Source organism: Mobula hypostoma, chromosome 6 (assembly GCF_963921235.1).
Source record: "Mobula hypostoma chromosome 6, sMobHyp1.1, whole genome shotgun sequence".
In the NCBI taxonomy this organism is placed as follows: Eukaryota; Metazoa; Chordata; class Chondrichthyes; order Myliobatiformes; family Myliobatidae; genus Mobula; species Mobula hypostoma.
The window spans coordinates 53,616,104-53,684,855 of record NC_086102.1 but is presented as its reverse complement, the minus strand read 5'-3'; the positions used below and the strand labels follow the sequence as shown (position 1 = coordinate 53,684,855).

Below are 68,752 nucleotides of genomic sequence, written 5' to 3'. Positions count from 1 at the left end.
TGCCCGTTTATTTTTTCTGCCGAAGTGCATAACCATACACTTTCCAACATTGTACTTCATTTGCCACTTCTCTGCCCATTCTTCCAATCTATCCAAGTCTCTCTGCAGACTCTCCGTTTCCTCAGCACTACTGGCCCCTCCACCTATCTTCGTATCGTCAGCAAACTTAGCCACAAAGCCATCTATTCCATAATCCAAATCGTTGATGTACAATGTAAAAAGAAGCGGCCCCAACACTGATCCCTGCGGAACACCGCTGGTAACCGGCAGCCAACCAGAATAGGATCCCTTTATTCCCACTCTCTGTTTCCTGCCAATCAGCCAATGCTCTATCCACGTATGTAACTTTCCTGTAATTCCATGGGCTCTTATCTTGTTAAGTGGCCTCATGTGTGGCACCTTGTCAAAGGCCTTCTGAAAATCCAAATATACAACATCCATTGCATCTCCCTTGTCTAGCCTACTGGTAATTTCCTCAAAAATTTGTAATAGGTTTGTCAGGCAGGATTTTCCTTTAAGGAATCCATGCTGAGTTCTGCCTATCTTGTCATATGCCTCCAGGTACTCTGTAACCTCATCCTTGACAATCGACTCCAACAACTTCCCAACCACCGACGTCAAGCTAACAGGTCTATAATTTCCTTTTTGCTTCCTTGCCCCCTTCTTAAATAGCAGAGTGACATTTGCGATCTTCCAGTCTTCCGGAACCATGCCAGAATCTATCGACTTTTGAAAGATCATCGCTAATGCCTCCGCAATCTCCACAGCTACTTCCTTCAGAACACGAGGGTGCATTCCATCTGGTCCAGGAGATTTATCGACCTTTAGCCTATTCAGCTTCCTGAGTACTTTCTCTGTCGTAATTGTGACTGCGCACACTTCTCTTCCCTGCCACCCTTGAGTGTCCGGTATCCTACTGTCTTCCTCAGTGACGACTGATGCAAAATACTTGTTCAGTTCCTCTGCCATCTCCTCATCTCCCATTACAATTTCTCCAGTATCATCCTGCCTGACAAATCTATTACAAATTTTTGAGGAAATTACCAGTAGGCTAGACAAGGGAGATGCAGTGGATGTTGTATATTTGGATTTTCAGAAGGCCTTTGACAAGGTGCCACACATGAGGCTACTTAACAAGGTAAGAGCCCACGGAATTACGGGAAAGTTACATACGTGGATAGAGCGTTGGCTGAATGGCAGGAAACAGAGAGTGGGAATAAAGGGATCCTATTCTGGTTGGCTGCCGGTTACCAGTGGTGTTCCGCAGGGATCAGTGTTGGGGCCGCTTCTTTTTACATTGTACATCAACAATTTAGATTATGGAATAGATGGCTTTGTGGCTAAGTTTGCTGACGATACGAAGATAGGTGGAGAGGCCGGTAGTGCTGAGGAAACGGAGAGTCTGCAGAGAGACTTGGATAGATTGGAAGAATGGGCAGAGAAGTGGCAAATGAAGTACAATGTTGGAAAGTGTATGGTTAGGCACTTTGGCGAAAAAAATAAACGGGCAGACTATTATTTAAATGGGGAAAGAATTCAAAGTTCTGAGATGCAACGGGACTTGGGAGTCCTCGTACAGGATACCCTTAAAGTTAACCCCCAGGCTGAGTCAGTAGTGAAGAAGGCAAATGCAATATTGGCATTGATTTCTGGAGGAATAGAGTATAGGAGCAGGGATGTGATGTTGAGGCTCTATAAGGCGCTGGTGAGACCTCACTTGGAGTACTGTGGGCAGTTTTGGTCTCCTTATTTAAGAAAGGATGGGCTGACGTTGGAGAGGGTACAGAGAAGATTCACTAGAATGATTCCGGGAATGAGAGGGTTAAAATATGAGGAACGTTTGTCCGCTCTTGGACTGTATTCCTTGGAGTTTAGAAGAATGAGGGGAGACCTCATAGAAACATTTTGAATGTTAAAAGGCATGGACAGAGTGGATGTGGCAAAGTTGTTTCCCATGATGGGGAGGTCTAGTACGAGAGGGCATGACTTAAGGATTGAAGGGCGCCCTTTCAGAACAGAAATGCAAAGAAATTTTTTTAGTCAGAGGGTGGTGAATCTATGGAATTCGTTGCCACGGGCAACAGTGGAGGCCAAGTCATTGGGTGTATTCAAGGCAGAGATTGATAGGTATCTGAGTAGCCAGGGCATCAAAGGTTATGGTGAGAAGGCAGGGGAGTGGGACTAAATAGGAGAAAATGGATCAGCTCATGATAAAATGGCGGAGCAAACTCGGTGGGCCGAATGGCCTACTTCTGCTCCTTTGTCTTATGGTCATATTCAGAAATTTTTAAAATAGAAATGTTATTTCTGTCCTTAGTTATAACCTAAAGTGTGTTTCACATTCAATTCATTTTGAAAGTCACTAATTCAAGAGAACAAACCTCCAAAACGTTACCATTTAAAGCAAATGTTGTAAACAACCAAGGAATCATTCTGCTGAGATTTTTCAGCATTTTCCATATTTATTTCAGATTTTCAGTATTAGGAGTGTACCGTAAACAATTTCTCCTCTGACTAATCACTCACAGAAATGAATTCCAGATCATAACCTTTGGCTGAGTGAAAAAAAAATCCTAATGTCACTTTCAGGCAAATCTTTGTCATAGAATACAAATACAATGATCGTTCACATCATAGGGCTACTTTGACAAAGCAAGTAAGGTGAAGATAGTAAGCAAAGAAAACAAAGTATGACATTAGAGATGAATGATTCTGAAATATATTAACGGAACGCTATTATCCATCAGCAGTGCTAACCCAATAATAACGTGCAATCTATGAATAACTTAGTAAAGTAATTTATTTGAAAGAAATCAAAAACATCACAAAAGTATATAAGATTTGGAGCAAAAATGATTTTGTGAAATAATTTCACTCAGAGAAATAATGTCCAAAGCGACCCCCCCTTCCCCCCACTAAAGATCTTCAGCAGGCGAGATGTCTTCAGGGATTCTCTGAACCTGCCCAAAGTACCGATGAAAGCCTCCGGTGGTTAACCCCAATCTCGGACAAAGAAAAGATGAACTTCACGCCGCCCAACGAAACCACGCAACAAATCTCTGCGACTGCTTTCTGCAGCGGCGCCGGTCTCGTCAATTACCTGCTTTGAAGAGAGTTACGGGAGGCAAACTCGGCTCCAAGCCGCACTGATCTCACCCGAGCTCGGTTCCTGGATGTTCTCCGCTCTAATCTCAAACACGAATGCTGAGTTTTTGCCGCGCTTGCCACCACGTGGTTATTGAGGTTCAGCGTCGTCCCGGCAACATTGTAACGTCACCTGGCAGCTCTGTGACGTCACTACATTTCCAGCCGCTCACTCCCGGCCCTGTATTAGGATTTTAGCGCAGCCGCGCCGAGTGAATCCCTCATTTCACTCTCGTCCGTCTGTAGATCATGGAAGTGATGCGGAAGAACTGGAACTTATTATTTCAGCAGACCAGATTTTAAATCGTGCATCACTGCAGACCCTACATATCAGAAAATATAGGTTTCATGCTTTTCCGTCTATTACAATTTTTTTAACCTTTTCTATTAATCTTAAAGAGATATTTAGACATCTCGGAACCTTCTCATCTAAGTGAACTAAATTCATCAACGGAAAATTCATCCAAAAACGGAAATTTTATTCTGTTTATCACTCCTTATTGCAAGAAGCTTAAAATGATTTACTATTGCTCCCCTGAAAAATGCCACATATCTGTATCAAAGAGAATTATCTAATCTGCCAAATAATGACCATATGCCAAAGATGATAGATCTTAGGTAACTGTCTCAGAAAAGTATTACATTTATTTATTTTTTAGGATTATAACATTGCTGCCAAGGCAGGTTGTACTTGAGGGACCACAAGACCATCAGACGAACACTCATAATGCGCTGCAGGAACTCAGCAGGTCAGTCAGCATCAGTTGAAAAGATTAGTCGACGTTTCGGGCCGACGAAGGGTTTAGGCCCGAAACGTCGACTAATCTTTTCAACTGATGCTGACTGACCCGCTGAGTTCTTCCAGCGCATTGTGAGTGTTCCTTTGACAACAGCATCTGCAGATTATTTTGTGTTTAAAACCATCAGACTATAAGACATAGCAGCAGAATTAGGCCATTCAGCCCATCAAGTCTGCTCTGCCATTCCATCACGGCTGATCCCAGATCCCACCCAACCCCATACACCTGCCTTCTCATCATATCCTTTGATGCCTTGACCGATCAGGAAACGATCAACTTCCACCTTAAATATCTGCACAGACTTGGCCTCCACCAGAGTCTGTGGCGGAACATTCCACAGATTTACGACTCTCTGGCTAAAAGAATTCCTCCTTACCTCTGTTCTAAAAGGTTGCCATTCAATTCAAGCATAAGGAACAGGCGAGACATGGTACAGGCAGAAGTACGGATCCGTGAGGAAGAGAAGCGAATATCAAAGGCAGTAGAACAAGGGTCCCAGGGTGCCTGGACAAAATGGGATCTGCCCAAGTGCAAGATCTCATAGGCAGAGTTAAGAAGTCTGGAGCCCTTCCGTATTTCCTTCCTCTTGTGATCCGTGTATGACACCCTTCCTTCGCCATTACAGCTGTACACATAGGAGATGAGAGAGGACCTGAACTGTAAGCCCTGTGGTCAAAAGGGGACACTGGCTCATATACCGTCAGGGTGTAAAACAGCTCTAACTCAAGGACGGTATACGTGGCGCCATGATAAGGTGCTTCTGGCTCTTGCTGACACACTAGAGTGAGAGAGATGCAAGAAGAGGATGGCTGGCACAGATTTGAGGAAGGCCATCACATTCATCAAAGAGGGAGCCAGGCCTTCTTCTTCTTCTTCTTCTTCTTCTTGTGTTGTTTAATGGCGGTTGGCAAACCAGCTTTAAGGTGCATTACCACCACCTGCTAGACTGGAGTGTGGATTGTTGGATAAGCAGGAGAAGGGAAAAGAATTGCATTCCCCATATTCTATATAACAAACCTGGGTCTTTCAGACACTTCATGATACAGATCTGTATTTCTCTTGAATTCCCACTTTAGATGTCTTCTATACCCAAATCAGTTTTTTTGTTTATCTTAAGCACTCCTATCATCTTCACTCTTTCTTTTTGATACTTCTTACATTTTATCAATACATGTTCAACTGTATCTGGTTGATTACAGTATTCACACAACCCAGCTGGATGTTTCTCTATTTTGTATAATGAGTAATTAAGACTAGTGTGTCCAATTCTCAGACGACTGATGATCACTTTTGTCTTTCTATATCCACTTGACAATCTTTTGTATCTGACTTTCCTCTGTATTTTGTACAGTTGTCTCCGTTACACTTTGACGATAAAAATGACAATAAAGAGGACTGCGAGTCTTTATAATCTAATCTGATCTAATCAAATCTAATCTCATCCCAATCCTTCTGCCATGTCTCCTCAATGCGTGCTTTAATAATGCTCTTGACTTCCGCTTTGCTAAGAGCGATCTGGACCGCTATTATAGATGATTTGAGCGATTGTTCAGCTATACGATCCACCTTTTCATTCCCCTCCACTCCACAATGAGCAGGAGTCCAAAGAAAGCTTACTTCTATCCCGTTTTTGGTCAGTGTATATAACTTGCATAGAATCTCCAAAAAGATATCCTGTCTACTTTCTGATTTTCTTGATTTGATCGAGGTTAATGCAGATAAACTGTCTGAACAGGTTACAGCCTTTTTGATAATATTTTCTTCTGTCCAAGATAATGCACTCAATATTGCCATTAATTCCATTGTATACACTGATAAATGGTTTGATGTTCTTTTTCTGATACTGGTTTTGCACTGAGGAATGTAGATTGCAATACCTGTGTGGCCAGATCTAGGGTCTTTTGATCCATCCGTAAATATTACAAGTTCATTTCTAAAATGCAAGTCTTTATATTCTTGTACTATCTGTTTGATTCTACAGTTAGACTTCTTTTTTTAAAAGTTGTTGCAGGTTTTTATCTACTGTATGCATTGTAAAGAGCCATGGAGGAACATCAGATATTGGAACTGCAGGGCTATATTCCATTTCGTGTGGACAATATTTTTGTGCTGCTGCATCCCCGATCCATCCAAAGCTATTATAATTTGACTTATTATGTTTCAAGCAGTCTTAATATAGCTTTAGCTGGATGTGAGTCGTTATGTCCCATGACATTAACCCAGTAATTTAGCATTAGCTTTATTCTTCTAAGTCTTAATGGCACTTCCCCCATTTCGACTTGAAGAGCTGATATAGGTGATGTTCTGAATGCACCACTACATATCCTGAGGGCCTGAGCTTGCTCATCATCCAGCATTTTTAAATTACTTTCTGCAGCTGACATGTATGCTACGCTTCCTTAATCCAATGTAGCCCTCATTTAAGCTTGATAAATACTTAATAGCGATATCCTGCTTGCACCCCAGTGCTGTCCAGCAAGACCCCTTTCGTAACCAAACAACCAAAGCCCAATCTGCTGCTAACGGCCAGGTCCTGGGAGATGAGGGTCTATCTGGGAAGGAGATTGCAGTTCCCGGATGTGGTGCACACAACCTTATGCCCGGACGTTGTACTGTGGTCAACTGAAGACAGGAAAATAATTCTGGTTGAGCTGACTGTGCTGTGGGGGGAGGGATGGGAAGAGGCCCATGGGAGAAAGGCCTTGAAGTACCAGCCCTTAGTGCAGGAGTGTAGAGACAAGGGACGGCAGGCATGGTTGTTCCCTGTGGAGATCGACTGCAGAGGTTTCCCAGCCAAATCAGCATGGCGGTTGTTGTCAACTCTGGGCCTGGATGAAAGGAGCAAAAAACAAGCAGCTCGTAGGATGGATTGGACTGTTGGATTTGGAGTAGGTGAGAGGAGGGGAGCTGGAAGCCAGGAGCAGATGGGCAGTGATTTGTACACCACTGCTGGCCCACCAACTGGAGTGTGTCATGGTTAAGGGTTGAAACACTCTGTGAAGGTTGGGAACCACGTGATGACATCTGCTCATGGCTGAAGTCTACAGTTACCTTCTAAGGTATCTGGAGAATGTGCCCGAACAGGTGTACGTAACAAGTAACAAGAGGCTCTGCCCTTTAGGTCTGGTTCCCCCCACCATAGGAAACATTCTCTCCACATCCACCCTATCTGGTCCTTTCAACATTCAGTAGGTTTCAATGAGATGCCCCCCACATTCTTCTAAATTCCAGTGAGTACAGGCCCAAAGCTGCCAAACACGTCTCATGTGTTAACCCCTTCATTCCCATAATCACCCTTGTGAACCTCCTCTGGACTCTCTCCAATGACAACACATCCTTTCTGAGATGTGGGGCCCAAAACGGTTGACAATACTCCCAAGTGCGGCCTGACTAGTATAAGAGGGTGTGGTGTTGAGCTGCATTCCTGAACTGCTGAAGATATTTTTGTGATCGTACCCCAAAGAACCCTGTAACATAGGGATTCCAGGTTTGTAGTGAGGAATGAAGAAAGAATGAATATATAGAGTACTTCTAAATCAGGATGCTGTGTGACCTGAGGGGAACATGCACTTAATGCCCTGTTCTTCTTGGGAGTATAGATAAATAAAGGTAATAGATTTGGGAGCAGCTTGGGGAAGCAAATGCATGTTTTTGATAGCACACATTATATTACTGTAAATAGTGATGGGGAGAATACATTATTAAGGTGGTGGATAGGATAATGATTAAGCAAGTGGATTTATCTTAGACGCTGTTGATCTTCCTGAGTCATTGGGGCCTCACTCATCCAGGCAAGCAGAGACTATTCCATCATGTTATTGACCTGTTGCTTTAGATGGTGGAAAGGCCCTAAGGTGTTAGAGGTAAATTGTTCACAACAAAATATCCAGCCTTTGTAGCCACTGTGTTTATGAGGTTGGTCCAGTTGATATTCTGGTCATTGATGACCCCCCAGGGTGTTGATGGTGGTGAACTGAACAGTGATAATGCTATTAAATGTCGTGTAGCTGAGTTTTCTTGATGGAAGTAACATTTCCCTGGCACATTATGGTGCAAATGTTATCTGCCACTTATGATGGCTCAGGTCATTGTGGATTTAGGTGTGGACCACTTCATTTTTAAAGTAACTTATCATCAAAAATCATCAGAAAATATCCTTACTTCTGACCTTAATGTGGAAGGTAGGTCACTGATAAAACAGCTGACGATGTTTGACCCTGAGGAAATCCTATCATGATGTCATTGGGCTGGGTCGATTGACTTCCAAAACCATGATGATCTTCCTTTGTGCAATGTACAACTCTGTCCATTGGAGTGCTTTCCTGTCTCTGCCCCTTTGTCAAAGGTTGCCATGATGTCAAGGTCAGGCATGCTCACCTTCTGTTTGCAACTCAGCTCCTTGATCACACTTGGCTGTGGTGTGCTCTGAAGCCCAGTGGCCCGTTGGGTACCCAACCTTCGCACTGATGCTCAATTATCACTTTAGAATTCTGTTTCTGACACCATCCATTACTTTGTTGATGTTTGAGTGTAAACTAATTGGGTGGATTGAGTGTGTCCTATGTTTTGTGAACATATCCGGATCATTTTCACATTGCTCAGTAAATCCTGTACTGTATCTATACTGGAAGATCCTGATTTCAGCCATTATTGTATTCAAATTCAGGCCATCTTCTTTTGCTAGCAGTTTACATGCTCACAAAAGTCATGACCAGATGCTGCAGAATTACACAGCTTTGATATTGTTGCTTAGCTATGTTTCATTGCTCTGTTAATCCATTCAGTCTCTGCCCAGATGTCATATTAGCACTGACATAAAAATTGAATTCAAGATGCCTGCCTGATACAAGCATCTCCCTGTCTGTTTAAACTAGATTCACAGGCTTAAGTGATCAAATGAATCACTAAGATGGAAATTCACAATTGATCACTGTAGCAATGCAGTGAGAGACAATATCTATCCAAAAGGTTAGTGGTTTATTTGCTAGGCAGATATTTAGATTAAGACACTAATTGGGCAGAAGGTGACAATGTTGTTACTGCAAAACAGACACACAGCATGACTCAACTGTCCATTCAGCACCATATTATAATCACACAAGCAGGTAGGGAACAATTAGTATGTTCTTCTCCAAAACAATAACAGTGCCATCAAATTATGTTTAAAAACATGTTTATTAATGCATTTGAATGGAGGACTCCTAATGCTTCTACATATTCTGGTTTACATGTAACTTTAGTCACAACAATTATGTGGTTAAACTTAATCGCCTTATTAAGTATGCTCAAACATTGTTCTGTCGAGCACACAGTTGTATGATGTTACCTTTTGGTTATAACGTTCCTCATGGGAAGTTTTGATGAAGTTAGTTACATCAATTTTCCAACGTACAAAATTGAACAGTCAGCTGGGAATAAAACGATGTGCTTTATGTTAAATGTTCAAAGCTAAGTAATAATTTTTTTCATTTCTTCATATTATACCTACTAACAGTAAAACATACACAGAAAAAATCTGAATGTTACATGCAGATGACTGACAACTCAAAAAGACAATTACAACTTCCTAAATAAAACTGATAAGAAAGTCACTTACAGAATGCAACATTTGATATTTTAGTAATAAGATATAGTTACTAGAAATTAAACCAGCAAGATATTTGTGAAAATAAACAAATATAGCTTCTGAATAAAGAAATGATCCTGACAGTATATTAATACATCAAATTCACATTTCAGATGTAAACAAACAAAAAATCCTTTTTCCCCAAGTCTTGTTAAGACAGATCTTAGTTATTTAAAAACAATTGGTCACAATACTGAGCTTATTTTAAAAGAAATTACATTTGAATGATGTACAGTAAATGTTTAATTGCAATTACCCACTGTGCAATATTTTATTCAAACTCTCTGGCAATCTTATAAGGGAATAACAAATATACAGAGAAGCAGCATATTTTAATATTTATCTTTGTTCGTGTAAACTTTCTTTTGGTGTCAAATTGCTTGTAATCAGATGACTGATTTTTCCTGCTCTGTCATTTGAGCTGCCATTGTTAAACAAGATGTTTTAATCTTGAAATAAGATGTAACTCTAAAAAAATCCACATTGTAAATGAATAAAATTAAGACACCAAAATGCAATAAAATGATACTATAATTTTACTAAGTACCATAGCATTTGGAAGGGCATGTCTATGTTTGTGTGAGAATTAGCCATCACTTATGACATGTAAGGTATTGAAAACATTGTTTATTGATTTCACTAGCGCTTTTAGGAGTGGGCCTTTGAGACCACAAGAACAGCAATGGAAGTGCACTTTTTGATCTACCCTGCTCTGCCCTTTAATACGATCATGGCTGATTTGACATTCTGCAAGTCCATCTTCCCACACTATACCCAGATTCCTTGATTCATTTACTGAGCTAACTCGGTTTTGAATACATTCCAGGATTCAACCACCGCTGTTTTCTGGAGTAAAGAATTTCAAAGACTCACAACACTTTGAGGGCAGAAGTTCTTGGTCTTAAATGAGACGACATTCTCTGTCCTAGACTCTCTTACAAAGGAAAACCTTTTTATAACTTTTTATCCTGTCCAGCCCTCTAAGGACCTGAGGTGATTCAGTTAGATCGTCCATCATTATTTTAAATTCCATTGAGTATAGTCCCAGCCTGTTCAACCTTTCCTCAAAGGATTATTACCCCCATACACATAGAATCATCCCAGTCACTGTTCCCTCTAAGCTGCAGGGGTGCACGGCCATGCAGCAACTGAAATGCTCCCGCACACATAGTTCTTCCACACTGCATCCAATTTCTCATCCAGGCAGTGTACGATGTGCTTCCAGGCCCATCAAACCTGCACACCTGGGGCAAGGCAGAGTCATCTGCGTGCCCACCATGCTCCAAGCGAGGAACCCTGGAGCACAACTTCAGCGGCTGTGCAAGGGCACTTGATGAGGGACGATACAGGTGGAGGCATGATCAGGTCCTGAAGACCATCGCTGAAGCCGTCAGCGCAGGAGTTGAGTGGGCGAAGCGGTCCCAACCCTCCAAGCAGACCATTGCCTTTGTCAGAGCTGGGGAGCAGCCAATACCTGCCAAAAGAACATCAGCAGACATTCTGACCTCTGCAAGGGACTGGCAGCTGTTGGTGGACCTCGAAGGGCAGCTGAAGTTCCCCAACCATATTGCAGCTACCACCCTGCGACCAGACATTGTCCTAGTGTCTGAGTCTACTAAGCAAGTGGTGCTGCTAGAGCTGACAGTCCCATGGGAAGATAGCTTGGAGGAGGCCTTTGAAAGGAAGTTCTCCAAGTACGCAGGACTGGTCAGCAACTGTCAGCAGGCTGGATGGAGAGCGAGGTGTCTCCCAGTGGAGGTTGGTCGTAGGGGATTCGTAGCCTGTTCCTTAGTTATAGCCTTCAGCATTTTGGGCATCGAGGGAGAGAGGAAGAGGAGAGCCATCCGCAGTACCACCGATGCAGCAGAGAGGGCCTCAAGATGGCTGTGGCTCAAAAGAGGGGAGCCATGGAGTCATAAGTAGCTTGCCATCTGGACACAAGCTGGGGTCTGATCAGCCCCGGCTGGGTCACCTGGATACGCGAGCCAGGGCAGTACAATATGGAGAGCAAGCTGTTGCTCCTGTAGCAAGCTCCCCATCTCCCCACACCCCCCACCATGCAGCTGATGCATCCAAAGGGACAGCAGAGACCAATATAGTCCAGAGTCGCAGGAGTTAACACTTAACAGTTAGTGTTGAACTCAACGTAGGGCTGCCTCAGGGATTGCAGCTCTGAATTCTTCTACAGGGTTTACTTCCAAAGCCTTCTCCATCAGTAGGTATATCTGCAAGGCAATGGAAGTAGAGAACTGATACAGTCAGAGAAACCTACTGTTGCAATGAAGCCCAACACCAAGCTTGAGAGATATCTTCTCATCTTCCACCTAGATATACTGCAGCCTTCTGGACTCAATATTAATTCTACAGCTTCAGGTAACTTGATATTTATATCCATGTCACTCATCCATCTGTGATAGTGGCTCAATCTGGTTATTTTAATCTGCTTATTTTAATTTCAATCTTTTATTTATTTTTTATCTTCTATTTGTGGAGGACATGCCCAGCCTGATCTGCTCTGCATTTTGAAACTTTCACAATCATTCATCTCTGTTCTCACTTTCAACTGCTTATATTTACTCATTTTCTAGATCACCTAACTTTATAGTTTATCGCCATGGACACTATGGTTTTATTCCTTATCAACTCTTTCCCTCTTTCTCCCTGCTGCTTAATAAGTTTATTTTAACTTTTCCTCAGCTCTGATGAAGGTTCCTAACCTGAAACTCTTAGATCAGGCGTGACCTGTTCTCCTGAGTACTTCCAGCATTTGCTGTTTTATTTTATATTTCCAAAATTTACAGTTTTTCAAATTTTCATCCAAATCGCATTACAGTCTAATAACAGCAGATGCAATTCAGAAGAGAATGTGGCTCCAGAAACAAACAAAAATAAAAATCTGGTGCTGAAAAATACTTAAAACTGTCTCCATAGAATCAATAGGACCACAACATATGTAGTGTCTCTCTGGGTTAGATAATAATCCGCTTTTCGATTCTTCCTATTGAAGTGCATGATCTCATGTTAAACTCCAAATAACTTTAACAATCAAAATAGGCTCCAGCCCCTAGTTATTTCCCTTTCAGTTTCTCGAGTAATTTTACAGAATTCCCATCAATATATCTATCAACCCAAACTAGCTTCAGACAGGCAGGCAATTGTGCATTCAATTTGTTGGGACTTCTGTTCTGGGGCTTTTTAAAGAGGTGTGCACCCACTTTTCTCAAACTGTATACCAGTTAGGTTTTCTCTCTAGATGTTCCCTTCTGTTGTTTGTGTGAGTTTTAGACCAGTTAACAAAAAAAAAATCGGTATCTGCTGAATAGAGTATTCATTTCCAACTATCCATATATATGACCTGACTTGGTCCATCCAAGCAGAGTTCACTGCCAAGAAGGCCCACCAGTGCCTTTACTTCCTGAGAAAACTAAAGGAATTTGGCCTGTCCCTTATTACCCCTCACTAATTTTTATAGATGCACCGTAGAATGCATTCTTCTAGGGTGCATCACAACCTGGTATGGAAGTTGTCCTGCCCAAGACTGAAAGAAGCTACAGAAGATCGTGAACACAGCCCAGCACATCACACAAACCAACCTTCCGTCTGTGGACTCAATTTACACTGCACGCTGTCGGAGCAGCACTGCCAGGATAATCAAGGACACCACCCACCCAGCCAACACACTTCTCGTCCCTGTTCCCTCCGGGATAAGGCTCAGGAGCTCGAAGACTCGTACGTCCAGATTTGGGAAGAGCTTCTTTCCAACTGTGAAAAGACTGCTGAACGGATCCTGACCCGGATCTGGGCCATACCCTCCAAATATCCGGACCTGCCTCTCGTTTTTTTTTGCACTGCCTTACTTCCAATTTTTCTATTTTCTATTTATGATTTATAACTTAAATTTTTAATATTTACTAATTTTAACTATTTTTAACATTCTTAATATTTAATATTTGTAATCAAGGGAGTGGGAAGCGCAGAATCAAATATCGCTGTGATGTTTGTACATTCTAGTACCAATTGTTTGGCAACAATAAAGTATAAAGTATTTCTTTTTTCATTTCATGGCTCTAATATAATATAACATGCTTAGCCACCAGGATTGTCTTTTTAAGTTAGGATACCTAATAGAAGTTAAACAGAATTCTACAAGGAATGCAATTGCAGTTAATTTGTTAGATCCAAATTTATTTCTGCTCCTTCTGCAATTTTTCACAGCACCAAAAAACCTGCTTTTTCAATGATTTCCAAGCATGTTTATTCACAAATCTGTTGGTTTTGCATGTTAGGTTATCATTATTAATTCCTTTGGAATATGCAAATTAATTCAAAGTAATTTAATTTTCACTTGTACTCACTTCCCCTAATCAAAGTTGTTAAAGCATCAAGAAAACCACCCAGAAGAAAAGAATGTATTGGTTAAAAATTATGAAAACTTTGGGTGAGTTCTGAAACATTTTCCCCAATTATGGCAGTCTCTACGAAAAGTGACAGAAAAAGACCATAACAATAGTCAAAGTTGGAAGAGTCAGATTTCCATGTGAAGAACAAGCTGTTGTTCATGCAGCAGGCCCCCTCTCTCCATGCAGCTGATGAACTTACAGGAATGGCAGAGACTAATACGGCTTGATAACAGGAACAGCATTGCAGGAGTTGCCAGTCGACATTGAATGCAGCACAGGGTTGCATTAGAGATTCCAGCTCCAGAATTTTTCTTGGAGCTTATTCCCAAAGGCTTCCCCAACAGTGGTTATAGCTGGAAGGCAGCAGAGGTTTGAGATCAGAGTTTCCCTTCTCCCAGATAAGCTGTCATGCACAGCTGAAAAGTCCCATCGGCCCTGGTACTGATGAAAGTGATACAAAGTGTTGCCTTTATTGGATACAGCTTCCAAAGCCTCAGGCAGCAACAGTGACATTTTGATAGTTAAGGAAGCTTCTTGGAGACAAAACATAGTAACGACCATGTAGTTAGTTGAGATTAATTTTTGTGTCTACTGTTAAATAACAAAATGACACTTCCACCTAGAACTTCTAAGAAGATTGCTGCTTGACACATCTGCTCTTCATGGAATACTTTTAAAACCAATAATTCAGTCGAAGAACATGCCATACTTTTCAGATTGCTCAGGGAAACAAGCTCTATGATTGCCATATGATTTTGGGGTTCCAAGCAGCAGAAACAAGATACTGCAGATACTCTAAACCTAAAATGAGGTTAAATGTTGATGCAGATCCTCAGCAGGTCAGGTAGCAAAGACAAAATCAGAGTTTCAGTTTTAGTCTAAGGAGCTTACACTAGAATAAGACAAAAAATGACTCTTCCATTTCTTCAGTTGATTCTGTCTTTCATCCCTTCTTCAGATCTTCAGCTTCTCCTTTGAGACCTTGAATAGTCCATCCTCAACAAAGGTCTCAGCTTCAACCACACATTTCTATATTGCAATCATTTCAAGCTCAAAATGATACCAAGAACTTCTTCCACTGCCTACACTTCCAGGTGAAGGTCCCTTTATTCAGGAGACTTCAACCAGAGCATCGAACTATGGGAACATGGGAAGATCAGTAGCCTCCCAAGCTTTTCTGGCATTTAAAGGGATGGCCATGCTTATCCATTGACCGATAACTTCAGATAAACTTGGTTACCAAAAATCTACCAAACTCAGGTTTAAAAATAACAAAATACCAAAGAACACGCAATTTTTATAAAATGATATCGCAAGCTTCTTCAACTCTGCCTATGTACGCATTTCCTAACTTCACTTCTGACAGGACCCCTAATTGTTTAGACCATGCCACATGTCCAAGACTTCCCATTTAGTCAAAAAGCTGCACTCCATTTTCCCCATTATTAACTTGGATTGATCAAATCATAGCTTAACTTTCTAAGTTTCACAAACGATAGATACAACATAATTGTGTAATTTCTGGTGAATTTCTTGTTCATGTATGATTTTGGTAAAGTTATAGTGCATTCTACCAAAGGTCAATACCTTTCAATATTTTCAAGGTGTGGCACCCAGAATTGCTCACACTACCTCTGTACTAATCCAATTAGGGATTTCCATAGCTTAGTCATAGAGTCACAGAGCACTAAAGCATAGAAACAGACCATTTGGCCCATCAACCCTGTGCCAAACTGTCATTCTGCCTAGTTCCAATGACCTGCACCTGGACCATAGACCTCCATACCCCTCCCATTCATATGCTTATCCAAACTATTTTTAAATGTTGAAATCCACTACTTCAGCTGGAAGCTTCACTCACACACACACTCTCTCTTTCTCTCTCTCTACACCCTCTGAGTGAAGAACTTTTCCCTCATGGCTACTTAAATATTTCACCTTTCACCCTTAACATTTAACCTACTTCCAGGCTTGTTTATCTTCAGTGGAAAAAAGCCTGCTTGCAGTTACCATATCTATAAATCTCATAATTTTGTATATTCTTTCAAATCTTCCTTCATTCTCCTACAGTCCCGGGAATAAAGTATGGTACTAAGCTATTCAACCTCTACAGGCAACTCAGATCATTAAGTCGCAGTAGCATCCTCATAATATTTTTTTTGTACTCTTTCAATCTTATTGATATCTTTCCTGTAGGTAGGTGACCTAAACTTCACACAGTACTCCAAATTTGGCCTCACCAACATCTCATGCAACTTCAACATAACATACCAACTCCTGTATTCAGTACTTTCATTTATTAAAGCCAACATGCCAGAAGCTCTCTTCATGACCCTATTTACATGTGACACTACTTAATGCATTAATTTCATCTGCCATTTTTAGCCCATTTTTTTTACAGCTTTTATACATCTCACTGTAGGCTTTGATAACCTTCTTTGCTGTCCACTATGCTCACATTCTTAATGTTATCCACAAATTTGCTGATCCAGTTTGCCACTTTATCATCCAGATCATTTAGCAAAGAACAACAGATCCAGCATTAATCTCTGGCACACGACCAGTAACAGAAAGGCTACCATCTACCCTGGCGTCTTCTGCAAAGTCAATCTTGAATCCAATTTACTACTTCATCCTGAAAGGAGGGATTTTTTCAGCCAGAGTGGTGAGTCTGTAGAATGCTCTGCCACAGACTGCAGTTGAGGCCAACTCATGGGTATATTTAAAGCAGAAGTTAATAGATTCCTGACTGGTCAGGGCATCAAGGGATATGGTGAGAGGGCAGGTGTATGGGATTGAATTGGATCTGGGATCAGCCGTGTTGAAATGCCGGTGTAGACTCGATAGGCTGAATGGCCTAATTCTACTCTCATGTCTAATGGTCTTATGGTCTAATGCCAAGCAACTGATACTTCTGGACCAGCCTTCTGTGCCAGACTTTGTCAAAGGCCCTGGCTATCCAAATACTTACACATATATCCATTCCCTTACAATACCTTCCTATAATTCACCCACTATTCAGGTCAGGCTCATTAGCCTATAATTTCCAGGCTTATTCCAAGAGCCTTTCTTGAACAATGAAACAACATTAGCTATCCTCCAGCCCTCCAGACCTCCAGCCCCTCACCTGCGGCTAAGGATGCTTTAACTATCTCTGGCTGGGCCTCTGCAATTTCTGCACTGGCCTCCCATATAGACCAAGAGGACACCTTATCAGGCCCTGGGAATTACCTACCATAATTTTCCCTCAAGACAGCAAGCACGTCCTTCTCTGTAATTTGGATACAGTCTATGAATTCAGTAATGTTTTGCTTCAGTTCTACAGTCTCTGCGTCCATCTCCCAAGAGAATAAATAATCAAAAACTCTATTGAAAATCTATTACACCCTCCATCTCTTTTGTATAAATTACCACACTGATCTCATGTGGACTAATTTGGTCCATTGCTATCCTTTTGATCTTAATATATCTGTAGAAGTCCTTGGGATTCTCCTTCACATTGTCTGCCAGAGCAAGCTAATGCCTTCTTTTAGCCCTCCTGATTTTCCTTTTAAGTGTTCTCTTGCATTCATTATACTCTTCAAGCATCTCATTTGTTTCTTGCTGCCTATACTTGCTGTGCAAAAACTTCTTCTTCTTCTTAACCAGGGCCTCAATATCCTTTGAAACCAAGGTTCCCTAAACCCATTAGACTTGCCTTTCATTCTTACAAGGAACATACAAACTCTGCACTCTCAGTATTTCACTTTTGAAGGTCCCCCATTTACTGAAGATCCCTTTGCCAGAAAACAACCTGACCCAATCCACACTTGCCAGGTCCTTTCTGATGGCATCAAAATTGGCTTTTCTCCATTTAAAATCTCAAACCAAGGGCTAGTCCTATCCTTCTATGTGATTATCTTCAAACTAATGTAATTATGATCACCAGATCCAAAGTGTTCGCCTATACATATTTCAGTCACCTGCCCTGACTCATTCTCTAATAAGAGATCCAGTACCACACTCTCTCCAATTGGAATCTCTATAGATTGATTAAGACCATAAGGCCATGAAAGATAGGAACAGAATTAGGCTACTCGGTCCATTGAGTCTGCTCCACCATTCCATCATTGCTGATTTATTATCCTTCCCAATCCTGTTCTCCTGCCTTCTACCTGTAACCTTTGACGACCTTACTACTCAAGAACCTATCAATCTCCACTTTAAATATATCAAACGACTTGGCCTCCACAGCCGTCTGTAGCAATGAATTCCACAGATTCACCACCTTCTGGCAAAAGCATTTCCTCCTCACAGTTGTTGTAAAGGGACATCCCTCTATTTTGAGGCTGTGCCCTCTGGGCCTAGACTCCCGCACAAGGGAACATCCACTCGTTCAAAGACTTAAAATATTCAGTAGGTTTCAATGAGGGAGCCCCTCATTCTTCTAAACTCCAGTGAATACTGGCCTAGAGTCATCAAACTCTGCTCATATATTAATTCTTTCATTCCTGGGATCATTTTTGTGAATATTTTCTGGACCCTCTCCAATGCCAGCACATCTTTTCTTAGATAAGGGGCCCAAAACTGCACACAATGCTCCAAGTGCAGTCTGACCAATGCCTTATAAAGCCTTAGCATTACATCCTTGCGTTTATATTGCAGTCCTCCCGAAATGAATGCTAACAATGCATTTGCCTTCCTCACCACCGACTCAGCTTGCAAGTTAATCTTTAGGGAACACTGCATGAGTTCTCCCAAGTCCCTTTGAACCTCTGAATTCTGAACTTGCTCCCCATTTGGAAAATAGTCCACACTTTTATTCCTTCTACCAAAGTACATGACTATATTCTTTCCTACACTGTATCAATCCTCCACTTCCTTGCCAATTCTCCTAATCCGTCCAAGTCCTTCTGCTGACTCCCTGCTTCCTCAGCAGTACTGCCACCTATCTTTGTATTGTCCGCAAACTTAGCTAGCAAAACATCAATTTCAATCTCCAAATCATTGACATATAAAGTGAAAAGCTATCCCAACACAGACTCCTGTGGAACACTGCTGGTCCTAGGCAGTCAACACATATAGGCACCCTTTATTCTGACTCTGCCTTCAATCAGTCTTCTACCTTTCCTATAATGCCATGGACTCCTATCTTGTTTAGCAGCCTTGTCAAAAGCCTTCTGAAAATCCAAGTAAACAACATCCACTGACTCTCCTTCGCCTATCCTGGCTGTTATTTCCTCAAAGAATCCCAGCAGGTTTGTCAGGCAAGATTTCCCCTTATGCTTATTTTACCATATTCCTCCAAGTACTCCAGGTAACTCCTTAATAATGGATTCCAACATATTTACAACCACTAATGTAGGGCGAACTGGTCTATAATTTCCTTTTTTATGCCTTCCTCCCTTCTTAAAGAGTAGAGAGACACTTGTGAAAATAAATGATGTTGAAAGTTTAAGCAAATCCGCTGATAGAAAGGTTGTGAGTGGTGGTAAAAATCTTCTGAGGTGTATATATTTCAATGCTAGGAGTATTGCGGGGAAGGCGGATGAGTTGAGGGCGTGGATTGACACGTGGAATTATGATGTTGTAGCAATTAGTGAAACTTGGCTACAGGAGGGGCAGGACTGGCAGCTTAATATTCCAGGGTTCCGATGTTTCAGATGTGATCGAGGCAGAGAAATGAAAGGTGGGGGAGTAGCATTGCTTGTTAGGGAAAATATTACAGCAGTGCCCAGGCAGGACAGATTAGAGGGCTTGTCTACTGAGTCCTTATGGGTGGAGCTGAGAAATAGGAAAGGTATGGCCACATTAGTGGGATTGTATTACAGACCACCCAATAGTCAACGAGACTTGGAAGAGCAAATCTGCAGAGAGATAGCAGGCAACTGCAGGAAACATAAAGTTGTGGTGGTAGGGGATTTTAATTTTCCATATATTGATTGGGACTCCCATACTGTTAGGGGTCTAGATGGTTTAGAGTTTGTAAAACATGTTCAGGAAAGTTTTCTAAATCAATATATAGAGGGACCAACTAGAGGGGATGCAATATTGGATCTCCTGTTAGGAAACGAATTAGGGCAAGTGACAGAAGTCTGTGTAGGGGAGCACTTTGGTTCCAGTGATCATAACACCATTAGTTTCAATTTGATCATGGACAAGGATAGATCTGGTCCTGGGGTTGAGGTTCTGAACTGGAAGAAGGCCAAATTTGAAGAAATGAGAAAGGATCTAAAAAGCGTGGATTGGGACAGGTTGTTCTCTGGCAAAGATGTCATTGGTAGGTGGGAAGCCTTCAAAGGGGAAATTTTGAGAGTGCAGAGTTTGTATGTTCCTGTCAGGATTAAAGGCAAATTGAATAGGAATAAGGAACCTTGGTTCTCAAGGGATATTGCAACTCTGATAAAGAAGAAGAGGGAGTTGTATGAAATGTATAGGAAACAGGGGGTAAATCAGGTGCTTGAGGAGTATAAGAAGTGCAAGAAAATACTTAATAAAGAAATCAGGAGGGCTAAAAGAAGACATGAGGTTGCCTTGGCAGTCAAAGTGAAGGATAATCCAAAGAGCTTTTACAAGTATATTAAGAGCAAAAGGATTGTAAGGGATAAAATTGGTCCTCTTGAAGATCAGAGTGGTCGGCTTTGTGCGGAACCAAAGGAAATGGGGGAGATCTTAAATAGGTTTTTTGCGTCTGTATTTACTAAGGAAGCTGGCATGAAATCTATGGAATTGAGGGAATCAAGTAGTGAGACCATGGAAACTGTACAGATTGAAAAGGAGGAGGTGCTTGCTGTCTTGAGGAAAATTAAAGTGGATAAATCCCCGGGACCTGACAGAGTGTTCCCTCGGACCTTGAAGGAGACTAGTGTTGAAATTACGGGGGCCCTGGCAGAAATATTTAAAATGTTGCTGTCTACGGGTGAAGTGCCGGAGGATTGGAGAGTGGCTCATGTTGTTCCATTGTTTAAAAAAGGATCGAAAAGTAATCCGGGAAATTATAGGTCGGTGAGTTTAACGTCAGTAGTAGGTAAGTTATTGGAGGGAGTACTAAGAGACAGAATCTACAAGCATTTGGATAGACAGGGGCTTATTAGGGAGAGTCAACATGGCTTTGTGCGTGGTAGGTCATGTTTGACCAATCTGTTGGAGTTTTTCGAGGAGGTTACCAGGAAAGTGGATGAAGGGAAGGCAGTGGATATTGTCTACATGGACTTCAGTAAGGCCTTTGACAAGGTCCCGCATGGGAGGTTAGTTAGGAAAATTCAGTCGCTAGGTATACATGGAGAGGTGGTAAATTGGATTAGACATTGGCTCGATGGAAGAAGCCAAAGAGTGGTGGTAGAGAATTGCTTCTCTGAGTGGAGGCCTGTGACTAGTGGTGTGCCACAGGGATCAGTGCTGGGTCCATTGTTATTTGTCATCTATATCAATGATCTGGATGATAATGTGGTAAATTGGAACAGCAAGTTTGCTGATGATACAAAGATTGGAGGTGTAGTAGACAGTTAGGAAGGTTTTCAGAGCCTGCAGAGGGACTTGGACCAGCTGGAAAAATGGGCTGAAAAATGGCAGATGGAGTTTAATACTGACAAGTGTGAGGTATTGCACGTTGGAAAGACAAACCAAGGTAGAACATACAGGGTTAATGGTAAGGCACGGAACAGAGGGATCTGGGAATACAGATACAAAATTCCCTACAAGTGTCGTCACAGGTAGATAGGGTCGTAAAGAGAGCTTTTGGTACATTGGCCTTTATTAATCGAAGTATTGAGTATAAGAGCTGGAATGTTATGTTGAGGTTGAGCATTGGTGAGGCCGAATCTGGAGTATTGTGTTCAGTTTTGGTCACCAAATTACAGGAAGGATATAAATAAGGTTGAAAGAGTGCAGAGAAGGTTTACAAGGATGTTGCTGGGACTTCAGAAACTCAGTTACAGAGAAAGATTAAATAGGTTAGGACTTTATTCCCTGGAGCGTAGAAGAATGAGGGGAGATTTGATAGAGGTATATAAAATTATGATGGGTATAGATGGAGTGAATGCAAGCAGGCTTTTTCCACTGAGGCAAGGGGAGAAAAAAACCAGAGAACATGGGTTAAGGGTGAGGGGAGAAAAGTTTAAAGGGAACATTGGGGGGGCTTCTTCACACAGAGAGTGGTGGGAGTATGGAATGAGCTGCCAGACGAGGTGGTAAATGCGGGTTCTTTTTTAACATTTAAGAATAAATTGGACAGATACATGGATGGGAGGTGTATGGAGGGATACGGTCCTTGTGCAGGTCAGTGGGACTAGGCAGAAAATGGTTCGGCACAGCCAAGAAGTGCCAAGGGGCCTGTTTCTGTGCTGTAGTTTCTATGGTTTGTGATTTTCTAGTCCTCCGGAAACATTCTAGAATCTAACCATTCTTGAAAGGTCATTAAAAATGCCACCACAATCTCTTCAGGTACCATTTTCAGAACCCTGGGGTGTAGTCCATCTGGTCAAGCTGTCTTATCTACTTTCAAACGTTTCAGCTTCTCAGTAAGAGCAACTTGCTTCTCCTTGGTAAGAGCAACCATACTGACATCTGCCCTCTGATGCTCTCAAATTGTTGGCGTACTGCTGGAGTTTTCCACGGTGAACAAAATACTTTTTAAGTTCATCTGCAATTTTTTCTCTTCCATGACTACATCTCAGGAATCTTTTTCCAGCAGTCTGATATTCATTCTTGCCTCTCTTTTACTCTTTACATATGTGAAAAAAAATCTTTTGGTATCCTTTTTTATATTTTTGGCCGGCTTACCTTAATATATTAACTTTTCTCTCCTTATAGTTGCCTTCAGTTGGTGTTTAAAACCTTCCCAATTCTCTAACTTCCCACTAAGCTTTGCTGTATTATACACCCTCTCTTTTGCTCTTATGCTGTCATCCACTTCCCTTGACAGCCACAGTTGCCTCATCCTCCCTTTAGAATACTTCTTCTTCTTTGAGATGTATTGATTCTGTGACTTCTGAATTGCTTCCAGAAACTCCACCCATTGCTGTTCTGCTGTCATCTCTGCTAGTGGCACTTTCCAATCTGCTTTGGCAAGCTCCTCTCTCATGCCTCTGTAATCCTCTTTACTCCACTGTAATACTGATACATCTGATTTTAACTTCTCACTCTCAAACTGGTAGTACAGGATTTTTATCTGAGATATGGAGGATTCAAATGTGAGATCTATTTGCTGCAGTTTTGGTAAATTTTCAAATTGTAAATACCATTTTTGTAATTTTATGGTTCCATATACACATATCTGCATTTTTAAATTGTATATGTGGCTTTTTAATCCCATAATCTTCATTATTAATAAACCACAGTGAATACTTTATGGGTCATTATTAACCATCATCTGCCTTTAGACAACCTGTCTACCAGAGTCATTGTCAGAGTTGTACAGAATAGAAACAGGCCCTTCAGTCTACCACATGTATTCTCACCATCATGTCTATTTATAGTCATTCCATTTGCCTGCATGAATTCCATATCTCTCTCTCCCTGGCTCATTTAAGTACCTGTCAAGATGCCTCATATATATATATTTCATCACCTCCTCTGACAGCTTATTCCATTTACCAACTATTCTGGGTGTGAAAAATGTGCTCCTCAGATCCCTTTTAAACCTTCTCTTGGTCACCTTAAATCTACGCTTCTGATTTTAGTCATTTCCACCACAGGAAACAGACATTGCTATCTATGCTATTTATGCCTCTCATAATTCTACATACCTCTAATCATGTCTCCTCCCAGCTTGCTACAGTCTAGGGGAAACAGACCCAGTGTATCCAATTCCTTCTGCTAACTCAAGTTCTCCACTCCAGGCAACATAATTGTGAATCTTTTCTGCAGCCTCTGTTTTAATCGTATCTTTCCTGTAGCACGCTGACCAGAACCGCACATAATATTCCAAGTGCAGACTAAGCAAACTTTTGTACAACTGACACCTGAAGTGCCAACATCCCTACTCAGTGCCTCAGCCAATGAATCTAAGCATGCCATATGCCTTCTTCACTACCCTGTCTACTTGTATTCCCATTTTCAGGGAACTATTTCCACCATCTGCACAATCTCTGTGTCCAAGTTAAATTCCATCTGCCATTCCCTTTCTCAGTTGATCTCTATCCTGTTGTAGTTTCACCTTCTTCAGTATCAATGACTCCACCATTTTTTTTCGCCATCTACAAACTTACTCAATCACGCTACCTACATTCGCATCCAAATCATTATGTTACAAACAACAGAGGATCCAGCAATGATCCCTGCAGCACACTACAGATCACAGGCCTCCCATCTGGAAAAGCAACCCTACACTATCACTCTCTGCTTCCTCATCTATTGAACCTTCTCACTCTGAATCCATGTGTTCTAACCTGCTGTCACAGTCTACCATGTGGAAGACTTTGCTATAATGTCCATGCAGAAAACATCTACTGCTGTGCTCACGTGTCTCTTGGTTACATCTTCAATAAAAAACTATTTAATTTGTGAGATGTGATTCTGCTAATCAGTCCTCATCCTTCCAAATGCTAATAAACTCTTCCTCTGAAAATCCCTTCCAATAACTTTCCCACCACTTATGCAAGACTCACTTGCCTGCAGTTTGCTGAAGTGTCCCTGCTGCTCTTCTTAAATAAAGGCACAATATTAACTATCCTCCCGTGCCACACCTATGGCTGACAAAGATACCAAGGTCAGGGTCCTGGTGAGTGGGAAGGAAGTGGGAAACTCAAAGTCTTTGCAGGAGGGGTTGGAAGGCGGACTTGTAGGGAGCTTGGCAAGTATTAGCTGATGAGCTGGAGACTAAACCTGTGTGATTTCAGAATTGTCAAATTGTTGACTTTTGGAGCACTTCTCTAGGCACGTAATTCTCCCTTGGGTAAAATTTACTTCCATTAACTTCAGTGAAATGAATTTTAGAAACTTTAAAGTATTTTAGAAGTTTTAAAGTATAACTCCAATAATCCTCAGTTTTGTTTGTTTAAATGATACAGACTGGGATGAATTACTACCTCTGACCTTTTTGCAAATTTACTATAGGTAATTAATTTGCCCAGGTCTTTGACTGAAATGAAGACTCATTTTCTCCCTCCATAGTTATTACCCCATCTGCTAAGTGTTTTCAGTATTGTTCAAAAATCTAATAACTCATTGACAGAAATGTTGTCCACATCTTTGTTTCATCTTTCTGCTCATTAATGTATTATACTTACCAGTTACAGTGAGGCAGGTCTTGCCAGAGCTTGAATCAATTTCAGATGTATTAAAGAGACATTGATAACATCCTTCATCTTCAAGCTTTATTCCAGATAGTTCTATTGTGTACACTGACTCATTTGTTGATATAAAAGAAGCTCTTTTAACATGTTTCTCAAATGCATTGAGTTTTACATTAAATTTGATATTTTCCTCAGATTGACCTCTTAGCTTTTTCCAGATAACCTGTTGAATATTTTCTAATTGTGTTGTACAGCTGAAGTTAACGTTTGCACTTATAACTGCTGTCTTATTCTCTTGAGTCTCTTCATGTGGACTTTTTGCTGTGAAATGGAAACAGAATACAGTTAAAATTTCCCGTCAAGACCTTGAAGTTTTCAAATTGGTATGAATGATTTTACCACAGTTTGGTAAAATGATTCTCATCAGCTTTGTTCCACTCCAAAGCCCAAAGCACAAACCCTGGACTTGTACTTCCGTGCTGATTTGAAGGAGCAGCACTGTATTGGAAGTGTACTTTTCAACTGAATTGGTAAATTGAGACCCTGACTGCTCCTCTGATACAAAGCTCTTTACAATGGACAGGGCAAGTTTTCTCCTGACCCTGGCCAATAGTGATTGCAAATCATTTATTATTAATAACATTATTAAACATCAATCCTTAAATAGTTGACAACTCCATCTGTAATAAGTTTTCATAGGCAACAACACTTGAACTGGAAAACTAGAAGAATCTGTTGCAGGACAGCACCAAAAATACTTTTTTATTTACCTGAATATCATGTCAGAAGATGCAAGACAGCTGATCTTTATCTCAGTTATCATATTGGTTTCTATAGCACTGCAAATACCACACCCATTATTTCCTGATTACATGCAAGGGTCAAACATGTACAGTAAAGTCCTTTTGGTACTGCACTTTACTTTTCCTGCAGGGCTCACACCTGACATTTCTTCTGGATGAAAAAGCACATAACTATGTATTTGGTTCCCAGTCACTGCCCCATTATCTATCTCTGGTGCTTTTAATAGCAATGCCTTATTTCTGGAGCATCATGAATACAACCTTTTCATGTTTCATAACAAAAGTGCCAGAAATTACTCATCTGAACTCTTGAACTCCCATTGTTACTCATTATTTTAAGTCTAAAAGATAAAGAGCAAAATCTGTGATATTCTTTGTGGGGATAAAACAGCTACAGTTTGGGAAGACATTGTTAGTGAGCTACCAGGAAACTACATGCATAAAAGTTTATCCCCAGTTGCTACAGGTCATTCATGTTTTTATAGATGTCCGTAAGTTGATTTTGTCCATGATGGAAAATAAACAACAAAATAAAACTCACTTGGTATCATAACCAATGGTAACCATACCTCCACAGTACTACAAGGAGTGGCATCAAAAGCACACACGACTGATAAAGAAAGAACAATTTTAGAAAGTGAAGTGAGAAGAAACTAATTCTGCTGTTTGTAAGTACGTACATTGAATTTTGTGAGCATGCCTGTATGTAGGGGTGTTCATAAGTTGAAAGTTCTTAACCCAGGAATATCCTACACTACTAAATACATTATTACATTAACTATGTGATAGTCTGCCTTGAAATCCATTCCAATGATATCAATGGATTACAGCACAGAAACAAGCTTTCCACCCCACCAAGTTTCACTAAGCAGCAAGCATCCATTCACAGTAGTCCCATTTTGTTCTCCCCTCAACATTCCTGTCATTCATGCAATTTACTGCGGCCAATCTATCAATCTGCACATCTTTGATGTGTGAGTGGAAACCACTGCAGCCAAAGGAAATCCGTGTGGTCATGGAGAGAATGTCCAAATAACTGAGGTCAAGATTGAAGCCGGGCACTGGAGCTCGTGGGCAACAGCTTTATTAGCGCATATTGTGGACAGCAGTATTCTGAATCTAGATTATTTAACCCACTGTTTACCTCAGGTCCTCAAATGAAATTTGAATTACTAGTCCTCCAATTTAACAACTGACCACATGATTTCCTTGGCAATACACAAAGTACTCTCATAACTACTGATCCAGGCAGAATACCTGTCAGTGCAACAAGGAAAGTACAATGGTTTAAGAACATACGATGCTAAGCACATAACTGAGCAATGTCCCATCCATGATCCAGTTAAACCCGTGGACTGTAGACTGCTAAATTGCCTGATTGCTTCTCAGCTGCAAGGTCAGCCTCATGGGAAATAAAACATCTTAATTAATCAACACACCATGAGATATGTGTTTCAAAATGATCCAAATTGAATTTTCAGTCGTAATAGACAATACCTATTATCGACTAGACATAACTTATTGCTTATTCTTACTAATTAACATCAACTTCAGGTAAGTAAATATCAGTTGTATTTTTAAGTAAAAAGTAAATATTTTAGTCACTTTTACATGAGATAATGAAATTACAGAACAGACTATCATAGATGATTTTAATTCAATCAATTCTATTTCAAGATAACAATTAACAAAAAAAGATTGAGAGTTTTGTTTGAATAGGTTAGTTTGAATGACGCTAGAATTAAAAAAATTCTGGAATCTTGCACGAGTTTGCATTCATGATTAAATAGTCACATAGGGAATGTGGAAGGAGATAATTTAATGAGCGAAGTGGACTTCGGTGGTTGAAGACATACTTTATTTTTATTTGTACAAGTCTTACCAAGTACATTCAGGCAGGTCTTCCCAATATTTGATCCATCTGGGAATACTGATAACATCCTTTATCTTCATGTCTCACTCCAGAAAGTACAAGGGTGGATTCTTGCTGCTTTGATGTCAAAATAGACACCCTATCCATAAATGGTCCAAATACTTTGGGTCCAATTTTTTCATTATAGATGGCGATGTTTTCCTCTGTTTGACCATTTAACTTTTGTCAGGTCACCTGTAGAATATCATTTAAATTTGTTGTACAAGTGAAGGAAAAACTTTCTCCTAAAACTGCTGTTATTTTTTCCTTTGTCTTCACAATTGGACTTTGAGCTGTGAAACAGAAATAAAATAGAATATTGTAAAGAAAACTAATCAACCATTTCACAAATATTTATTCCCAAAACACTCAAAGGTATGCTAATTATACTGGATATACATATGTCTTGGATGAGAATGCATGTGTCTGATAACATATATACAGAAGAGGTAAAAATTTGTGCCTGCTGAAGGGTCTCGGCCCGAAATGTAAACTGCACTTTTTTCTATTGATGCTGCCTGACCTGTTGAGCTCCTCCAGCATTTTGTGTGTGTTGCAAAAAATTGTGGAGATTGTAGAAAGCAAAGAAGGTAGCCTATGTGTACAGCGGGACACAGATCAGTCAGAAAGTTAAGCAGAAAAATGGTAAATGGAATGAGCTAATGCACCTTGGAAAGCAAATCCTTGCAGGATATGTACAGTAAATGGTAAGAACTTTAGGAGTATTGATGCATAGAGGGACCTTTGGGTGCAAGTCTATAGCTCACTGAAAATGGTAATCTAGCTGCATAGGAAAACAAGGAAGACATTTTGTCTGCTTGGTTTCATAGGCTGAGATATTGAGTATAAGAGTTATGGTGTCATGTTATAGCTGTATGAAACATTGGTTAGACCACACTGGAGTGTTGGGTACAGCTCCATTTGCCACACTGGAGGGAGGGTGCTGTAACAATAGAAAGAGTGCAGAAGAGATTCACCAGATAGTTGCCTGGAATGGTGGGCTACACAGAAATTGAATAGCTGGGTTTATTCTTATTGGAACATACAGTGTGCTAGAAAGTTCGTGAGCCCTGTAGAATTTTCTCTATTTTGGCATAAATATAACCTAAAATGTGATCAGATCTTCACATTAAGTCCTAAAATGAGATAAAGAGAACCCAATTAAATAAATGACACAAAATATTATACTTGTTCATTTACTTATTGAGAAAAATTATCTCTACAATTCTTCTTCTAAGGTCCTCTGAAAGTTGTTTTGATCACGGCATGGGGCACATAAACAGATCTTTCTTGAGAAGAGCAGACTTTGTCAGTAACCCGACTTGGTGAACCATTTTTATAGGGCAGGGCACGTCCACAACCCAAACCTCCAATCTCACCACATTGATTGGAACACCTGACTCCAAATAGCTTTTGTAGAAGGCATTACCCCAGAGGTTCACATACTTTCACCAACAGATATATGTAATACTGTAATTTTGTAATAATGTAATATATGCAAATTTGCCTCCAACTTCCACCCTGCTCTCAAATTTACCCGGTCCATTTCTGACACCTCCCTCCCCTTCTCAATCTCTCTGTCTCTATCTCTGGAGACAGCTTATCTACCGATGTCCACTATAAACCCATGGACTCTCACAGCTACCTGGACAATACCTCTTCCCACTATGGTACGTGCAAAAACGCAATCCCCTTCTCATAATGCCTCTTCCCCTCTCTTTTACCTTGCCCCTGTACGTTTTGAAACATCTAAATCTTCGAACAGCCAACAGCCATTCTGTTAGCCAAGTCTCTATAATATCACAACATTGTAGTTCCATGTGCTGATCTATATTATAGGTGCATCACCCATGTTTCTGATATTCTTTGCATTAAAATAGACTCACTTCAACACATCCTACTGACTGCAATTATACCCCATCCAGTACCTATTCTTCCTCACAGTCTGTCCGCATGCTGAATCTACCATTACACCTGCTGCCTATTTTCTGACCTTCCCACCCCCTGCCAAACTAGTTGAAATCCTTCCCAATAGCTCAAGCAAATCTGCCCACAAGGATATTGGTCTCCCTTGAATTAAGGTATAACCTGTCCCTTTTGTACAGGATATACCTTCTCTGGAAGAGTTTTCAATGATTCACAAATCTGAAACCATCTCTTCAGCCACACGTACACTTGCTAAATTATCCTATTATTATCCACACCAGTGCATGGCACAGGCTGCAATCCAGAGATTATTGCCCATGAGGTGCTGCTTTAGGATTCCTACCTAACTCCTTCTATTTGCTCTTCAGGACTTCACGTCCCTTTTCCTACCTAAGTCAATTGTATCAATATATATGACTTGCGGTTGTCCACCCTCTCCCTTAAGAATGCTATGGACGCGATCTGAGATGTCTTTGATCCTGGAACCTTGGAGGTAACAAAACATCTGGGAGTCTCTTTCATATCCAGGAAATCTCCTCTCTGTTGCCTTAAGTACCGAATCCTCTATCATCACCCCTCTTTCCTTCTTCCTCTTCCCTTCTGACCCCGAGATCCCTCTGCTCCTCCACACTACCAAGTATCCTGCCATTTACTTTGTACTCTGCCTTGGAGTTTGTCCTTCCAAAGTGTACCACCTCACACTTCTCCGGGTTGAACTCCATCTGCCACTTCTCAGCCCATTTCTGCATCCTATCAATGTCTCTCTGCAATCGTTGACAATCCTCTACACTACCTACAACACCACCAACCTTTGTGTCGTCTGCAAACTTGCCAACCCACCCTTCTACCCCAACATCCAGGTCGTTAATAAAAATCACGAGAAGTAGAGGTCCACGAACAGATCGTTGTGGGACACCACTAGTCACAATCCTCCAATCTGAATGTACTCCCTCCACCACCACCCTCTGCCTTCTGCAGGCAAGCCAATTCTGAATCCACCTGGCCAAACTTCCCAGGATCCCATGCCTTCTGACTTTCTGAATAAGCCTACCGTGTGGAACCTTGTCAAATGCCTTACTAAAATCCATACAGATCACATCCACTGCATCTATATGCCTCCTCACCTCCTCAAAGAACTCTATCAGGCTTGTTAGACACGATCTTCCCTTCACAAAGCCATGCTGACTGTCCCTGATCAGACCATGATTCTCTAAATGCCTATAGATCCTATCTCTAAGAATCTTTTCCAACAGCTTTCCCACCACAGACAGAAACGCAAACACGAGGAATTCTGCAGATGCTGGAAATTCAAGCAACACACATCAAAGCAGCAGGCCAGGCAGCATCTCTAGGAAGAGGTACAGTGGATGTTTCGGGCCGAGACCCTTAGTCAGGACTAACTGAAAGAAGAGCTAGTAAGAGATTTGAAAGTGGGAGGGGGAGGGGGAGATCCAAAATGATAGGAGAAGACAGGAGGGGGAGGGATGGAGCCAAGAGCTGGACAGTTGATTGGCAAAAGGGATATGAGAGGATCATGGGACAGGAGGCCCAGGGAGAAAGAAAAGGGGGAGGGAGAGAAAACCCAGAGGATGGGCAAGGAGTATAGTGAGAGGGACAGAGGGAGAAAAAGGAGTGAGAGAAAAAGAATGTGTGTATATAAATAAATAACAGATGGGGTACAAGGGGGAGGTGGGGCATTAGCGGAAGTTAGAGAAGTCAATGTTCATGCCGTGAGGTTGGAGGCTACCCAGACAGAATATAAGGCATTGTTCCTTCATCCTGAGTGTGGCTTCATCTTTACAGTAGAGGAGGCCGTGGATAGACATATCAGAATGGGAATGGGACGTGGAATTAAAATGTGTGGCCACTGGGAGATCCTGCTTTCTCTGGCGGACAGAGCGTAGGTGTTCAGCGAAACAATCTCCCAGTCTGCGTCGGGTCTCGCTAATACATAGAAGGCCACATCGGGAGCACGAGACGCAGTATGTCACCCCAGCCAACTCACAGGTGAAGTGTCGCCTCACCTGGAAGGACTGTCTGGGGCCCTGAATGGTGGTAAGGGATGAAGTGTAAGGGTATGTGTAGCACTTGTTCCGCCTACAAGGATAAGTGCCAAGTGGGAGATCGGTGGGGAGGGATGGGGGGGGAACGAATGGACAAGGGAGTCATGTAGGGAGCGATCCCTGCGGAAAGAAGAGAGAGTGGGGGAGGGAAAGATTTGCTTAGTGGTGGGATCGGGTTGGAGGTGGCGGAAGTTACGGAGAACAGTATCTTGGACCCGGAGGCTGGTGGGGTGGTAGGCGAGGACAAGGGGAAACCTATTCCTAGTGAGGTAGCGGGAGGATGGAGTGAGAGCAAATGTGCGTGAATTGGGGGAGAGGCGTTTGAGAGCAGAGTTGATGGTGGAGGAAGGGAAGCCCTTTTCTTTAAAAAGGACTGGGAGATCTTCCAGTTACACAGACCGCTCTTAAAGCAAAACATCCCTTCCAGCTTTGATTTCCTCACTTCTCCTGATAGCATCAGATCATTGCTAACATAAAGTTCCAAAAATGCTGGAGTACTTTACGCCCACAATTCATGTGTGTGTCTTAACAATGGATATCAAATGTTGGATCAAACCTGATACCAAAAAGAAAATCTGCTTCTGACCAAACTGCGCATTCATGTCATTGCTTACACATTTTTGGAGATTATAATAACTGGACAAATGACGGTAACCCTGATTGACATCCTTCCCCACACACCCATTTTCAGTTTGAGCCCCCTGACACAGGTTTGCTGCATCCTAATAGCAGCTTCTCTATCAGCTCCCCAAGGGATAAACTAATGGATCAAAAAGCAAGGTTCCAGTCTGTCTGTCTGAAAGCTACACTGAATGAAAGACTCCACTTACATACTACTTCCTCACAACTCGCTAAGACTTTAAAGAGTTTAATATAAGAAGTGCTACCGCAAGGTTTATAAATTATTATATCAGATTTGTAGCACGAGGAATAATTGAGTTCTAGGAGTGATAGTCCTGACAAGTTAATTTTGTAACATGACACTTTCAAAATACATGAAAAATGTGAGTAATAATAATGCCTTGTTTAAATTTACTAATTAGCATACAATGTATTTAGATCTTACAAAATGTATACATTGGAGTCTTTATCCCAGCTACATGAGTTGACACCTACAAAAATGACACAAACCAGGAAAAGAATATGACTCAAATGATTAATCTGCTGATGTTACAAACATAGCTATACCCTCACCAGATTTGATTTCAACTATTTCACCGAAAGAATAGCTTTTGCAAAAATCCGATCATTTAAATATAAAGCTTAATATTTTTAAAATGCAACTCAAATAGCTGAATAGATTTTATGCCCTAAAAGAGATTTGATCCTATTCCTAATAATGAGGCCTTAGTGCCATTTTATGAGACATACTTTGTGCTTGTGTGATCAAGATAAATGGAATAGTGGGTGGAAATTATCAAACATCCGCAGTCTATCACATAAAGGTCAGATGCAAAATAAGATGCCAATAAATGTTGCTTAATATCTGTGCAAGAGAAAATAATTAATAGCATGGTGCAAAATGCCACCAAATGTTTACAAAATAGCAGAGAGAAGTTACACAGCAAGAAGTGAGAAGTCAGCTCATGAATCAATGGGGAATCTTTGAACAGATGATTATCTGAAGGAATTGGGCCTACCCTGCTGTTAAAAGTTGCTTTAAAAACATTTCAGATGATGATTGATCATTTTCTCTCATTAAGACTTTTAAAAAAGATCAGGAGTGCAATTACAAAGTAGTTTCAACTTTGCACAATGCAAAATTATCCACTACAAAAACAGAAATTGCTGGAAATACTGAGCAGGCCAGGCAGCATTTATGGAAAGAAAAATAGAGTTAACATTTTGAGTACAAAGTCCATCATCAGAACTCGGAAGAGAAATTTTTACAGTTCTGATGAAAAATTAACTCTTTCTATTGATGTTGCCTGGCTTGCTGCGTACTTCCAGAATCTTCTGCTATTGTTTCATATTTCCAGAATCTGCAGTTAATTTTTAATTTTTACAGAACTTATACTGACTCCAAACAAACATGCACTGCACTTCCCTCCATGACAGGAATCAATAGTAACTCAGACAAACAAAATAAAAACGGAACATTCATTAGAAAATCTTACTTATTTTAATCCCCATCTTTGTTCCTAAATTATTCAGATGGAGCACGTTACTTTGTCTAATCTGCAAGAATAGATCATTAGCCTAAGTCCAATAAACCTAAGAGTAACCAATGTGAAGATCTTTACTTCTAGAAAGTGATGGGAAGGTGTCATAGTCGAAATGGTATTGGAGCCATTTGGAAACTCTCTAAAAGTAGCAGTCACAAAGCCTCCCCTTAAATACATACGACTGCCCTGGACCAAAAAGGCCATGAAACACATTTCAAAGCCCATCTCCAATTTGACTCTAGCAGAGGACAAAGTGTCAGGAGAAAAATACGTTGTTCATTCAGTCTTATTACCATCCTTGCTTTTTCCTTGTAGGTTCTGCACGCATGAACATTATGGCACCTTGCCCTGAGCTGACAGCATGGAGCTGGGTGATGTAAAGGATGTGTTGACAATAACATTGCTATTAGCTGATTGTCTAATGTAATTCTTTATCTCACACTAATCAAATTTATATGGAATTTACAGTGTGGGAACAAGCTAATTGGCCAAACTAATCCATGCTAGTTTTTAAGTTCACTTGAGCCTGTCCTCATTTTAATTTTCAAACCACTCTATTTCCATTAAGGAATCTTTGTTTCTTTTGCTTGTATATTTATTGAACCACCAGGCCCACAACATCACCACCCACCTCAAAATGCCTCTGTTGTTTGCCTCAGCAGTGCCTGCTGTTAGTTGCTTCCATTTTTTCAGCACAGCATGTAAAATTCTCTCCATCAACTTTAACAGCCACCTTAAACCCATACCTCCCTGACTGTGCACCAAATTCCTCAGAAAGAAAGAGCACATTGCATGCACAGTGGTTCAGCCAATAGAATTGAGTTCACAGTGCCAGAAAGCAGTGTTCAATCCTGACTTTGGATGTTACATGTGTGGAGTTTGCATGTTCTCCTTGTGACTGCATGGGTTTCCTTCAGGGGCTCTGGTTTCTTCCTACATCCCAAAGAAAGTTGGCCACCATAAATTGCCCCTACACTGTCGGTAATTGTCAGAACCTGGTAGAGTGGCCTCAATTTGCTTCTATATTTATGGTCTTACGGTCTAATTGACAAAGAGAAATGCACTGGCTCACCATCTGAGAGACAGTGACCAGGAATTTCCTGGAAACATAGAGCCCACATTACACTTCACTACATCCTAGTTCTACCCTTCCCCAGCCTGAGTTCTTCCAGCAACAAATTTCAACCACAGCCAGCTCTTGGTCAGCAAAGATCATGAGGAGCAAGTCGTACCAGGCATAAATGACACTGAAGAAGCTCCATCCACTGTTCTGTTTGGGGGGGGGGGGTGTTAATCACGATCGGAATATCGGTAATAAGTGGCTAATACACTCAATTTCTTTTCTAAAAGGGTTTATCTAACGAATTTAATATTAAACACACAGCACATATTTTCCTCGCATGAATATAGCAATAAGTCAATTATCAGGGGAGGACAGGAGAGCTTGAAGTAAGTGTTGAACGAACTTCCAGTTGAAGTGGTAGAGGCAGGTTCGATATTATAATTTAAAGTTAAGTTGGATAGGTGTATGGACAGGAAAGGAATGGAGGGTTATGGGCTGAGTGCAGGTCGGTGGGGCGAGGTGAGAGTAGCGTTCGGCACGGACTAGAAAGGCAGAGATGGCCTGTTTCCATGCTTTAATTGTTATATGGTTATATGTCATTTATAAGTCAATAGCATTATAATATTTTAAGTAACATTTGGATATTAAACACACAGCACATATTTTCCCTGTATGAACATATAAAATCATTGCAACACACCAATATCGCTGAACCAGTGGGAGCCCTGGGCTTGTTTCGCTGCAACAAGACGGTGCCATCGAGGGGTGATGGGAGACAGTGATACTGGAAGGGGGGGGTTCCTTACGTCCAGTCTATTCTGCAATTTAGTTTTCGTTGCATTCACTGCAGAGATACGTTGGAAATGGAAGCAACGTTTTCAGTGCTTTCGTGGCTATCTCCGGATATTTAGCCATGACTTTGATCCAGAATGCCGGCAGAGATGTTATGTCAAACGTACCTTTCAGCCCACCATCATTTGCAAGCTCGAGGAGTTGATCTCCTTCCCGCGCTGACATGGATGACGTGCAGGTAATGGCCTCACGTGCGTTCGATTTCAACAGTGGGCGTGACAGAGAATGAGGAATGGTGCAGCTCACTCATATCGCCAAATCATATCGTTTCCTCGCGGCCCGGTACACATGCTTTGCGGCCCGGTGGTTGGGAACTGCTGAATAAAGGAATGCGTAACAGTTTATTCATACTAAAGCAATCCACCACAGAATTTAGACACATTCATGAGGCACAAGCAATGTAAGAACTATGTGTGTCAATTATTCTCTTTTTATAGACGTTCTCTGATATCTTCAACAAATCTGGTAGTGCAGAGAACCATTAGTCACATGACACAAGCCTTACTAAGGGACAGCAGCCCTAAATCCACAGTCGTTTTTTTTCATTGTTATATATACCACAACTGGCATGATTCTTTTTGTAATTGATTTACTAAAGCTCTGCAGTATGGGGAATTTTTCTCCATCTCACCGCAGACTTCCGAATCATCACTTCTCCCATTTTCACTCCGTGAGCAGTCTGTGTTCGATCTCATCACTCAACCTGTCATTTCTGTTCAGAAGCACGGTGCAGGGATTCTCGCTGTTTTGGTGCTGCACCCTCTCCTCCTTTGTTCTCAGATGCTCACACTCTTCCAGTGAAGCAAATCGCAAGCCTGAAGAGCACTACATTTCTCTAGGGGGTAAGTTAAAACCTTCCAGGCCTTATACTGCCTTCAGCTGCTGCGGATCTTCGCTGATATTCCTAATCTATGTTTCAGAACAAAACAGTTATCTCTTCTACACATTTTTATGTGTCTTCTATTCTGTGAGCAGGTCCTTTATCCTAAAGCCTGTGGAACTGAGGATGACCAGGTCTTGTATCACTCAGGATAAAGGAAGGAAACATTTCTGTTCTGATGAAAGGCCATTGAGCTAAAATGTTAACTCTTTCCCCTCTCCACCAATGCTGCTAAACCACCGGATTTTTAGAAACTTTCTTCCTTTTAACACGCGTTGCAGTCAGCTGATTGACTAAGTAGCTGATCCTCACCACAGCATTTTCCTCCCTTCCTTCCTCTACATTCATGGACCATGGGAGTGATATCCTCAACACATTTGCCAAGCCTCTGACCCTTCTCCTGTACCTGTTCATTCATTCCTCCTCCAGAACTATATTTTGTTTCTTTATAACTTCCATTTTCTCCTTTTTTTGCCCTTGCACCATTATTCTGTTGCTTTCCCCCATATCTACTTCCCTTCACCTTATTTTTAATGCTTTTAAACCATCTGCTCATCCATTCCATGACACGCTCAGTGCTATCATTTCCTTGGCTTGGTATTTGCTGAAATTCTGTCAATTTCTGAAACATTTTCAAAATTTATTTGTTTAGAAGTACAGCATGATAATAGGCCCTTCCAGCCAATGAGCCCAATTACACCCATATGACCAATTACACCACGAATCCATATGTGGGAGAAAACCGGAACAGTCGTGGAAATCCACACAGTCACAGGAGGAACACACAAAATCCTACCGACAGTGGTGGGAATTGAACCCAGTGTTCCACTGATTCCTATGCTACCGTGACCTAAACTATTAACTCTCCACCATTGCTGCTAAACCACCCGATTTTTAATAACATTTTTCCTTTCAACATTATGTATGATTATGGTGCTGTCAGGTTTTGTTCCTGCTTCATAAGTAATTGTTTCAGTTCTTGCACGTGCAGGATTTCAAAAGCACAAGGCTACTCCAGGTTTAAGTCCTTAATGCGGCAGATGTGAGGGCAGTGCTGAAAGAATGCTGCACAGTCTAAGGGCCTGCATTTCTGATCAGACACTAAACTAAATGCCTGCTCTAACAAAGGTCTGAAAATAATGCCATGACATTAGTTCAAAGAAAAGCTGCCTCACCTCTGAAATGGCAGAGCTGAAAATCTGATCACGTGGCCATTTAGCTCAATATGGATCTCCCAGTGGCCATACATTTTAATTCCACATCCCATTCCCATTCTGACATGTCTATCCACTGCCTCCTCTACTGTAAAGATGAAGCCACACTCAGTTTGGACGAACAACACCTTATATTCCGTCTGGGTAGACTCCAACCTGATGGCATGAATATTGACTTCTCTAACTTCCGCTAATGCCCCACCTCCCCCTCGTACCCCATCCGTTATTTATTTTTATACACACATTCTTTCTCTCACTCTCCTTTTTCTCCCTCTGTCCCTCTGACTATACCCCTTGCCCATCCTCTGGGTTCCCCCCGCCCTTGCCTTTCTCCCCGGGCCTCCTGTCCCATGATCCTCTTATATCCCTTTTGCCAATCACCTGTCCAGCTTTTGGCTCCATCCCTCCCCCTCCTGCCTTCTAACTATCATTTTGGATCTCCCCCTTCCCCTCCCACTTTCAAATCTCTCACTAACTCTTCCTTCAGTTAGTCCTGACGAAGGGTCTCGGCCTGAAACGTCGACTGTACCTCTTCCTAGAGATGCTGCCTGGCCTGCTGCGTTCACCAGCAACTTTGATGTGTGTTGCTTGAATTTCCAGCATCTGCAGAATTCCTCATGTTTGTGTTTCTGTCTCTGGTTTGATATGGTATACTTGCCTAATGGACCATTAATTTTACCTTAATGGTAGCAGACAGGAAAAACAGAGAGGAGTCATACAATTTGTAGAACTGTTCATCATTGACAGGAAAGACAGGAGTGTTGCAATTTGTAGAACTGCTCCTCATAGCTTCAGTGACCCACATTCAATCATAACTTCTGGTCGTCATATGTTTGTTTGTATGTTTTCCCTGTGAACTTGTGGGTTTCCTCTGGGTGCTGAGGTTTTCCCACATATCCCATAGATGTATAGATTGGAAAATTAATTGGCTACTATAAATTGCCCCTAGTGTACAGATTAACCATTAACCCAATTATTGTGTTAATGGGTTAATCTACACTGGGGAGAATCAGGGGAAGCTATTGGGAAACAAGAAGAATAAAATTGGAACGAGTGTAATTGGGTTAATGGTTGGTATAGACTCAGTACGCCTCCTTCTGTATTGTATTGCTCCTTGATCGTGACTGTACTCATATGTACTATTGCAGAGTATTTTATTTAAGCACTACATATGTACATCTAAAGATTGGCACATATTACAACATAGTGGGCATGATTACTGCTCATTGCATTTAATCATGGTGTTTCCCTACATAGCAGGAGTAGAAGAGCTTATTTTTGTCAGCAGGAGTTTCCACCTATACACCTTGGCTTCCACTTTTAGAACCTGGTTAGCAGGCTCTTATTCTTGTGTTTGAAGAAATTTCCATTTACAAATTGTATAATTCTAAAATAGAGACTCAACCAATGGCAATTGAAAGCTGGCTTGAATGGGAATTTTGGTCAGCTGGAACAGTTGGGCTAAAGGCCCTGTTTCTGTGCTATGTGATTCTATGCCTCTATGACCAGAACCAAGTCAATAAAGGCAAGAAGTCATTTAAAGCAAGTTTTGTGCTTTATTGGTTTGGATAAATATTGCAAGTGAACGAGATCCATTGTGTCCATGGGAAATTATCCAAAAAAGTCCTTTCAAACGAGTGACAATAGACACGACTTTAAGTGAAACAGTGCCCATTGGACTCTAAATATAATGGACATCACCCAAAATTATTCATTGATCAGAATCACATCATCTCCCCAAAATTAGTCTAAAGATGCATGAGTTTTCCAAGTGTTGGATCTCCATTCAGCATTGGCTTTCAGTAAAGCATTTTTTAAAATTAAAAGACAGCTTGATTAAGCTTGGACTTTTGGATCTGTGATAACTTGCAGCTGAAACCACTTGTACATACCTGAGTTAATTTGCAGATTTACTTCACTGCAGAGTACAGCTTGGACACAGATGTCCATGATGAGAGATTACAAGCATGAATGAATGCACTCAGCAGTCTCAATTAATGGTAATTAAACTATTCTCAAATGCTCTTTGTACAGCTACTTCATTAGGAACAGATGTAGATCTGGAGATGCCACGCAAGCCAAAAACCACAATCATATGTAATAGGAAATGATTTGACAGCTTCCACTGATACATCTGGATCCATCATAGTGCAATAGAAAACTACTTCATTACTTCTGATTAAGACAAATGAGTGAGTTTGGAAAAATCTGCATTGATTATCTCCAGTTAATGAGTATTTGTCTTCAAGACTTTTAGCTTTAGGGAACCTTATAAAAAGTTGTTTATTTGGATTCAACATTTTATTTAGAATGAACAGTTATGATAAAATTGGATTCAAGATTATTTATTCTGTTTTCATGTATTCCATTAGTTGCACTTGAATGAGTCGACAATATATATTGGATTATGTATCATTATAACAAGAGTCTTCACATCCTGAAAACTGGAACAATAAACAAGATACTGGAAAAACTGAGAGGGTCAGGCAGCATATGTGGTGGAAACAGAATGCATTTACCTCAGCAGATACTGTCGGGTCTGTTGAGTTCCACTAGTATCAAGATATTTGCACTGGAAAGAAATATTCCAAGCTACATAACTACAAGTCAACGCTGAACTTCTCTCCTCAGGCCACTTATGGCAATTATTGTCCTTGAATCCATGTCAAATGGAAACCAACCCAAAGTAAATAGATTTTATCTCACCTGTGGGCATTGAGTCGTTACCTCACAAAGAACTAAGCCTTCTGGGTGCATCTGAACTTTAGCGTCCAGGGATGATGGGGTAGAACTCAAAGAGATATTGTCTATCTTCAATCATAAAACTAATCCTGTGTTGGTGGCTCGGTAGCAGAACAGTTAGCATAATGCTTTACAGTGCCAGCAATCCGGAGTTGGGGTTCAATTCCCACCACTGTCTATAAGGAGTTTGTGTGTTCTCCCCATAACTCCATGGGGTTCCTCCATGTGCTCTGGTTTCCTCCCACAATCCAACACACAAGGTTTACGGTCATTAAGCTGTGGGCATGCTATGTTGGCGCAAGAAGAAAGGCAATACTTACAAGCTGCCCCCCACACATATTCGGATTGTGTTAGCCATTGATTCGTTTCACTGTTTGTTTCAATGTACCTGTGACAAATAAAGCTAATCTTCAGTCTTTAATCATGCTTGTTTGTTAAGTGGTCTTCTGCAAACAAGGCTTGGGAATTATTCCCCAGTGTTAATTGAAATACTGTACAAACAATTAAAAACAATTTAACCCATTTAATTGTTTTTAAATTAGAAATCTAGAACTTGGGCATTGCATGATTCAACAATTGCAATGGCATAGGTAGAATAGATACTATTTCAGAATGAGTGTAAATTTTGTCTAATGGGATTGATTATTCTGCTGAAACACTTGTGGCTCTTATTATATTGTTCTGTGCATGGATTTTTCATCTGATCCATTTGTACTTCTTAATACTGTCCAATGCTGGGATTACTAGGCATGATTGGCTATCTAAAATCTTGTATTTTGCATGTCCATAGAAGGGCTTTGTATTGATTAGACCCTAATGTATTTACACCAAAGCCTTTAACCAAAGTTTTTTGGTACACGTGCACTAAACAATGTGAAAATTTATGAGGATTTTACAAAAACAACCTCAGCAACATTTTTTTAGTACTGGGGTAAGGAACAAATATTAAAGAAAAAACAAAATAAAGTGTTGAAAATATAGAATAGGTATACCTGTATTTGAAAGCTGAGCAAATGAGTTAAAAAGTTTGGAACTTAGTTTTGATATAATACAAAACACTCCCAACACAAAACACTATTTAAGCTTTCCTTTCCCTTTCAAACACATGGACACGTTGTCTTTCCAATATTGTCCATTTTAATTTCTGATGTTTTTGTCTTAACATTAAAAGTAAGATTGTTTCAGATTCCATTTATTATAATATTAAACAATATAACATTTTATATTTAAGAATGTTATTGCTCAATAATAAGTTCAGTATATATTAAAATGTATCATTTTGATATGCACGCAATGTCAGTGATTTAATGGAATACTTTTCTACTTCAAATTTTCCTCCCCATATCTCTAATTCTCATAATATCTTCACCTCCAACAATGCTAATATAAGTCACCTGTGGCACTGTTTATTTTGAACCCATGTCCAGTGGGAAAAGGGGCTTAGATGAATAAAGCTCAACTCACATTAAATCATTGCTAGTCATCAGTGAGAGGAGACTCACCTCACCTCTTGTTGATTTTAAACCCTACCCCTCAAGGATAAAAGGAAGAGAACAAACAGGTGCGTTTGAGTTCACACCAGTTAAAATAAAATCCTCTGCAATATTCATTATTAATAAAAATGCTTCTGTCTATTATAACTTTCAAGATTAATTCTGTTGTCTCCACAGGCAGTTACTCAGTTACTTTTTTTCCTTTGAAGAGGTTTAAATGTCTATACTTCTTTGTGCAATTGTCTCCTAATTTTTATACTTAGCAATTATGTGGATTTGATCTTAATCTTTATTATGCCCAGGCACAATATTAAAAAGTACAATCATCGAGATGCAGTAGCAATTGAAATTTTAACTTACAGCATAATGAACCCCTACAAAATTAAACTCAACATAGAGTTAATAATGAAAATGTTACAATGAAAATTTGAGAAGTGCATCAATGAATACTGCCTATCCGCTCTATCATTTTAGCTCTTCACAAGTCACTCTCAGGATATCAATTTTCAGGATATTGCAAAGATGTTGCCTAGATTAGAGGGTGTACCTTAGGAGAATAGGTTGAGTGTACTTGGCCTTTTCTCCTTGGAGAGATGGAGGATGAGAGGTGACCTGATAGAGGTGTATAAGATGATGAGGGGCATTGTTTGTGTGGATAACTAGAGGCTTTTTCCCAGGGCTGAAATGGTTAACACGAGGGGGCATAGTTTTAAGGTGCTTGGAAATAGATACCCAGGGGATGTAGGGGTAAGAGAGTGGTGGGTGCGTGGAATGCATTGCTGGCGGCAGTGGAGGAAGCAGATACAACAGGGTCCTTTAAGAGCCTCTTAGATAGGTACATGCAGCTTAGAGAAATAGAGGGCTATGCGGTAGAGAAATTCTAGGCACAACATTGTGGGCCGAAGCGCCTGTAACGTGCTGTAAATTTCTATGTTCTATGATATGATATCCTGCGGACTATTCCAAGATCCAAGATTGTTTAATGTCATTTCCAGAACGCAAGTGTAAAGGTGAACAAAATAATTGTTACTCTGCACAAACAAAACATAATAAAGAGTGCAAAAAATAACAATAAAAAAACCATAATAATAATAAATATAAATGCGTAAGACCTAGGTGTTTTCTTTCATTGCGAAGCATTCCAAACTTTGCTGTGCAGGCATCCATGCCAAACTATCCTCATCAAACTCAAGGATTTCTTTACCTATTTGCTTTCCAACCTGTTTTCAGAAATACAAATGAAAATGCAGCTGATGCAGAGGAATCCAGTGATATGTGTCTGATGGCTGAATAGATTGCTTTCAACATTGGAAGCTTTTGTTTTTCCCTCTACCTTTAACTCTCTTCTGTGTTACCAACATTTACACTAATGTCCATTCATCCATTAAGCTTGCTCACCAACAAAGTCCCATGCGTCAGTGTTAAAGTCTTTGCCTTTGTTTCCGCGCTCCTGCATAGCCTTGGTCTATTTATTTATAGCATCCTCTAGCTCCAAACATTCTTTTATCTCTCTAGTCCCTGATTCCACAATTGGTGGCTCTGTTTTCAACTAAATTTTTTTCTGTCCAAGTTTCTCCATCTTATTCGTTTGTGCTTTGAGACACTTCTTAAAATCTTTCTCAATCAAACTGTCTTAATTGGTTATAATGTCTTGTAGGAATCCATTTAACAGCATCTGCAGGTATTTAAATGTGCTCTTGTGCAGTCAGGTTCTAGCACTTTTTTATACAACAGGCTGTTGAAGGTTTAAGATGGTAATGCCACAGCAAGGAAAATTGGTTCTCTTCAACCTGGGTGAACTGGCAAACATGTGTGCATCTTTTATTTTCAGAGAGAATTATAACATTAATGCCTCTAAGACTGAGGAGAAAGTGTAAATTAGAATGAGTGAATGCATATCATTCAGGGTCAGAGAATGAAATTAAAAAGAGAAAGAAGACATAAATAAAATAACATTTCCAAACATTACAGCTTGAAGATTGTGACTCCCTGTGTGAAACAATTAATGAGTGATAAGAATTGAAGAAAAAAATAAAGTTGTTAAAAATAAATACAACTTGTGATTTTATTCCTGTCTTATAGGCATCCGTTAGTCCCATGAGACCATGGATTTGCGCCTTGGAAGGTTTCCACGGCGCAGGCCTGGGCAAGGTTGTATGGAAGACCAGCAGTTTCCCATGCTGCAAGTCTCCCCTCTCCATGCCACCGATGTTGTCCAAGAGAAGGGCATTAGGACCCACACAGCTTGGCACCGGTGTCGTCGCAGAGCAATGTGTTGTTAAGTGCCTTGCTCAAGGACACACATGCTGCCTCAGCCAAGGCTCGAACTTGCGACCTTCAGATCTCTAGACCGACACCTTAACCACTTGGCCACGTGCCAACACACGTGGCACTGTCGACTTATTCTACACATATTCCTGTCTACTATTCAAATAAAACAGCTTCATGACATCCTGTGTATTTCCATGGTAAACCAGATAGTTCAATGCCAATTTTGTGAAGCTCATTGCACAGAAATGCATGTCATACAGCTGTGATTAATACAATATTTTCATTGCCTGAAGTTAGAATACCACTGACCCATAAACAAATACAGCCCTGCAATTATTTGACAGTGACTTATGAGCCATAACCTCAGTCTATGATATTTATTGATAATTTTCCTCCAGATAAATTTGTTCTTTTTCTCATTATTTATACTGCTATGTCTTCCATTTCAATCATAAACTGTAATTCATAGAGGGACAAGTGCATTTGGTCACCAGGACTGTATGGATCCCACCTTTGATACTTGTGCCTTTAGGCATCATTAACTTAATGTACTGAGTTGCATTCAGTAGTAAGTGATCGCTTCTATACCCATTTATTACCATTTGTCCAAGATGCATTTCCCTAGCAAAAGTGTCAATATCCATGACATGCACCATAATAAAAATTGAAAATGACACACGTAAAACAACTACGGAAGGAACAGACAGAGGGAAGATAATTCTGAGCAGATTAGAATGAAACTATGGAAGACAAATGGGGAAAATGAATGTTGACAAATAGATGGAAATGTAAAAAAAAGAAATAATTGCAACAGGACTATTAAAAATAAGAAGCATGAATGTGCCATCTGACCCTGCTGCATCATTTCATGCTGATCTTTTAGCTCAGTATGTATTACCTCCATATCTCTCATTCCCTCAGTTTGCAGAAACCTATCAACCTCTGTTCTGAATTCACACTCATTCGAGGTGGAGAAATCTCCAGTCTCTGCATGAAAAAATCTTTTCCTCAGTTCAGTCCTATCCGGCATCTCACTAACTCTGAGATTGTGGTAGCTGCCAAAAGAGATAAACATCTTGATAAACCTGGCAACTTGTCTCCTCTTGCTAAAGCAGAAGTAGCTAGTTTCAGTGTTATCTTTGACTTAGATTTGAATTTTAAATCCCACATAAAGAAAGTGACCAGAGCAGCATTTCAACACAAGAAAGGGAGGGTCCATAATGATGCTCAAAAACCAACACACGGCTTTATAATGAATAGACTAGATTATTGCAGTGCACTTTTTAATGGCCTTCCAAACCAATCTCGCAGCAATGTTCTACACTAAAAGTTCAGAATGCTACTGCTAGACTATTAATGAATACCAGAACGAGGGAGCATATCACCCCTGTCCCATCTACTCTACATTGGTATCCTGTATCTTTCAGAATTGATCTTAGATAGAACATAGAATAGTACAGCACAGGCCCTTCGGCCCACAATGTTGTGCCGACCCTCAAACTCTGCCTCCCATATAAGCCCCCACCTTAGATTCCTCCATATACCTGTCTAGTAGTCTCTTAAACTTCACTAGTGTATCTGCCTCCACCACTGACTCAGGCAGTGCATTCCACGCACCAACCACTCTCTGAGTAAAAAACCCTCCTCTAATATCCCCCTTGAACTTCCCACCCCTTACCTTAAAGCCATGTCCTCTTGTATTGAGCAGTGGTGCCCTGGGGAAGATGTAATGGCTATCCACTCTATCTATTCCTCTTAATATCTTATACACCTCTATCATGTCTCCTCTCATCCTCCTTCTCTCCAAAGAGTAAAGCCCTAGCTCCCTTAATCTCTGATCATAATGCATACTTTCTAAACCAGGCAGCATCCTGGTAAATCTCCTCTGTACCCTTTCCAATGCTTCCACATCCTTCCTATAGTGAGGTGACCAGAACTGGACACAATACTCCAAGTGTGGCCTAACCAGGGTTTTATAGACCTGCATCATTACATCGCGACTCTTAAACTCTATCCCTCGACTTATGAAAACTAACACCCCATAAGCTTTCTTAACTACCCTATCCACCTGTGAGGCAACTTTCAGGGATCTGTGGACATGTACCCTGAGATCCCTCTGCTCCTCCACACTATCAAGTATCCTGCCATTTACTTTGTACTCTGACTTGGAGTTTGTCCTTCCAAAGTGTACCACCTCACACTTCTCCGGGTTGAACTCCATCTGCCACTTCTCAGCCCACTTCCGCAACCTATCAGTGTCTCTCTGCAATCTTTGACATTCCTCTACACTATCTACAACACCACCAACCTTTGTGTCATCTGCAAACTTGCCAACCTACCCTTCTACCCCCTCATCCAGGTCGTTAATAAAAATCACGAAAAGTAGAGATCCCAGAACAGATCCTTGTGGGACACAATCCTCCAATCTGAATGTACTCCCTCCACCACCACCCTCTGCCTGCTGCAGGCAAGCCAATTCTGAATCCACCTGGCCAAACTTCCCTGGATCCCATGTCTTCTAACTTTCTGAATAAGCCTACCGTGTGGAACCTTGTCAAATGCCTTACTAAAATCCATACAGATCACATCCACTGCACTACCCTCATCTATATGCCTGGTCACCTCCTCAAAGAACTCTAACAGGCTTGTTAGACACGATCTGCCCTTCACAAAGCCATGCTGACTGTCCCTGATCAGACCATGATTCTCTAAATGCCTATAGATCCTATCTCTAAGAATATTTTCCAACGGCTTTCCCACCACAGATGTAAGGCTCACTGGTCTATAATTACCCAGACTATCCCTACTACCCTTTTTGAACAAGGGAACAACATTCGCCTCCCTCCAATCCTCCGGTACCATTCCCGTGGACAACGAGGACATAAAGATCCTAGCCAGAGGCTCAGCAATCTCTTCTCTCGCCTCGTGGAGCAGCCTGGGGAATATTCCGTCAGGCCCCGGGGACTTATCTGTCCTAATGTATTTTAACAACTCCAACACCTCCTCTCCCTTAACATCAACGTGCTCCAGAACATCAACCTCACTCATATTGTCCTCACCATCATCAAGTTCCCTCTCATTGGTGAATACCATAGAGAAGAATTCATTGAGGACCTCGCTCACTTCCACAGCCTCCAGGCACATCTTCCCACCTTTATCTCTAATCTTTATCTTAAAGTCCTCTTATTTGTTTTTAAAGCTCTAAATGGTCTGGAATCAGAGTACATCACAGAACAGAATCGTTTTCATTTTACAATCCTGTTTGAGCTCCCAGGTCTTCTTCTGCTAGTCTCTTAGATTTAAACAATCGCCCTCAAAAGTAAATTGGTAGGTCATCTTTTTTGAACTGCACTCCCAAACTATGGAGCTCAATACCTGAAACTATAAAGGATGCATATTCAGTTAAAACTTATAAATGCCAGCTCAAAACCTATTTATTTATCCTTGCTTTTAACTAACATATTTTCATGTTTGCATTTTAGCCCATTGTACAGCACTTTGAACTGTGTTGTTTGTGTGAAAAATGCTCTGTTGATAAGTTATTATAATCGGTTCTGGCTCCACAGCCAAGAGAAACATTCTCCTTACATTCGGAAACCTTCCATTCTTGGAACCAGTCTAATAGAGATTTGCTACAGATACTTTTTTATGTAAGCAAACCAAGACTGTACACAGTACTCCAGATGCTGTCTCACCAAGGCCCAATATAATAAACCCAATGGTTCCTTACCACAATATCCATATTCCTCTTGAAATAAAGACCAACATAGCTTTTGCTTTCCAAATTGCTTTATGATCTCTATATATTTCAGTGACTTTTATACATCCATGCTCCTTTGAGTACCAATGTTATCCATTTGCTCACCATTAAAAATACTCTACTCTTATTTTTACACCAAAGTAACATAACTTCACGTTTTCCACATTATCTGCCATGTTCTTACCCATTCACTTGCTTGTTCATATGACTCTTTACATCCACCTCCCTGCTCATATTCCCACTGCCTTCTGTCATTAACAAATTCAGAAGTATAATATTTAGTTTCCTCTATCAAATCACTGATATATTACATGAATAGCTGGACTGCAAGTACCAATATTTGGAGTATCCCACCAGTCACAGTCCATTTATTCCCATTCTTTGCCTTCTGTCCATATGTTATTCCCCATCTGTATTGTTCTGGTGCTCTGACTTTGCTTACTACCCTTCTGGAGAGCTCTTACTGAAAACATTTCAAAAATCGAAATAATCAGAATCACTGGTTCTCCCTATCCATTCTTCTATTCAGAGCCTCAAAAAAACTCCAGTAGATTAGTCAAAATATTATTGTTCCTATCATAAATTCATGTTGATTCTACTCATTTCTATTCTGTTATTACATTCTTAAAACTTTCCTTCCACTGACATTAGGCCAACAGGTCAGCAGCTCACAGTTTTTCCTATTTTTACTTTTCTCAATATTTGCTGGCCTCTCATCGACAGGAACAATTCCAAGATATATAGAAGTTTGGAAGAAAATAATAACTTCTAGTTTCATCACCTTGTGTTGTACTTATTTCTTTTAATCTCTCATTCTCACTAGAACTTTGGCTCTCTGACAGGTTGTTCATGTCGTCTTCTGTGAGAGAGATATAAAGTATTTGTTTAATTCCTATAAATATTTGCATCTCTTTCTATTGTCACGTACCCGGTGACGGGGGTTAAGAACCAGCAGAGATGGAAAACACTTTGGAGTCTCATATTGCTATAAACTAATAATATTTATTAGTAACTATGCAATACAGTAATATAACTGTAAATAAATCAAACAGGTTAACAATGATTATATATAAAAGTAAGTGTGGAATATATATGTATGAAAAAACCAAGCTTCTTTAAGTGTAGGGGTAAAAAGATACAGTCTTACAATGTTGAGTAAAGTTCAGTTCAGTTCAGTTTGTGGTATTTAGTTGAGTAGTGATGGATGGAGAGAGAGAGAGAGAGAGAGAGAGTGAGTTGAGTGTTCAGGTGAGCTGATACTGTCGATCTTCTCGTCGTCCTCTGAAATCCTTTACGAGTCACCGACTGTGACTTTAACCAGGGGGACCGGTCTTCTGTGGTGGAGCTATCACCCAGGCGAGGGTGGACACATAGACAACTCCCCACCAGTCAACCCCTTCTCCTTCAAACTGGAATAGCAATTTGGATCAATCTGCCTGATTGATCCTCCAAAACTCACTTTTTCTGTGGGCACAACAATGCTCATTCAGTGTCCAGATCATGTGTCCTGAGGTCTGTATCATCTGACCTCCTATTTATTTCTCTGTGCTGAGCATCACCTGTCATTCAAAGAGTCCCTCCCTCCTTTGTCTGTAAAGGAGTACAAGCAGGCAACAAGTCCTTGGAAGTAACATCAACAACCTGCTGAAAATCATAACATCGAATGTCCACCGCCTTCGGTCACCATAGCAACCTTCGAGCTGCTCGGTGCTGTCTCCAACTCCCAACTCAGTAAAAATCTAAAGTTACTTCCAATGCCTTAAAGTGACAGTCCAACTGTTAATCTTCATCTCTCTCTCTCTTCAAAAGCAACATATCGGTGGTAACTAACTCTGTGTCTCTCTCTCCTTTCCAAACAAACCATCAATGATAAATGTCTCTCTCCAAACAGTTAATAGGGGTACTCCAGGATCCCCTCACACTATGATATTTGCCCTTACTAGTCTTTCCTTGTTATTTGATGAAGCTTTTGAGGTTTTTACCTTTTGCACCAATCTACTCATATAATCATCCTTACCATTCTTTATTGATATTTTTGGTCTACTTTTTCTGAGAAAAGTCCTACCTTGATTTCTTTATCAACCTTGCCGGATACTCCAATCAGGCTAGTTTGAAGAAATCACTGCCCAACTACCATCAGCTGCAGCACCAGACAGTCAATATATTTGACCACTGCTATACTATCATCAAGCAAGCCTACCATTCCATCCTTCAAGATTCAAGATTGTTTATTGTCATTCTTCTGTAAATGACTGTAAAGGAGAACAAAATGATTGATACTCCAGATCCAATGTAGCGGAAAAAAAACACATTAGGCATAAAGAACCAGATAAATACTAAAGAAACCTTCATGAAATATAAATATAAAAGAAATCCAATAAAACACAATGTACAAGTAACTGTTCTACACAGAGACTGATTGTATGTACATAAAGAGACGCTAAGTGATGTGAACATAGTGGTGGTGGGGTGGGTTTATGTGTGGAGGCGTTGATCAGTGTGATGGCTCGGGGGAAGGAACTGTTTCTGAGCCTGGTGGTCCTGATATGAATGCAGTCGCGCCTCTTCCCTGATGGGAGTGGTTCAAACAGTCCATGTGCAGGGTGGGTGGGATCCTTCATTATATTGCTGGCCTTTTTCCAGCACCTTTCTGTATATCTGTTCTTAATGACAGTTAAGCTAGTGCTGGTGATGCATTGAACAGTTTTAACTACCTGTTGTCGAGGTTTCTTGTCCACCACAGTGCAGTTTCCATAGCACACAGTGATGCAGCAGGTTAGGGTGCTCTCCACCGTGCATCTATAGAAGGTTGTAAGTATTGGTGTGTGTAGACCAACTCTCTTCAACCTCTTCAGAAAGTAGAGGCATTGGTAAGCTTTCTTGAATGTGTGAGATGTGTTCTGGGACATGAGAGGTTGTGTGAGATGTTCTTTCGCAGGTGTTCCCACTGTTATGCCGCTGATATGAAGATGGATATCAGTAGTGCAGGTTTTCCTGACATTGATAACCATCTCCTTTGTATTGTTGCCATTGAGGAAGATATTATTTGCCTGGCGCCAGGCCTCAGACTCTTCCACCGCCTCTTTGTAGGCCATCTCATCATTGTTGGAGTTAAGCCCTACCACTGTCGTGTCATCAGCGGACTTGACAAATGTGATTACTGGGCTGTTTGACTGTGCAGTCATGCATAAGTAGTGTGTATAGCACACAGCCCTGGAGGGCACCTGTGTTGAGAATGATAGGAGCTGTTGTGAATACAGTCTGGGGTCTGTTGCTCCAAAACCCAGTTGCACAGTGGTGTATTTAGACTGAGGAGTAGGAGTTTCTTCACCAAGGTTTGTGGGACAATAGTATTGAGTCCCGACCTGAAATCCAGGAACAGCATTTTGACATTTTAGGAAATCTGACCATCTGGCTATCCCCCCCCTCCAACTTCCATATTGGCAGCAACTTAACAGCGAGGCACCAGAGGTATTGACAACAAATCAACGATCACAGAAGGCAGAGGAGCAGCTAAAGGACTGCTTCAAGTTACCAGCCATGTTCAAAGACTCATTAGTGGGCCTGAGTAAATATGGCAAAGTTGATATGGACATTATAAAGACACACATGGATGATTGTGTCCTCAAAAAATCATTCAGAATTTTTCCCAACCAGATGAACCAAGGTATTCACAATCTGTTTAGGTCTCAACCAAGGCCAGTTAGAACTAGTGATACAGGAAAGTAAAAGAGATACATGTACGACCTTCAGAACATCATCTCACATGCAAATGGCAATTCCAATTCAGTGTCCAGATCACAGTTGTAGGGCTTGAATGCCATCACCTTCTACAGAGCAAAACCAAGTGACATAAATGGCAAAAATATTTCACTCCCAGATGAGCTCAATGCCTTTTACACTCACTTCGACTGACAGAACAGGGAGGGACCTGCACAAACCCCCACAGCTCCCAACAACCCTGAGATTTCAGTCTCTGAGGCCAGTGTGGAGGATCCTTCAGGATGGTGAATCCATGGAAAGTGCCTGGCCAGGTACTGAAGACCTGTGCTAATCAACTGGCAAGGATGTTTATGGACATCCTCATCCTCTCACTGTAGCAGTCTGAGGTACCCACCTGCTTTAGTAGCCAGAGCTAATAAGAACTCTAATCCACTAGCATTTACATCTACAATGATGAAGTGGTTTTGAAAGGTTGGTCATGAAGCATATTAATTCCAGCCTGAGGAGTGACTTGGATCCACTCCAATTTCCTAAGTCACACTGGTCAACGACAAATGTAATTTCATTGGCTCTTCACCTAGCTCTGGAATACTTGGACAACAAAGATGGATATGTCAGGATGCTCTTCATTGACTACAGGTCAGCATGCATTATTATCATCCCCTCGAAACTCATCAGTAAGCTCCCAGACCTAGGCCTCAGTACCTCCCTGTGCAATTGGATCCTCGATTTCCTCACTGGCAGATCCAGTTAATATAGATTGGCAACAACATCTCTTTTTCTACTCACCATCAGCGCAGGTGCACAACAAGGCTGCTTGCTTAGTCCCCTGCTCTACTCAATTTATACCTATGACTGTGCGGCTAAGTTATTGGCGAATCAAAGATGGCGACAAATTATAAGAGAGAGATTGAAAATCTGGTAGAGTGGTGCCATAACAACAACCTCAGTCAATATCAGCAAAACCAAACGGTTGGTTATCAACTGCAAGAGGAGGAGACCAGAGGTCCATGAGCCAATCCTCATCAGCAGAGCGGAGGTGGAGAAAGCCTATAGCTTTAAATTCTTTGGCATTACCAAATCTGAGAATCTGTCCTGGGACCAGCATGCAAGTATCGTCAACAAGGCAGCACCTCTACTTCCTTAGAAGTTTGTGTAGATTCAGCATGACACCAAAAACTTTGAAAAACATCTATGGATGCACCGTGGAGAATATCTTGGCTGGATGCATTATACCATAGACAATAAAGGAGAAACCAGAATTAGGTTTATTATCACCGACATATGTCATGAAATTTGCTGTTTTGTGTCAACTGGGCATTGCAAGATATAAAAATTACTATAAGTTACAATAAATAAATAAATAGTACAAAAGGTAGAGTTCATAGAATCATAGACCATTCAGAAACTCATTGGCAAGTGGGACAAAGCTGTTCCTAAAACATTGAGTGTGTGTCTTCAGGCTCCTGTACTTCTTCCCCGAAGATAGTATTGAGAGGAGGGCATGTCGGGTGGTGAGGGGACCTAATGATGGAGTTTGCCTTCTTGAGGCATTACCATTTGAAGACATCCTTGATGATAAAGACGTCTGCGATGGAGATGGCTGAGACTACAACCTTCTGCAGTCTCTTTCAATCCTGCATATTGGAGCCTTTATATTAGATGGTGATTCAACCAGTCATAATGCTCTCCATTGTACTACTGTAGAAGTTGGTATGAGCCATTGGTAACATATCAAACTTTCTCAACTCCTAATGAAATATAGCCATGCCTTGGGAATTGGGAAATGGAAAAAGTTGAGTTTTATGGAGAAAACACAAAACAAAGTAGAACTGGAAAACTATGTTTTCTAAGAGCTCTAGAGAAAGACAGTCAATCAAATTAGTTTTTTTAAGAAGTAAACAAAGCAAAAGAATTAATTTCTATAATACAACAAAGTTTTACCAAGATCCAATGGATTGAATTGAATTGAATTTGGTTAAGCCATATTTTATTATGTATGATTTTGTTCTTCATGTTCAATAAAAACCAGAATGTGCAAAAAAAAACTTATCAGAACTGATCAGGAAAGAGATCATATTTGTGGAAAAGAGGCTGTTGGATGAGAAGATAGATTAGTTTAGCATGACAGCTTTAGTAGATGATATGTTTCTAATTGTGGGATAGACATGTAAATCACTAAGGTAAGTATGTCAAGAATATAAAACTGTTATGGATAAATCCAATGATGAATTGAGAAGAAACCCATATGCCCATCAAGTTGTGAGAGCATCATTAGCATCAATACAAGAAATAATGCAGGCAAATATCTCTGAAGCATTTAGCCAAACCTGGAAAAGACTATAAAAGGGAATTCTGATGATGTTAGATGAAGAACTTACATAGATAAAGCTTTACCTTGTATTACAAACATGTAAGAAGCAGAAATAGACCATGCAGTCTCTCAAACCTGTTCTGCTGTTCAATCAGGTGATGGCAAGTCTGACCATAAACTCAGCTCCTCATTTCTACCTATCTTCAGTGACCTTTCTTATCAAGAATCTATCTACCTCTGCCTTAAAAACATAGACAGTTGGAAAGAATGGTATGACTGTGAAAGAAATATAAATCAAAAGTGTTTATGATTTTTCCAGCTGACACTTCATGCAGGTCAGATTTTTCTGTGGTAAGAAGTCAAAATCACATTCAGCTGAGTATTAAAACCTGGCTGTCTTCATTTATTGAAGGTCACAGAATTTGGGCACTCAATACATAGAGAAATCCACAAGCTACTGGCAGTTTCAAAATTTATAGACCACCTTCGATATAAGTCGTCTACTATTCCTCCTGCAATTGTGTGTTTTGTGGAGAATAAATTTACCTGGGGCAAGTTCACAAGCTTTTAAGAACTTGGTATTGTTTTGTTCATATGAGGGGGCCTAATAATAAGCATGGAAAACACATAACAGAGAGAATGAATAACTTTAAAACTTCTCATTAATTTTATAAGGAGGAAATGTCACAGTTTCTGACTGGCACAGAAACAGTGAAATGAGTGGTCTCTTTCTGTGCTGTTACTACTTTCATAATGAGAGCAATCAATTTACAACTCTGCTGAGTTATACTAAACCGTACCAAAATATCTTACTGACAGTAAATGCAGACATACTTCTCTAGTTAAGTGATTTAAAGTTAGTTGGTTCAGATAGTTTAGAATTCACACAGCCTTACTGTTGCCTAGTGTATCAAAGCCCACTTAAGCACGACAGAGGAAGCAAGTTTCCCATCACCAATGAGGAGTTTGGGAACAAAATTGAAAGTTACAGTTACAAACAAAGGCCAATTCTTATCCAATGAGATTCAAGCAAAATGTATTCAATGATCAGCCTTAGACAGGTCCCCAGCTGTGTGAATGGAATAGAATGATGTTCAGCACCATCAAGTGCATAAAGAATGGTTTCATTAGCAACTGTATGAAATGCTTGAGATTGTACATAATGATCCTGACCTTCCTTATCTAATTGATACTCCAAATCATTGTGTTCCAAGCTGCTTGCTTACTGTTTAGGGGGGAAAATGCGTGAAAATACAATTCCACCAACATATGCAAAATCCAATTAGTTACAAATCTATTTCAGTATTAAAGCTAAGCCCTCGTGCTAGGTTAGCTTAAGTGTCTCACTGGAAGATTGATTATATATTGCACGCATCAGGCATGCTTTAATATAAAGAGGTGTCCTGCCTGACTTTGTGGTCATTTAATGAACACTCTGTTCTTAAAACACCATGCTCACCAATTAATATTATTTTCTAGGTCCAAAATAAGGAAATATAATCATTTGCACAAAATCAGATGCTGTCACTGTGAAGTGCAATTAAACATGAGAGCTTGTTAAAAATATTCTTAGTACAAATAATTAAATCATTTTCTGATACCTCATTTATTTCAAGCTTCACAATGATAATGTGAAGAGTGGTTATAAGTCAACACATCCTTCCAGCAGGTCTCGCTGATATTGTTGTTATCGACAACACCTGCATTTGCCTATTTCAATCACAGCAACAAAATAGAAACTGCTCTCAGATTTGCCATTCCTATAATCCATATTTCTTGGCTTGAATGAGAGTCAGAAGAGAGTTTTCTGTCAATCACAGCAATGTCCTCCAGCCATATCAAATTTGACTGAGTACTGTTTCATGGAGGAATATTGCAGCTTGCTCTCACACAGGACAGGTATCAATATCTGTTGTCTAAATGTACCTGCTTCACTACACAAGTCAATGTTATGTTTTTGAGAGAGTGCTGGCACCTTGATTGTTTTAAAGGTAACTACTTCCCAAGATATCTAAGATGGCATTTTTCTTTCATTCAGACAAATGGGGGCATTTAATAGGGGAGGTTCCTGAAACAAACTATATGTTCTTACACTGATTTTAGTCCATAGACTAGAAAATAGTTCACAGACAAAAAGTAGTTCACATATAAAATTGGAGATTTTATGTGTTAGATTAGATAATGGTGAGTTTTTTAACATTTGGCATTGAATAGTTTCTGTGTATTCAGGGGAACAAATTCCATGCTGTCCTTTGTGCAGAACTGGTGATTTTGATACTGAATTTTACAATTACTTTTCTATTTTAGCTTTCTGGAGAGAAATTAATGCAAATTTCCCTATCAGTTTCCTTCCCATCTGCTCCAAATCTTTTGTAAGTTCTTTTTAGTGTCACTTTCTGTATTTTCATCTGACAGGTCCCGAAGCATTCATTTCCACACCAGCAGCTGCAGTGAGTACTCTCTACAAAGTGCACTACATTTATTCACTGGCGCTACTTCAACACCATCTCCCAAACCCACAACATCTACCACAACAGGCATGATGCTCTGGTTAAGATTTCCATTGCTATGCTGTGCGGTACTGTATTTTAGTAGTTATCTGGTAGAATGATTTGTTTTCGGCTGAAGATGAGGAGACATTTTGTTCAATTTAGGAATGTAGTGTCAGCCAATCAGGATGGCGGGATGAGGAGAAGGTTCCAGAGGGAGCTGGGTGGAGAGAGAGATTTGTGATGGACAGTGATATGGTTTGTGGTCTTTTGGATGGAGCTGTGGAGCAGGGCACAAGAGAAGATGCCACAGAATGCCATTGGAAGGAGAGTCCCCATTGCAAGGACTGCTTTATGCAGATGAATGGCTCCAAGGTGGAAGGGCCAATACTCTTGATAGAGAGCCAGTTCATTGGAGATGGTCTCTGAGGGGAGTTCGGAATGTGGTGGGTGCTTTCCCGCAGACTGTGGGTCCAGCATTTGAGTAAAGATACATCCCCTACTACTCCAGTATCAGCTCCAATGGTCATGTGCACATTGGATTTGTTTAACTCTAATGCACCCTTTTATTTTTCTTTTCTTCTTTCTGCAACTGTTTGTTAGAGTTGACAATTTGGTAAATATACTTCCCCTATAATTTTATGCTGGTGTATGATCTGTGATTTCTGGGCTACCGATGACTGTGCATGGGCAGGATTTACACAGCATTCACTCAAGTCGAGGTTCCTTTAATTGGAACATCACGACTTTCCTGCTTGGTTGAACCCCAAATCATACCGACCCTAGACATACACTGCTTATGAGAGGTGGTCTCACTGCTGAGTCACGTGGCTGTAAGCAGAGTTAGCTAACAAGCTGAGTTTGTATACGAGCCCTGGTGAGAGGGTCCTACTTGAAAAACACCCCAACTTGGAAATACATCGCTGTTCCTTCACAGACCCTGATCAATCTTGGAGCTTCACTCCCACTACAGTTTCCCAAAAGTGGTGACAGAGGAGACAGGGAGGTGAAGAAGGCATTTGACTTGCTTGCCTTCATTGGTCAGGGCATTAAGTGCAACAGTTGAGATGTACAAGTAATTGGTGAAACCACATTTGGAGTACTGTGCGCAGTTCTGGTCAGTTCAACTTTATTCTCATCTGAACATACATATATAAAACCAAATGAAATAATGCTCTTCCAGACCATGTTGCACACACAATACATATATCACACACATCACATAAAACAAAATAAACAAAACATTATCACAAATAAGTTTATAAAATATAATTCAACGTACATGTGAAGTGCACAACACAGCACAGACAAAATGTAAACAGTACAGCAAACAGCTCGCTGTCCCAGTAACGAATCCTCAGTGGAACCAGGGTATTCATTGGTCTCACAGCCTTGGGGGCAGGGTAAAAGTTGTTATCGAGCCTGGCAAACCTTGACCTGGCACTTCTGTACTTCCTTCTTGATGGTTCTGGGATGAGTGGTAGGTATCCTTTGAGCCCTTTGTATACAACACTTTAAAGGTTCAAAGGTTTATATATTATCAAAGCATGTATCTGTATACTGCACAACTCTGAAATTCGTCTTCTCCAGACAGCCACAAAACAAAGAAAGAACATAAGTTGTTCAGCAAGAACTACCAAACCCAACTCCTCCTTCACAAAAAAGAATGGTATCCTGGTCACCCATCCCCAAAAACCCCGCACAAAACGGAACAGAAAATGTCACGAATAAAGGGAAGGGAGACCAGCTATAGGAATGATATTATACAGTTAGGAAAAGTGCAAAGAAGATTCACAAGGCTATTTCTGGGTCTGGAAGACTTGCGCTACAAGGAGAGACTGAATAAGCTGGGACGTCATTCCCTGGAGCACAGGAGGCTGAGACGTGACCTTACAGTGGTACATAAAATCATGGGGGCCATAAATAACGTGGATAGTCACAGTCATTTTTTTTGCAGGGAAGGGGAGTATAAAACTAAAGGGCACGGAGTTAGGGTGAGAGGGCAAAATTTTAAGGAACACGATAGGCAACTTTTTCACAGAGAGACTGGTGAGTATATGGAACTAGCTGCAAGAGGAAATAGTAGAGGCAAGTACAATTACCAGCCTCTACTAAGCAGTCACCGTTTTTGGTTGAAGAAGGGTCTCAGCCTGAAGCGTCATCTACTTCATTCATCTCCATGGATGCTGCCTGACCTGCTGAGTTCCTCCAGCATTTTATGTGTGTTGCTTGGGATTTCCAACACCTGCAGTGTTTCTTTTTACAATGACCATGTTTCAAAGACATTTAGATGGATAAGTGGACAGAAGAAGTTTAGCAGGTTGCAGGAAAATAGAACTAGCTTGGATAGACAACTTGGTTGGGCTGAACAGCCTGTTTCCATGCTCTGTGGACCTATAAAACATACACCCTAAAAGTCAAGTTAGAGAGAATTAAAATTTAAGTTTTAGCTTGTGAAAAATTGCAATACAGAAGTCAAAATAAATTGTGAATTAACTTATCTTCATTACACTAATTAAAAATGAAACTCTTAATCCTGCAAGCTCTGGGAGAGGGAGAACATGCTGATCAAAGAGGACAGTTGACAAATGCCTTCACTTTAAAAGCGACTACAATTTGGGCAGATATATTTGCACTTTCAAATTATCCCACGGTGCTACTTAAATATGATCAGAGAGTCTTACTTGTATCTTTGTCAACACTGCTGCCTTAACGTGACAAAATAGATTATGATGTTATTCGTTCATTAGCTCTCTGATGAAGATCACAATCTACAAATTGACTGTTGCACTGTAACGATGCTCTTTTATAGCTGGATTATAGCTATACTTTATCGTTTCCACAGAATCCAATGTATTATGCAGTCATACAGCAAGTAAGCAGGCCATTCAGACCGAACAGTGAGTGCCTATCTTTTTATGTTCCAGTTCATTCCATCCCATTCTAATACTTAGTCTGCAGCCTTCTGAGCTGATATGACTGTGTAGATACTTCAGGATTATTGGTATCTCTGTTTCCATTACCTTCTCCAGAAGTGCATTTCAAGTGCTTGCTGCTCTCTGGATGAGACAGCCCACCCCACCACCTTTCAGATCCCTCCTAAATCTCCTTTCGCTTAATCTATGTCCCTTTGTGTAATTCACCTATGATAAAGGGAAAAAACTTCTGCAGCCTACCCTATCTAATACCCTTCAAATTTTATATAGCTTTGTCAATTCTCATCCTCCTCTTGTCCTCCTCTGCTCCTGGGAAAACAGACCCAGCATCTCCAAACTCTCATGATGACTGAAGCTCCCCATCCCAGGCAACATCCATAGTCATAGTCATTCTTTATTGATGCCGGGGGAAATTGGTTTTCGTTACAGTTGCACCATAAATAATAAATAGTAATATAACCATACATAGTTAAATAGTAATATGTAAATTATGCCAGGAAATAAGTCCAGGACCAGCCTATTGGCTCAGGGTGTCTGACCCTCCAAGGGAGGAGTTGTAAAGTTTGATGGCCACAGGTAGGAATGACTTCCTATGACGCTCTGTATTGCATCTCGGTGGAATGAGTCTCTGGCTGAATGTACTCCTGTGCCCAACCAATACATTATGTAGTGGATGGGAGACATTGTCCAAGATGGCATGCAACTTGGACAGTATCCTCTTTTCAGACACCACCGTGAGAGAGTCCAGTTCCATCCCCACAACATCACTGGCCTTACGAATGAGTTTATTGATTCTGTTGGTGTCTGCTACCCTCAGCCTGCTGCCCCAGCACACAACAGCAAACATGATAGCACTGGCCACCACAGACTCGTAGAACATCCTCAGCATCGTCCGGCAGATGTTAAAGGACCTCAGTCTCCTCAGGAAATACAGACAGCTCTGACCCTTCTTGTAGGCAGCCTCAGTGTTCTTTGACCAGTCCAGTTTATTGTCAATTCGTATCCCCAGGTATTTGTAATCCTCCACCATGTCCACATTGACCCCCGGATGGAAACAGGGGTCACCGGTACCTTAGCGCTCCTCAGGTCTACCACCAGCTCCTTAGTCTTTTTCACATTAAGCTGCAGATAATTCTGCTCACACCATGTGGCAAAGTTTCCTACCGTAGCCCTGTACTCAACCTCATCTCCCTTGCTGATGCATCCAACTATGGCAGAGTCATCAGAAAACTTCTGAAGATGAAAAGCCTCTGTGCAGTAGTTGAAGTCCCAGGTGTAAATGGTGAAGAGAAAGGGAGACAAGCACACGTACTGTGGTCTGCCAGTCAGGTAATCAAGAATCCATGACACCAGGGAAGCATCCACCTGCGTTGCTGTCAGCTTCTCCCCCAGCAGAGCAGGGCGGATGGTGTTGAACGCACTGGAGAAGTCAAATAACATGACCCTCACAGTGCTCGCTGGCTTGTCCAGGTGGGCGTAGACACGGTTCAGCAGGTAGACGATGGCATCCTCAACTGCAGTGCTATTTTTAGTAAAGAACTAAATGGTCGGACAAATGGTTTATAACAGCGGTCCCCAATCTTTTTCGTACTGCGGACCGGTTTACTATCGACAATATTCTTGCAGACCGGCTGACCGGGGGTGGGGGGGGGGGTAGTGTTGCCAACAGCCAAGAGTAGCCGTCAAATACGTCGTCTTTACCCAGCGAAAGACTACAATGACCATGAAGCCTTGCGCGGGCACCAGTGCGCGTCTACCTACCGGTTTTTTCCCCATTCTGTTCGGTGGGGGTGGGTGTGTTAATCACGACCGGAATATCGCTGATAAGTGGCTAAGCACTCAATTTCGTTTCTAAATGGGTTTATCTAACGAATTTAATATTAAACACACAGCACATTTTTCCCCCGTATGAACATATAAAATCATTGCAACTTACCAATATCGCTGAATCAGTGGCTGGGCTTGTTTTCCTGCAACAAGTCGGTGCCATCGAGGGGTGATGGGAGACAGCGATACTCGAAGGGGTTCCTTATATCCAGTCTATTCCGCAATTTAGTTTTCGTTGCATTCTTTGCAGAGAACTCCGCTTCGCAGCGATATGATGTTGGAAATGGAAGCAACGTTTTCAGTGCTTACATGGCTATCTCAGGATATTTAGCCTTGACTTTGATCCAGAATGCCGGCAGAGATGTTATGTCAAACATACTTTTCAGCCCGCCGTCATTTGCAAGCTCGAGGAGTTCTGTCTGTCTGTTTGTCTGTATCTTGTTTTACGGCGGTTGGCATCCAGCTTAATGGTGCATTACCGCCACCTTCTGCTCCGGAATGTGCATTTAGACATATATTCTAAATCCCTTCACCCAATCTCTCTCTCTCTCTCTCTCTCTCTCTCACACACACACACACACACACACACACACACACACACACACACACACACACACACACACACACACTTTACCCTCCCATCTTTGACCATCCTAGTTCCCTATTCCTGTTTATCCGTCATATCCTATATAAAAAAACCCTGTACCCCTTAAAAACGCTAAAAATACCCGGACGTGCACTCTCACCCATGCCCAGCAACCCTTTTAATGTGAATTCCTGCACCCCCAACTCCCTTAGTTTAATTCTCATCATCTCTCTCTGTATCCCATACTTCCTGCAACACAAAACTACATGTTCTACTGACTCCTCTTCCTGACATTCCTCACACAATCCTGTCTGGTGTTTCCCTATCATTTTCAATGTTTTGTTTAATACACAGTGTCCCAGCCTTAACCTAGTCCACACAGTTTCCTCTCTTCTGTTTCCACTGCCTACCCTAGTAACTGCAACACTCTTTTGTATTTGATATAAATGCCTCCCTTTCCCCTCCCTGTCCCATCTTTCTTGCCACATTCGGTTGACTTTTTCCCAGATTACACACTTAACCTCTGCTTTACTGATACGAATGTGCATTTCCACATTTTCTTTCTTTAACGCCCTCTTTGCCAACTCATCCACCCTCTCATTCCCCTTCACCCCTACATGTGCTGGAACCCATAGAAATTTTACCTGACCTCCCTGATTTGCAATTCTTGTAACTAACTGAAGGACTTCATAAAGTACATCTTGCCGACTGTTTGTGTGAAAAGACCTTAAACTTGCTAGAACTGAGGATGAATCTGAACATATCAATGCTTTGGCTTGTCTGGCTTTCTGCACCCATTGCAACGCAACCAACACTGCCAGCATCTCCACTGTAAACACCCCTAACTTATTAGATGTTCTTCTGCTGATTCCAATTTCTTTTGCTGGTATAACCACCCCAAACCCTGTCACTCCTGTTTCAGGTTCCTTCGCACCATCCGTATAAATGTGAGTATAATCACTATACTTTTCCATCACATGACAGTTAAATGCATTTACCAAATCTGTTTTATATCTTTCTTTCCTTTTTACCTCTAACAAATGCCAGTCTATGTCAGGCCATACAAGCTTCCATGGAGTTACCACTGGATAAACTACTGAAGGACTTATCCTTAGATCAAACACTCCACATTCTTTCGCGATATCATTCCCTACCCGACTAAAGGTATCCCTCTGAAACCTCCCATTTTCCCAGCACTCCTGCAATACTCCTTTAGCAGGGTGAGAATCATTGTGCCCCTGCAAGTCAGCCCAGTAATTTGCCATCAGTTGCATCCTTCTTAGTTCCAAAGGCATTATTCCCATTTCTACCTGTAGGGCTGACACTGGTGACGTTTTAAAAGCCCCACTGCACACTCTCAAGGCCTGAGCCTGAATCACATCCAGTTTCCTTATAAGAGACTTAGCTGCTGATCCATATACTATATTTCCATAGTCCAACACAGATCTCACTAAAGCCACATACATTCTCTTCAAAGTTGAACAACTTGCTCCCCATTCCCTACTAGTCAAACATCTCATCACATTTATTACTTTTTTACATTTCTCCTCAACTTTCCTGATATGGTCTGCCCATGTTAATCGTGAATCAAATATAACTCCCAGAAATTTAAATGATGCAACCCTTTCAACCCCATACATCCTTAACTTCTTCCCTACCTCAACTCTTTTCCTGGTAAAAAATACAGTTTGAGTTTTATCTACTGAAAATCTACATCCCCAATCATAACCCCACTCCACCACTTCATCAATTGCTTCTTGTAGTTTCCTGATTATATAGTCCATGTTCCTGCCTCTTTTCCACAAGGCCCCATCATCCGCAAACAGTGACCTACCTATATCCACTGGTACCTTTGTGAAGACATCATTGATCATAATGATGAAAAGTAACGGGCTAATCACACTACCTTGAGGTGTGCCATTTTCCACTATGTACTGTTTTGATAATTCTGATCCAATCCGAACTTGAATTTTTCTACCAAACAAAAAATCTTTAATCCAATTAAAAACTCTCCCACCAACCCCCATCTTGTGCAGTTTAGTTAATAATCCTTCCTTCCACATCATATCATAGGCTTTTTCAATGTCAAAGAACACTGCCACGACTGACTCTCTATTTGCCTGGGCCTTCCTTATTTCAGTCTCTAACATTATCACTGAGTCCATGGAATTCCTTCCCTTTCTAAAACCACTCTGATAACTTGCCAGCATTCCCCTTTTCTCAAGCTCATACGATAACATTTCTGTTATCATCCTTTCCATTATCTTACATATACTTGATGTTAATGCAATTGGTCTGTAGCTAGTGAGTTTTGACGGATCCTTGCCAGGCTTCCTTATTGGAATTACTACTGCTTCTTTCCATGCACTTGGTAATCTTCCCTCCTCCCACACTCTGTTATAAAAATGCAGCAACTTCAAGAGCGCTCCTTCTCCTAGATTTTTAGCATCACAGAGCATATCAGATCTTTCCCTGGGGAGGTTGGTCTCGATCCCTTTATTGCTCTCACCATTTCTGCTAATGTAAATGGATCATCAATTATATCATCTGTACCTGCCCTCCTGTTTATCACACCTGAGTGTTGGCTCATTATTCTTTTCCTTCTCCTTCTCCCTTCTTCAGACAAATTTTCTGAACTGTGTGTCAGTACAAATGACTTGGCCGTGATCTCAGCCTTATCCCTACTGGAGACTGCAGTTTCCTCCTCAGATATCATTACTGGATATTCCCATTCCCTTCTATCTCCTCCCATCCTCTTAATCATTCCCCATATCTCTCCCACAGGTGTTGTTCTTCCTATCTTGTCGCAAAAACTCCTCCAACTTGCCCTTTTAGCTTGACGTATAGTTCTTCTCACCACTGCCTGTGCTTTCTTATATTGAACCAAATGCTGCATATTATGGGTTCTTTTAACTAGCCTGAATGCTCTATTTCTGTTTTTTACAGCCTGACAACATTCCTCTGTCCACCATGGTACCAGTTTCCTATTCATCCTATTTTTACTCCTAGGTACAGATCCTTCTGCTGCCATGATAATTGCTGAAGTCACCTGACTGTTTAATTCATCTACATTTCCAGAAATATCAATCTTTGTCAACCCTTCTTCACTCAACTTCTGGAACTTACCCCAATCAGCTTTTCCAAACACCCACTTTGGGATTCCGCCACCTGGTCTTACTTCAACTCTTTCACCCACTGAACATAAAACTGGGTAGTGATCACTGCCTACTGTTGAAGCAGTCCAAACTCGCCAGTTACTAATGCCAGCCAAGGTATTAGACACTAACGTAATATCTAACACTGACTCAGTTCCTGTTGTTATATCTATCCTTGTGTCTCTACCATCATTCATACACACCAAATCCCTTTCTTCCATCAAATCTTCAATTGCCTTTCCATTTGGATCTGTAATCTGATCCCCCCATATTGTGCTATGAGCATTGAAATCTGCACACCACACTATTTTATGTCTGTTTTGTCCTCGTATCTTTAATAGGCTGTCCAAATCCAACCTTTTACATGGATTGTAGTAGTTAATTATAACCACTCCCTCCCCTCTCTCCCACACTTCCACCACTATGTATTCCTGATCATCTCCTTTTTCCAGTACCCTATATGGTATACCTTGCTTGATTAACATAGCACAATCCCCTCCTCCCCCTAGATTTCTATCTTCCCTTATCATTATATACCCATATACCACAAAGTCTAAAGTTGGTTTCAACCAAGTTTCCTGAATACACACTACATCTGGTTTTACAACCATTTCTTTAATAAAGTGCTTGAATTCGCAGCTATTGGCCAGTAAGCTCCTTGCATTCCACTGTAAAAGAATCACCATAATTAGTATTAACCAACACATGACACTTCCTGGCTTGACTGATTAGTGAGATTCTCCCTCATTTCCTCCCATGTCAGTCCTACTAACCCTAAATGGTTTACTGCTGCTTTTACCACCAGCTGAATTTTGTCACTTTTTGACTTTACCTCAGCCGTACTATTAATCACTCCTGCAATGAATGTTACTAGAGCCTTTTTGTCTACATAAATCCTGTCATTTGTTCTTTGTTGCATCTCTCGTATCCCTATTGCTCCCTGTTCATTAGGAGCATTATTCTGTTCTCTTGACATTCTTACAGCTTCTGCATAAGTGATCTTTCTTTTCACTTTTATTTCTTGAATTTTATTCTCCCGTCTGACAACCTCACACCCACTATATGCAACATTATGAGCTCCTCCACAATTGCAGCATTTTGGTTGAACTCCTGTTCCACACTTTCCATATTCATGATCACCCCCACATCTAGCACATCTCCTGTGCCTTTCACAGTTTTTAGCTATGTGTCCAAACCTTTGACAATTATAGCGCCTCAGTGGCTTTGGCACATACACCCTTACTGGGTAACTCATGAAACCCAGGAACACCTTCCTTGGCACTCTTTCTTCTTGAAATTCAATCAATACTGATTCACTTTCCTTTTTCACTCCCTCCTTTGTTGTTTTCAGTCTTTGAACATTCATTACTTTCCCTCCTTTGATATTCCTCTTTAACACTTCCATATCTATACTCATTGGTACCCCCGTGATCACTCCTTTACAACCACTATTTTGTGCTCCCACCCTCCCAGTGTATTCCACCTTGCATTTTCCTATCTCTTTTAGCTTGAGTGCTTTCTCAAGTTGTTCCTCATTCGCACATCTTACCAATAAGTTGCCATCATTAAGGACTTTTGCAAATACTATTTCCCCTATCTTATTTGCCAGAGTTGTTGTTAGCACAAATGGGTTAAATTTCTTCATATGTCCCTGAGCCTTCTCATTAAACCTAATTATGACAACACCTCCTCTCTGAGCTTGTTCATCTTCCTCACTTTCAGAACTTTCTCCACTATCATTTCTTATCCTTTTATTCCCTTTGTCTTGGTTTTTATTCATCCGACCCCTCACTACCTCCTCATCCCCTTTATTTCTCCCTTCACAATAATTCACCTCTCCCCAGCTGCCTACCTCTGATCCCAAGTCCCTATCCTGCTCCTTCTCCACTTTCTTTCCCTCAATCCCCCCTCTTATCTTGTCCGCCATTACTGGACCCACACAACCCCCTCCCAGCAATTTCTGTTCCTTCCCCACTCTCTTTCCCTCAACAGGTTCCAAACCACAAGCAAAACACAGCCAGCTTCCAGCAACCCCGCAACCCCCAAACACCTTCCAAATGGCCGCTCGAGGAGTTGATCTCCTTCCCGCGCTGAAATGGATGACGCGCGGCTAATGACCTCGCATGTGTTCGAGCTCAACAGTGCGCGTGACAGGGAATGAGGAAAGGTGCAGCTGACTCCTATTGCCAAATCATTTTGTTTCCTCGCGGCCCAGTAGCACATGCTTTGTGGCCCGGTGGTTGCGGACATCTGGTTTATAATATTGGAGCTAACCTCCATGATCTTACATTCAATGCCTTGATTAATGAAGGCCAGCACCCCAAATGCATTCTTAACCACGTTATTTATCCATAATGCTATCTTCCAGGCCAGTCCGTTCCTCAATATTCTCTTGGAACTTCCATGGTGTATATCCTAGCCTCATCAGTACTCCTGAAAGGCAACACCTCACTTTTAGCTCCATCTGCTAATTCCTAGCCCATCTGATCGGCAATTCAAGTTCAAGTTTAATTATTATTCAACCATACATGAATACCCATGAATATTGCCTAATGAAACAGGGTTACCCCAAGGTCACATGCAAAATACAGTACCAACAGTCATACATAGCACAAGTCACATATAGCAAATATAAAATAGCAAGCACGTACCAGATAGCAGTAAAATACAGTCACACAAAAGATATATCGTCCAAGTTCCTGAGTCCATAAATATTGCAGCAGTCTGGCGTTGAAGACAATAGTTTGTCTTCTGCCAAGTGAACACTGGGGGACAGCACCAACTTCAGCATGGATGTTACACCACAGCACCTCTGGAACTCCAGTGGAGCGGCTGCAAACAGACAGCACTGCAGTGTGAAGCCTAGTCCTCCCTATAACCAAGGCCATGAAGCTCTCCTGCCATCCGCCAATAAACCAGTGAACTAAATTTGCAACATTCCACATCACCAATGTCTATCAGGGTTTTGCAATCACAAGAAAAGTGACCTTGACGATCGCTCACTGTTTGATTGCACACCTCCTTCACGCATCAGCACCCCTCTGTTGCAGGCAGTATCACAGTCCACAACAAGTCCAACTCCTTCAGTTTCTCTGCCAAGAAGCAACTCTCTGATGGGGTAGACCTGCAGTTCTTTAAGTTCTGAATGTCCAGCAGGGTCTTGCTATCATAAAAAATATGTTTAAAAAAGATAATAACACCTTTGGTTGACCTCATAGAAGCTGCTGCGCCTATGGAGAATGTCATCTTACCAGAAATCCCAGTAGCCTAAAACTACCATCCAAACTGCCAACATCTCTACAAATATTCATGTCATTTGCAAACAATGATCTTGCCCCTATATTCACTTTGAAATCATTCAAATATATTACAAACAGCAAGGGTCCCAGCACTGG

At 41.0% G+C, this 68,752-nt stretch overlaps 1 protein-coding gene across 6 annotated transcripts; it reads right to left on the bottom strand.

Moving 5' to 3' along the window:
* Positions 1 to 9,248: 9,248 nt before the first annotated feature.
* On the bottom strand, positions 9,249 to 62,043 carry LOC134348049 (OX-2 membrane glycoprotein-like). Of its 6 annotated transcripts, none has more exons than XM_063050838.1 (5): positions 61,726 to 62,043; positions 36,075 to 36,284; positions 27,869 to 28,191; positions 25,178 to 25,504; positions 9,249 to 9,352 (listed from the first exon to the last, which is right to left on the bottom strand). In XM_063050838.1, the coding sequence occupies exons 3-5, from the start codon at positions 27,924 to 27,926 to the stop codon at positions 9,315 to 9,317; spliced, it is 423 nt and encodes a 140-aa protein (XP_062906908.1). In that variant the 5' UTR covers positions 27,927 to 28,191; positions 36,075 to 36,284; positions 61,726 to 62,043; the 3' UTR covers positions 9,249 to 9,314. The 6 variants fall into 6 exon arrangements, 4 of the variants coding, with proteins under 4 accessions (XP_062906908.1, XP_062906909.1, XP_062906911.1 ...); XM_063050839.1 differs by having other exon boundaries at positions 36,075 to 36,281; XM_063050841.1 differs by lacking the exon at positions 36,075 to 36,284.
* Between the last annotated feature and the right edge of the window lie 6,709 nt (positions 62,044 to 68,752).

What these genes read in the sequence shown, in the direction of transcription:
- LOC134348049 (XM_063050838.1), bottom strand. Translation starts at nt 27,926, where the DNA reads ATGTTATCAGTATTCCCAGATGGATCAAATATTGGGAAGACCTGCCTG. An exon ending in GACCTGCCTGAATGTACTTG is followed by an intron (nt 25,505 to 27,868) that starts GTAAGACTTGTA and finishes TCCATTTCACAG; the next exon opens with CAAAAAGTCCACATGAAGAG. An exon ending in GACCTGCCTCACTGTAACTG is followed by an intron (nt 9,353 to 25,177) that starts GTAAGTATAATA and finishes TTTTATTCCCAG; the next exon opens with CTGACTGTTCAATTTTGTAC.